Below are 72,089 nucleotides of genomic sequence, written 5' to 3' on the forward strand. Positions count from 1 at the left end.
TAGAATCGTAGAGTCACAGAATGGTTTGGGTTGGAAGGGACCTTAAAGATCAACCAGTTCCAATCCCCAATAGCTATTGGGGAAGAACCTTCCCCTTCCCTCAAACCCCCACCAGCCTGTGCAAGGCAAACAGGAAAGAAAACAAGCTGAAGAGACTGCAGCCTGTAGCGCAGGTGGTGCAGAAGTGACCAGGGCTGTGTCACCTAAAGTGACTTAACACATCCTCCAGCACATGGGGTTTTACCGGGGAAGTTTTGTGTCTGAAGTCTTTCCCTGGTCAGCCTGACGGAAGTTGTAAAGCAGCACAGCTAAAGGGCACTTGCAGACACACAGACACACACACAGTTCCGTCTGCACTGGTACATGTGAGTGTTACACTCTATAAGCAGAACAGTCCTGTTTCCCCAGCTCTCCTGCTACGGTGCGGAAACACCTCGTGTTTTTCAGTTCCACAGACAAGTGAGATGAAAAGGGTTTGGGATGGGGGAGATAGTTGGAGGTGAAGCAGGGCTTAGAATTGTGGTTTTGCTCAGGAGAACTGAAATTTTGGTATCTGAGAGACCTTAACCCATTTCAGTGGGAAGAGTACAAAGCAGTGGCTGGAGCTGTGAGGGATCGGAAGGCCTTTTGGAAAGCAAAGATGATGGTGGTTAGATGCAATCACAAATGTGAAATCAGGGTATCATAGAATCATAGAATGGTTTGGGTTGGAAGGGACCTTAAATACCACCCAGTCCCCCCCCCTGCCCTGGGCAGGGACACCTCCCACCAGACCAGGTTGCTCCAAGCCCCATCCAACCTGGCCTTGAACCCCTCCAGGGATGGGGCAGCCACAGCTTCTCTGGGCAACCTCGGTCAGGGTCTCACCACCCTCAGAGTGAAAAATTTCGTCCTGAGATCTCATCTAAATCTCCCCACTTTCAGTTTAAAACTGTTCCCCCTCGTCCTGTGGCTCCACTCCCCACCAGGTATCCATGTATCTGAGTATAACCATGGCTGGAATATATCCACACACAGAGCTTCAGAGGCAGCTCCTTTGGGCTGATGGGGGACTACCAAAACACAGAGCTGCCACCTGCACCGTGGTCTGATGAACTTCTTATTAAAAAAGCACCTGCAATTACTTTGACTGAGGTGCCAGCACTGCAGCGGGGTGTGTTATTTCCAGGTAGTCTGGTTACTATAAGGTAGAGGATGCACATAGCTCGCACTCAAAACATAAAAAACTGGCATCTCGGGAGGCTAAGCTCATTTTTACTATTTATTTTCTAGGGAAAAGTCCAATGATTCAGGGTATGCACATACTCAGAATATGACAGATTTTATTTTTTTTATTTCAGTTTATCTATCTCAGCCAGTTACACTTCTTGGGTCTGTCATAATGCACTTGAAACATCTCTATGGGGACTACTTCAAAATTTCCTTTCAAAACCTTTTTCTAGGGAAAATAGCTTTTTTTTTTTTTTTTTTTTTGGCTAAGTACCTTCTTTACAAGCAGCATCCTATTTGCATGGAAACCTAGAACGTCTTGTTAATAAAAAAGTCCCAGCTCTTCCTAAAGCTAAGACTTGGTTTGATGAAAAAGTGGAAATTATCTTTGAGAATAAATCTGACTGGTTGTGCTCTAGTGACATGGTCAGGAATTTTCTTCTTCCACTCGGACAAGAAACAGTCTTTTTCACCCTATTTTTCCCTCTCTCTTTGCCAGTTACAGAAGTAGAAGGACAAGGCGTTCGGTAAAGTAAAAGTAAAGAGGCAGGGGAAGGGCGTGGAGGAAATGAGAACTTTCAGTCCTGAAAGTAGTTTCAGTTTAAGCAGTGGACAGAATTTCAGGTTAGCTGTTGGTTTTAACCCTTTCCACACAACTCCAAAGGAGGGAGATGCCTTCGGCAAAGGGAGCCACAGAAGTGGCAGTGAAAGGTGTTATCCGTACTGAAAGCATCCCTGCGTTGTTCTGTTCCCTCCTAATCTGCCAATCTGTCTTGGTCTCTTTCTCTCTTTCCTCTTTGCAGCATATAATTTACAGTAAAAACACAGGATGCTGAACGATTTCCTCTGAGGAAAGTACCTGACAAAGAGGTGAACGAGTGAAATCATCGGGCTCTTTGACTTCATCGCTACCCGTGGATCCTTGATGGTTTCAGGCAGAGACGTTATCTCGCAACGAGAGGCCTTTGAAGTGGTTTTGCCAGTGCGTGGCAGGTGAGTGGTACCCGGGGCTTGGCTTTTTCCCTGTGGCAATCCCAGCACTGTGAGTCCTGAATTTGTGAATAACAGCAGCTATTAGTTACATAGCATGTCACACACCAAAAAAAAAAAAAAACCCTCTTAACCGTTAACGCATCGTGACTAGTGGTCGTTCTGCACACAGTGCATGGGCTCTGGAGGCTCCTCTCCATGTCCAGAGACTGGAAGGCTGCCAGGCTGGCTTTTGGGAGCTGCAGTGAGGGCAACTGTGCAGGGGGAGGCAGTTTGCAAGCTCCTATCTGTGTGGCACTGCCATCGGTGCCCTTTCAAATCTGTCCCCTCTAGTCATCCCCACAGGCTGCTGAGAAGCCAAGTGGGGGAAGCAAAACATCAGCACTAAGGAGTGTGACTCAGGTCTCCTACATGGCAAGACCACTTGGAAAAGTGCAGCCCAAACTTTTGCAATTTCAGAGGTCCCGAAGAGGGACTTTTACCCTAAAAAAAATCCCTTATGCTCAATGTCACCTAAAAGGGCACAAGTGAGTAATTCTTCAGATATCACCTCTCTGAGACCACGAGTTCCCCACACTCTAAAAGTGACTAAAACTGAAGTGGGGTTTTCAGTGTTTGTATGTCTAAATGTAGGAGTAGAAAGCATGAAAGACAGACAGAGATTGTATATTTGGGTAGAACATCAGCTTCTTTGTTTAACTATAATGTAATAACTTCCTCTGTCTTTCTTTTCCAACTCCTACTATCTCCAGAAACAATTTTAAATTAAAGAGGTGTTGAAATGCTTGCATGTGGTTATATTTTCCTGCTCCGTCCTCCACTTGGGATGTCATTTCCACTGCAAAATGAAATAGGACTGATTCATTCTGCAGAAGGAGCTTGATTGATACGAGTCTGGACGGAGACTCATTCTCAGCCCTGTGGAAATTCCTCACCAAAGTTGCTAGTCAAGTGAAAACCTCTTCACTGTACAATCATCAGGGTTGTGTTGCTGCTCCTAAACTTCTTGGGCTGGAGCCAGGAAGAGCTTGTCAGCAGCTGAGGACGACCCAGAAAACCAGAGCTGTTCTTACACTGTCTTTTTACTCTTTTTTTCTGAGAATTCTCTTTCCTTCTCACCTGAACCAGCTGCTTCTTCGCCACAGAGAGGTCATGTTATTCTCTAGATTAAAGGCCGGATTAAGATGTGTTTTTTCACACTGAGGCTGTCAGCCTTCCAAGAACAAAGATCACATGTGCGGCTCTTGCTGCTATTTGCTTGCAGTCTCTTGGTGACAAACCACACCTTGTTTATCCAGACAAACATATGTTGTGCCCACACAAAGCTGCTGTGGCGCTACAGGCTGAGATTTCTTTACCTGCCGGGGAAATACCCAAGAAAAAGGCATCTGAACAAAGATTAGAGTCTGGAGGGTTTCTGGGCAGACTTTTTTCAAAGAATCCTGAGCAGGGGCTATCCCACCTGGAGCTCTAAAGCTGCTGAAGGAGTCGTGTCATCTTCTTTTTTTTTTTTAATTTTATATAGGTTTTTTTTCCCCACTTCCCATAAAATACATTTTATCATTTTGCCTGATCATTTTGTCAAGAACCTATTTTTATAATATTACCTGAAGGTGTCTCGTATCTGCTTATTCCTTCCGGTTTGCCTGTGGCTCCTGATGGACTGCAGAGAACCAGCAGCAACCAGCCAAGCCCATCTCAGCAATCCCAACTCTGTTCTGGGGGTCTGTGTCCTCTCATCCACATTCCTGGAAGGCAGAAGTATGAGAATGATGCCACCACCTTGCCATTTTCTGGGTGGAGGATCAAGCTGTGGCTTATTGATGACACCTGAACATCAGCTTTCCTTTCTACTGATCAAGGTCTGACAGGGAAAGTTCATTAGTTTAAGCACAAAAAAATGCTTAAAAGAAGGAGGAGCAAAGGAGAAGAGGGAAAAGAGAAGGAAAAAGAAAAATAAGAGGAAAAATAAAAAAAGAAATCAAGCAATAAAGAAAAAAGAAATAAAGAAAAAAGAAATACAGGAAAAGAGCCTGCTCCTCAAAGTTAAAGTAGCAGCTGCGAGAAGGTTTTTCAAGGCTGCAGTTTTGGATTCAGGCAGTGAAGGCTGAGACCAAATCGGTAGAGGGGACAGCCACACTCCAACCCCCAATTATGCCCAACCCCTCTTAAAGCAAAGCAAGTTAAACTGGTAATTTTGAATGAAGTGACATCCTTGTACAGGAAAGATGGGAAACAGAAGTTGTCTTCTGTTACAGATCACTGCAATCGTTTGGGTTCCTTATTCACTAGTGCAGGCTCAGGCAGGATGCCCTGGCTTTGTGGCTATGTTTAGCCCAGCAATAGGTGAGATCAATTCCCTTGATTAATGGATAAAATGGAATGTCAGGATCAGGAAAAGGTAAAGGAGCTGTACCCAGGGATGGCGAAGCAGAGAAGGGTGCTCTCCTGGGGTCAAACTGAACTGGCATCAAGGTTTTCATCTGGTCCAGGTGAATGGAGGAATTCAAAGTATCGGTCACTCCCCACATCCCACGGGAGAGCTCCGGCCACTCAGTCAGTGTGGCTGCACACTCATGCCTGTGTTCAGAGAAAACCCATCATTTAGTAGTCCAAGTCCCACAGAAAGCCAGAGGATTTAATAAGCTAAAAGCTGCCATCAATTTAAGCCTCAGTCCCTCAAAATTACCTACCCAGCTGTCTTTTGCCCAGCTGGCTCGAGGCACTCGCCTCACCCAAACTTAAGAAATCCAAGTCTTGGATCTCGCTAGAACTGCAGTGTGAGTAAGGGTCCCTGCAGAGACTGCGCGTTGGCTGAAGGAGGGAGGACAGGTACAGCGGCACTGGAAAAGATCCTTGGTCATAGAATCATAGAATCATCCAGGTTGGAAAAGACCCTTGGGATCATCGAGTCCAACCATCTACCCTACTCTACAAAGTTCTTCCCTATATCATATCCCCCAACATCACATCTAAACAGCTCTTAAACACATCCAGGGATGGTGACTCAACCCCCTCCCTGGGCAGACTGTTCCAATGCCTGACCACTCTTTCTGTGAAAAATTCTTTCCTAATGTTCAGTCTAAACCTACCCTGCTGGAGCTTGAAGCCATTCCCTCTTGTTCTGTCATTAATTACCTGTGCAAAGAGACCATCACCAACCTCTCTACAGTGTCCTTTCAAGTAGTTGTAGAGAGTGATGAGGTCTCCCCTCAGCCTCCTCTTCCTCATACTAAACAGTCCCAGCTCCTTCAACCGCTCTTTATATGATTTGTTTTCCAGGCCCTTCACCAGCTTCATTGCCCTCCTCTGCACTTGCTCCAGCACCTCGATATCTCTCTTGGATTGAGGTGCCCAAAACTGGACACAATACTCGAGGTGTGGCCTCACCAGTGCTGAGTACAGGGGGACAATCACCTCCCTACTTCTGCTGGTCACGCTATTTCTAATACAAGCCAGGATGCTGTTGGCTTTCTTGGCCACCTGGGCACACTGCTGGCTCGTATTCAGCCGCTTGTCAATTAGAACCCCCAGGTCTCTTTCTTCCAGGCAGCTTTCCAACCACACTTCCCCAAGCCTGTAGCAATGCACGGGGTTGTTGTGGCCCAAGTGCAGAACCTGGCACTTGCCCTTGGTCATCTACATGTCTCAAAAATACCCCTTATGGATACAGTCCTAACCCCATAAATCCCACTCACTTCCCCAAATCTCTCCCTCAGAGCCTTTGAGACCTTGGGTCTTTCTACCTAAATATTTTTGAAGCCTTTCCTCTCCTGCCCCCTTGAAGATCCTAAACCGCTTCATCGCGTTAAGTATTAACATCAGCACTAAGGTGACTTGTGGTTAAGTTGACAAACCAACCAGACAGCAACTGGTTCACCCTTGGCAGGTTTATTGATTTGCAAAACTGAGGGTGTTTTTAAGCTATTCTCACCAGTTACAACCAGGAGAGGGGAGAGAGAAAAGCCAGAAAGTTAATATCCCTTGCAATCGCCCGTGGCGGAGACGTTTGGTACCAAGTCGAGCTTGTGTCAGCTCTGAAGGGTGTTCTGGCATCTGTTACTTCAAGGATTTTCCAGTTCCTCTCTTGCAGCAGTAATCATGAAAAATACCAAGTAAGGCATCTGTCAGTGAGCAATTACAGGAAATATCATCTCTCTTCTGTGCAGTGCGTTCGCATCATTTCTGGAGTGAGGTACAAACCTGTGCCCATCTCCAGCAGCCCTGTCTGCATCTACCAAGCTAAATGACATCACAGCCAGGCACAGTCAGCTTTGGGATGTTACTAGAAAAGAGGAAATAGTTTCATGAACGGCAAGTCTTCCTCTGAATGTCTGCAAACAGACTGCAAGAGCTTTCAAGTCCCCAGTTACACAGATTTAGTGTCATTTCCTAATAACTTGAAAAGCATCTTGAGAGTGGAGTGTATTTCTTCATTACTGGATTTACGCTCTTTTATACTGTCAATCATTTGCTCTGACAAACACCAAAGAAGGGCTATTAATTAGAGGATTAATTTAATATAGTGCTGCAGCTCAGACCCTTGCCAGTGCTCTGGAAGGTAAGAGGACAGTTGTGTTTCCTGTGCAAAATAAACAATATTCACTGGTATAAATTCAATTTTGAGGGGGGAAAAGAAGAAATAAATTCAAAGTATGTGAAAGTCTCCATGAAGAATGTAAATAGGAGTTCCTCTTTGACATGTCCTTTTGCTGTGACCTACCTCCTGCAAGCCAAAAATCAGCTTTTTCTCACAGGTGTCCTTGCAAAGTTCCTGCTGTGTGGCCACAGGGCATTGCTTTATTACATGCCGTTGGTTTTTCCTAAGACAGACCAGTGCTGCAGAGCAGCTGGAAGCTGAGAGTGCTGGACGTCACACGTGGAAAAGACAGCAGTGAGGAATGGCAGTTGTCTGGATGGATGCAGCATTTCCAAGTGCTGCCAAAGAGAGGGGGCACAGACCAGACAGACGGACTCCGTGTGCCATCTGCCGGCAGCCGGGCTTAAAATGAGTGAGGAGAGAGCAGGGCTGCTGGAGATGCTGGAGTTCAATGTTTTGCTAATTCTGTTAGGAATTTCTCCCACTTCCCCAGTCAGGCATTGGCTGTCCCCAGCCGGGAATTCTGCACCATCCCTGTGCATTCTCTTAGTCTGTCCTAAATTCTTCTCAGTGATGAGCAGCCGCTCACTGCGTGGGACAGTTCTGGGAGATGCATTAAAAATAGCATCAAAAATTGGACATTTCTGAAATGTAGTTGCTGAGACCAACTATTAATAAAGCACAGCACGCAGGCTTTGATGCTCCTGTCTGCAGCACCTTCTGTGTCTCCTGTGGCCCCAGGGCTCTCTCGCAGCAAAGCTGGTCCCAGTGCCCACCCCAGCGTGGGGGGTCCCCACCAGGATCTCCCCCTCTGGGGTAATGCCAAGGTTTCAGTCAGGACCATGAACAAGATGTCCCTGGGACGTAACCATTCCCAAGGGTTAATGCTCAGCTAAAGCTCAGAAATGCAATAATATAAGCATTACAATTAAAAATAAAAATATTAAAGAAAAAATAATTGGGAAGATGGAACCTAACAGTGAAGTGATTCCCTCTCTCCTCCTTTCCTCCCTCCTGCTTTTGAAATTTTTTAGTGATACTTCCTATGCGCACACATATTTTACACCTTGTGTCAAATCAGCACTATCTGACCTTACGTAACTGCTAGCACTTCACAGTAAGTCTTATTCATGGAGCTGATCACACCTGCTCTGACTGAAAGCATCTTCTTTCTCAGCCACCTTCCAGTGACCGTCAAGGAGGAGGCAGAAACCTTTGCTCTGTTTGAAAAGTGCAACCTTGAAGTAGGGCAGAGAGACTGGATGAAAACAAAAGATCTTTTATTGTCTCCAACTGAAGAGTATGATACAGAGGAACTACACATAGGTTTCATTCATATAAAAAAAAAAAAAAAAAGAGCCCTTTATTTACACAAATGTCCAAAGTCGCCAATAGTACCTAACAACAACTCTGTATTTTCTTTGAAATCTTTTGTTAGTTATTCCCACCTAGACGGAGCAAGCGCTGGTCAGTAACACTTAGAAAAACATGTAAGAAGCTTTTGGGCAGGAAAAAAAGAGAAATATGTTCTAAAAGAAACCAAATCCTTACGGGCGTTTCACTGTAACAAACCCAGCAGAATACTTACAACCAACCACTGACAAAAGGAACAGTTTTCGGTACGGGCTCAGCAACCTAATCATTCTCAGCCTTTTACTTCCCCATCTCAGTAAATATACCCTGGACATGCACAAACTCAACATGTATGAAAAAAGGTAGAAATTTATTTAAAAGTAATTGTGCTTTTATTTATAAAAAAAAAAATTTACAATCAGACACTGTCCTGCTGTGTTTCCAAAAGCATGGTTTTCTCTTAAAAATGACAAAAACTTAGCTTATTATTATCATCATTATTATTATTACTTTGTCATTATATTAATAATATTAATTTTATGCTTAAGTTTAAAAACATACTGCTTTCCCCTTCCCATCCCCTCCTTCTCTGTGGTACTTGATATATATAAAAAAAGGCTTTCCAACAACCAAAGAATTTCAATTGTAACTAATAATAATAATAATGATAATTAATCGTACACATTTGTGTGTGTAAAATATGGCTGGTTCTAAAACAAACTACCAATGTACAAAACTGTTCTCCCTCCCCTACCCTGGGTCACCCAAGAGATAGTCAGACAATGGAAGAACTTTATCCCAGAGGCTTTCTGAGAAAATAAAAATTAATAAAACAACATACAACCCTTGAGATCGTTGTCTTTGGTGTGGAGGACGTTACTGATGGGCAGCCGGAGCTGCTCTGCTGCAAACGCTGGGACGCTTAAGGCTTGTTGTTTTGACTGTTGCAGAAGCCTCTGTTGGGCCAAGGGTCTCCGATGCTTTGGTACGATTACCAGCTCCTCACACCCCACCACCAGAGGGTCCACCCACACCCCCACTTCTACATCCCTCCCCCCCATCACCCTGCCCGTAGCCCCTTCACCCCCTTTGGGGCTTTATGCTCGCTTTCGTCTTCCTTCCAGATTTCGGAAGCTGGAGGGTCTCAGCTTCATCTCTGCAAACTGGATGGAATATTCATGGCCCTTCCAGTGGAACCAGTTAACACCCTGCAAAGACAAAGATGAAGTGTGGGAGGTCACACATTCGCTTCCTCTCCTGTTGTCAGCCTTTACTGCTCTCCTTTCAGACCACTGGCTGTTTTCTAACTTGGGAACAGAGGCACAACAAAGTGGATGGGTTTTGGGCAGCAGATGGCTCTGGCCACCAGTGTGCACAACCCATACAAACCAACCCACATGCTGTCCCCCAGGGCTGTCACTCTTTGCGTGGCTTTCATGGCAGGAAGAATATTTTGTTTCACATGTTGAAAACTGCAATTGTTCCCTGCACAGTTGGGATGTTCCCTTGGAAAATCATAAAAAAACCCATCAATATTTCACCAGCAGACATTAAATTCTTGGTTTGTGAGCGACTGCCCATATCTTTCCTTATGATCCTTTGGTCTGGAGACTGTGCTTGGTTGGTGTCTGATGTCTGGTTACCTGAGCCACCACACAGATCCATAATTGCACTTAGAATCATAGAATGGTTAGAGTTGGAAGGGACCTAAAAGATCATCTAGTTTCACTCCCCTGCCCTGGGCAGGGACACCTCCTACCAGACCAGGTCGCTCAAAGCCCCATCCAACCTCGTCTTGAACCCCTCCAGGGATGGGGCAGCCACAGCTTCTCTGGGCAACCTGGGCCAGGGTCTCACCAATCTCAGAGTAAACAATTTCTTCCTGATAAATAATCTAAATTTCCCCTCTTTCAGTTTAAAACCATTACCACTCGTCCTATAAAGACTCCCTCCCCAGCTTTCCTGGGGCCCCTTTAGGTATTGGAAGGCTACTACAAGGTCTCCCCAGAGCCTTCTCTTCTCCAGGCTGAGCATCCCCAACTCTCTCAGCCTGTCTTCATAGGAGAGGTGCTCCAGACCTCTGATCACTCCCCCTTCTTCTAATGAATTACAGAAGCCTTCAAACACCAAACTCACCTGACTGTGGCTGTTGTCACCATATCTGCCCATCAGATTGACTCGGTGACAATTCTTGTACCAGAATGCACCCTTGTATGACAAAGCACAGTTGGTGATGGCAGAGTCATTGTCTTTGTCAAAAGTGGAGAAGGACCTTCCATTATGGTACGTCATGGAATCACCTGAATGGGAGAGACAAAAGAAAGAGCAAGGTCACTGGTTTGCCTGGTTTAGATTACATGGAAGTGACCATTCTGCAGAAAATGTTTGCACTGTGCCATACACCATCTTTAAAGCCTGGCTCTGTATCTAAGTGTTTTAAAAATGGCTTGCTTTAATACAGAAGGAAGAATTTTTGGTATTGGAGGCAAGTCAAAATATTTTTCCAGGTAGTCTCTAATCCCCAACTTATTAATAGTTTTTTTTTTTACACAGCTCAGTTTCTGCAGTTCTTGCTGCAAGTGGGTTTTGGCCCTGTAGAGAAGGCAGAGTGGACAAACCAAGTTCAAAGAGACCTCCACAAGGAGTGAATCAAGACCAAAGGAGTCTCCAACACTTAGCTGGCCCATGCTACCCATCTCCTTTAGTTGGAAACACAGAGAGTTGTCTGCCTTCCATGGACTTCCCATTCCCAGGGTCTGGATGCACATTTACAGATGGGTGCAACAGGAGCAGCCTTCAGCATATGCCTGAAGCAGAGCTCACATTCATGCCTTAGGATCTGTGTTGCTCCATCCATTAATCTTAGACCTGATTGCTGAGGAAAATAAAGTAGTAGGATTGAATCCTACCAGCTGTAGCAACTACTGCTGCTCTGCATCACTGTGTTTGCCTTCAATAGATTTTAATTCTACTATAGCTGCCTACCCTTTATATCCCTATTGGTTGTGCATTGGGTTCATGTGACGGTCACAGGGCAGAGTCCATACACACACATCTCTGGTCTGTTTTATGCACTTTGCAGCACGAAAGGTATCTCCTTTTAAGACATCCCGTGGAGCTGGATTTATCTCTCAATCCTCTGAAGCCCTGGCTCAATAAAGGTTGCAGGGTTTGCCCCAGTATGATTACAAAAGGCAGACGATTTGTTCGGCAAAGTTACAAATCATGTTATAGCAGGACTCTGCTGCATATTCCACTGACAAGAGATGAGGCTGTGCCAAGATATTATTAGCTCTATAAATGACAGTCAAGCATTGGCCAAATGAGATATATGGCCGTTTAATATACTTGTCTATATTCTGTCATAACCATGCCATAAAATGTGGCACCAAAATGACTGGAGGATTTAAAACGGAAACATAAAATACATTGATGTGTTCATATTTTCAAACACCTGACATATAAGAGGTACCTGCTGGGATGATCATCTGCAACATTCACATACTGCTACCTTGATCCAACTGGGAAGAAATTGCAAATCAGAAGAAAAAAAATACATCCCATCTCACCTGCTGTGCCACTGTACCCATCCACTCTCAGCCGGTATCTGCTCTTGGCATCTCCAACGCTGAACCTGTCGTAGACGGCATAAGCTGTCTCACCTTCATCCCGCAGATCCACACGCAGCTCATACTGGCCCTGAGAAGTGATTTTGTGGAGGTTCTCCAGCCCTGCGGAAATAAATATACAATCCATTTGTCTCCCCATGTTTATTTGTCTGCCACCATGTTATCCCATAAAGGAGGTCATACTGGCCTCTGTAGATACACCAGAACATAAACACTGGTGGGGAAAGTGTGTTATTTCAGCTGTGGGGTAATGTTAGCACAAAACCAAATAGATAAAACCAGGGCGATTGAAAGACCTCTCTCCTTCAAATCATGGGAGGAGGTAGCCCTTTGGGAAAAGCATTCAAAGCTGTGCTGTGTGATCGTCATCTTTCATTTACAACAAAATAAAATGTAGCGCAATCTTTGAAAATTTGTTTTTTACTTCTATTTTCCCCACTTTGCTTTTGTTGCTGAGGGTGTCCTAGGAGTACAGGAAGAAGAAGGTTTGCAGTTGCTTCTCAGGTTGCCTCTTAACTTCTCAGAGAACACCTGTGAGCATTGGTTTGGTACATTTGGTGGCCCAAGAGGCATGACATCTCTGAACTGCAACTGGAGGGACTGGGTTGGATAGGGCAATTTCCATCTCCCTCGCAGCACGTTGTCCCTGGGCCTCCTTCACACAGAGTATGTTCCCATTTACAAGTACTCTTCCCAACTAAAGGGAAGCTTCAAAGTGGCTCCTAGTCCTTTGGGCTTTGTGTTTTCTTTTTTAAAAAAGAAAAATTCTTGCCACTTACCTATCCAGAATTCATCTGTAGGATCTCCAAAACCAGCCACATAAGTCTTCCAGTTCTTGTAGAAATCTTCCTTTCCATTTTGACGCCTCAGGAACACCTGCAGACACCACACGCCAGAAGAGTTATCAACAGGCCGCCTTTGCCAGATGGGACACTACCAATGTAGCTTTTACAAATGCAGGGGTTGGCATCGCTGCTCCCCTGCCTTCACCACCCAAAGCAGCAATCTCACCACAATTACACAATTGTACCAACTCTGTTGAATGTTCCTTGCTTTTTTTAAAGTCCCTAGTTTATCTACTGGGTTCCCAGGCTCCCTTGAGGATGTGGCTGTTTAGTTCCTGCTCTCTGCTTTTTTAACAGTCCCTTGCAGTTCTGTATTTCTCAGATAAGACCTCCTACATCCTCTAGTCTCCTATGCATTTCTCCAGCTTCTCCCTCCTTTCTGTGCCCTGGGTTCCTCTGACGCATTCAGATTTGATGACATCAGTACAGAGAGCTAGCATTTTTATTGCCATTCATTTGTTGTCTGGGTGGGACGTGTCCCTTCTATAATGGCCTGGGTAGCCCAGCCAGCCACCACGTCTTCTGGCTGCTGGATAAATGCCTTCTCTGGCCTGTGCCTTCACTGTCTCTCTGATTCAAAGAGAGTCAGTCTGCCCTCCTCTCACCTAATTAGCTATTTAGAAGGTAGGTATGTGATATAAGATGGTCATTTCAGCACCTCCTATAGCCAGTGGAGAGACCAGTGCGTTTACCAGGTGCTGAAACCACTGAAACCCCTTTGGAGCCATCTCTCTCTCCTCCAACTGCAGAAAGAGCTGGTAACCTTGTTCTAGGCACCTAGATGTCCCCAAACATATAGACAAGCCAGCCCTACTCTGATAAGAGAGCATTATGAGGGATATCATAGATGAGCAGGGATGGGATCTGCTACCACAGTTCATAGCAGAGGCAGGTGGGGGCCCTCTCCCTCTCACTCACAATCCAGCCGCCCCCATCTTCGCCCATGTCACAGAAGACTTGCAGAGGTTGAGCCTTGTCCCCATTCAGGTAAACTGTGTAGAGCCCAGAAGCGGTTTCTCCATTCAAGAGAGCCTGGGAGCAGTCTTTCGGGTAAGGATAGAGAAGACCAGCTGCACACACACAAAAAAAAAAAAAAAAAAAAAAAAAAAAAAAAAAAAAAAGAGAAAGCAGTCCTTAAGAAATCAGCAGTTACAAGGAAACTTCTTGAATACAGATGACACACAAAAATCTGTTGTGGGTCAATGGCACAGCCAGATACAGAGCCTAGGAACAGGCTTGTAGTTGCTATCCTACATAAAAAAGATTCACAGTAAGCAGCAAATGATGTAAATTTTTGTTTTGAATATGCTTTTGCACATCTGTCTACACTTTTGGAGGTGCTGTGAATGCCAGATAACTGCTCCCTGCTACGATGGGAGTGCATCCTCCAGCTAAATATTTAAATAGCGTGAAATTTTTTACAGCAACTTTTGGGTAAAATGAGATCTACCAATCTCTGATTATGTGACAGAAAAGGGAGGGGGAAATAGAAAGACAGGACTACAAGCAAAAATAAATAAATTGGGAATATTTTGCTAGCAAGTATAATATTAAATATGTTATCAAAATAGGCTTTTAAAAAAGAAAGCAAACAATAGCAGTTGAAACTACAGGGAAGTAACATTAAGCATTTCTTTCTGACAACAAGCTAATAGCATCCTTGCAGTCAGAACAATTTCTAACCCAAAACCAAAAAATCTTTGCTTTTTTTTTTTTTTTTTTTTGAAAAAAAATTCACTTAGGCCATTAACTTTTTTGGCCAATGATCTAACAAAGTGATGCTCTAGGTGTGTCCATAGGAGTGTTTTTAACTGTGGCTGCTCACAGAGTGGCTGTTGCTCCCTTTCCAGTGTGTTGCCTGTCCCTGCCTCAGCTACTGAGAATTTACATCAGCTTTGGGATTTGGAGAAAAGCGGCTGCCTGCAGGGAACTACTGCAGTGTTTCCCTCTCACTGAATAGCACACAAATGTATGTTTAGAGTTCAGGCCAGGCTTAAGCATCCGCCTGAACTGTGCTCATATGGGCGAAGGCACCTCATTTAGTCCCTGCTTATGGTCAATTTGCCAAATGTCACTTAAATGCACCCAGATTTAATTATTCTCCTATTTCTGGCTGTGGACTGTTGCCTTTTGGTGGAGTTCATCCTGCTCTACACAAGGAGCGACTGTGAGCAGACTTGGGGCTGCGTGACTTTTATTAGCTCTTCTGTGAGTCCTTGGGCTGAAGTTTGCCCAAGCAGGAGAAGGGAGAATGGAAACGGCTGAAGGTCCTGCTGGGTCTGAAAGACTGGAAACCGTGAAAAGTGAGACAAATGACAGAGAAGGCTTCACAATTTCTTTTTTTTAATGTCAGCTGTGAAGTGACCTTCAGAGAACCCAATCTATTTTTGCATTCAGCTCACTGAAGAGCTGTCCTGTTAGAGCTGGAACAGAGATGCTGTGTGGCTTTGAGAAAACTGATTCCAGAAAGAGGAGAAAAAACCTGCCCAGAAATTCATCTCCTCAGACCACTGAACTGATTTGCGTGCGTGTGTGGTTTGCTTCATTTCAACTTAAAATGCTGATTTTTTTTAACTGCTTGCTGTGCATCAATACAGAGGTAAATCAGGGTGTCAGTTTGGATTTTAAAGGGTAATGCTCCTTTTGATATTTTACATAGGAAAGGCAGGATGTTTCATCAGAGAGAGGACTGTAGAGGTGATGTGGATGGATATAAAGAAAAGAATTTCATCCTGCCAGTCCCAGAAAAGCAGATGACACTACAGCTCACGGGAAACAGGGACTTCTGCACCAACACTACAAGCAAATGAAGTGCATACTGACAATTGGATTAAAAATTTTCTATGAGGCCTGTGTCTGCTTATTGCAGAGCTCAGCTATTTCCTGAGAGCAGTAACTTATATGTTATTTCAGCTGTGCACATGCTCTGAAGTCCTTACTTGTGGTGAAAATAGTCTGGATCGTTTTGCTCTTGAGGGATCCGTTCAGTGCCTGGAGTTGCACCGTGTACTGGGTGGATGGGCTCAGCTCTGTCAGGCTGTAGGAAGTTGTCTCAGGTTTTAGGATGACTTCCTATGGGGAGGAAAAGAAAATACAGAGGAATCTCAGTGAGAAAATAATGACCAGAACTGTTGCATATTAGCTTGTCACATTATTTTTTGTCATAATTGTTTATGGTATTTTTAATCATCTAAATTATTTAATACAAAACTTCTATCCCCCTAAGATTTTTATCAAGCTAACTTTCTTTAGAAGTTCAAGAAAAGTTGCCTGGAAATGAATGTTTACCAATGTAATGCATAAGCTGTGTGGTTTAAAAGCAAGTCAGCATAAATGTTTACATGCCTTGAACATTGTATGAATGTCTCTGTGAAACTCATAAAATTGAGAAGAATCACCCTCTAGGACGAGGAAATATCATACTCCCGTCTTCAAAAGGCTGTTTTTCTGTAACTTTAAAGATGGATTTTCAGTACACTTAGGGAATTTGCCCTCTTGAAAATCAGAACCCTTTCTGATGTACCAAAAATTATCTGCCATTTTTGCTGTGATTCACCTCATTCATATTTAATCTAGTTATGTAGTAACATAATAAACTTATTGGAGAGCAAGAGGCACTTTCAGAGGTGATTAGACACCTCACTTGCACAGGGATGGATTCTTCTGAGTTTAGAAAGGGGAATCCCATTCTTTGGGGCGTGTGAGTTTATTCCCTGATACAGGTTTGGAATGAGGGAAAATGGTTTCTTGTGCTTTTATCCGTATTGTGGAGAGATGACTGTCAAAATTCAGGCTGCAATTGAGCCTCTGTTTCAAGGCTATAATATAGGAAAGTACTTAAACAGGATTTAAATGTATTTGTGTTCAAGCTGGCACTGAAACAGGTTCTTAGTATTTTACCATGTTTAACTTAAGGCACATGATTATGGTCCACTGCTGGACACTTTAGAGCATCTCTACTGCCCAGTTTTGAGGTGCAGCACTTCTGGTTTGGTTAAGAGTTCTGTACCTTGACTCTGCCATCAATGGACTCGTAGATCAGGAGATAATCTGTGACAGGAGCACGTGGAGGCCTCCAGGTTATCACAGCTGTTTCTGACTGAACCTCCGTTGCACTTAAATCTCTTGGAGCATCCAGTCCTGAGAGAGACAACAGATCAATTATAATCACATCTATATGGAGTTGAGTACACAGGCCATCTTATGGGCAGCGTATTAAAACAGGCCAGGAAAGAAAACTTCTTCCCTCCAGAAATTTGAAATTAAAAAATATTTCAACCTAAATTTTATAATTAAAAATAGTTTTCCTATTGGAAGTATTAAAATAAATGTATTTACTTTATCCAAGTTAAAATACTGTCTTGTCTCAGGCATTTCAGTTTATAAACAGTTGCATTAACACGTCTTTGGAAACAAAATTGTGCCTTTCATTATTTCGCACAAGATGACAAGTGGGTATTTATATATTCCCAGGAAGAAAAACTTTGGTCCCAATGATGCCTTTTTTGAATAGGAAAACTTTTCATACTTGGTCTGGCTACAGCCTTTGCTTCTCCAGTGTAATTCTAACACTGAATTCGTGTGGCTCAGCTCCTGGTTCTCTAGTTAATGCCCTGGCACGTCAAGTAACAGACAGGAAAATGAGAAATACCCATGATTTCATTGACGTTTATGGAAAGCCATAAGTATGAATCCAATTGGATACCTTCAGCATTGGTACCCCAACAACAGCCCCCAAAGAAGAGCTCCTGCTCCTGCATTGTGTGAGAATCTGTTGAATTGGTGATAGAAAACCACCTTCTAGTCTTTCACCAGAGAAAATTTGGTACAAATACTATCGAAATTCAGGTTTCTAGCGAAAAAAGCACAATGCGCTGGCTGACTTTATGGTATTAGAGAAATGTAGGCTGGGTGGGACTAGAAGAGATGACAGCTCTCCCTGCAGTGAGGTGGGACACAGCACCTGTAGTAAACTGAGTGGACAGGGTCTCGCTCTTCTGCATGTCCTTCAGTGCGTGGATACTCAGAGTATACTCAGTTGCAGGTCGAAGGCCCTTCAGGTCATATTCCACAGTGTTTCCTGACACCATCTGAGTAACTTCTGGTTCTGAGAAGAAAACACAGAAAAGAACAGGTCCCAGCATTATTCAGACACGTCAGGATGTCCTCAACTCCTTGCTCCACTCGCCGTTTTGCTTTTTTTAGTAGCTGGGAGCAAGTGCAAAATAATGACAACCCAGAACCCATCTGTCTGCTTACACCTAAGCTGAATCTAAACTAACACCAGAGTCCTTTATCTAAAAGTATTAGCACTCTCTAGTGTTCATATGAATTATAACACCATCTTTTCTTTTCAAGAATATCAGTTATCTCTGTTCATGTCGGAATTGGGAATGCTTAACTAAAATGGTCATTTTTAAAATGCTTCCAGTGAGGCACCTCCTTCAAATAAGAGCCCCCTGCCTTCCTCCTGGAGTCACGTTGCTGCACCCATTTCTGAGCATCTCGAGAGCTGTAACACTGTCGGGTCCCTGCCCCATTACTAACTCTTCTTACCATCCTCGGAAGCGTAGGAGACAACGTAATTATCCACAGCAGCAATCGCTGGCTGCCAGGTTGCCAGAGCCTCTGAGTCTGTGATGTTCATCACTACTAGGCCTGATGGGCTGTCCAGAGCTGAAAGAAAGAGAATAACAGATTGAAGGAATTTGACAAACAGTCTTGGCTCTGTGCAACGCCCTGTTGTAAATATATGTTATACAATGCGCAAACACTGCTGCTTGATGCAGCTTTTATGATCCCCTTTGGAATAGTGGAGCTCTGCAGAAAAGACGTCAGTGCCTATAAAGAGACATCAAAAGCCTCCACTGGAAAGGGAGGTCAACGCGTGAAAAGATTAAACACTGGGAACAGACATAACTAACGATGTTTTTAGATCAGTCTTGATATCATCAATCTTAACGGCTCTGTCAGAGCTGACATATTTCTCTCAACACCCTCAAATCCGGACTGCTTTTTGGAGCAAACTCAGGAGACAGAGCTGGGAAAAATAACTAGCGTGACGGCAACTGATAGCCACTGTGACCTTCCACCAGCTTGCCCTGCACGTTTGAAAATAAACTAATCAAACAGCCAGCCGACCATCCAAAATCCCAACACGTCCTCCCTTGCTTCCTCACGGGAATCTATTTTGCACTTAGTTTTGTGCCCTCCCTGAATTGGGATAGATATCTGCCTCTGGTACATCTGGAATGGGCTATAAATTTCATGTTATTATCCAATACTCATCACCTTGTTCCTTGCCTCAGTTCTCTGAATACTTGTTAGCCCCTCCAAAAATGAATGACTGAATGAGACAGCAGGGTGGGGTCAGCAGGACCATGGTGGACCCCTGAAGGGTTATTTAAAGTTTTATTGAAGAAAAACTGGAGAGAGAATGTTTTTCTGCTTAGGACACAGTCTGGAACCTTTGAGTCCACAACAGAAACTGGTCTGAACTGTTCAGCTGAGCTGGCCCTTTGCTCCCTCATCTGTAAAATGGCATTAATTAAACAACTTCTGTTTGTTTCTGATATATTAGGACTGTAAGTACATGAATTGTCTCTGTCTCACTGCAAGTTGGTTCAGCACTCATCAAATGGGGGCCTGATCAAACTTACAAGTTCTATACTCATCTGAAATATAAAGACATGAAGAAAGAGTGGGCAAAAAGCTTCCTATGGTTTGTGCGGATAGTAAAAATGGGATCCCAGTGGGTCTTCAGCTCCCTTTCCTGAGTTTTTCCTACAGCACAGACAATGCATTTGAAAACCTGCTATTTCCTCTTTATACATTACCTGTTTTCAGAGTGCCAGAGACGGGTTCACTTTCTTCAAAGCCCTTCACAGAGATGATACTAACATTGTAGTCTACGCCTGGGACTAACTTCACCAACTTGGTCCTTGTCTTGCTTCCATCGACGGTAACAACATTTGGAGTACCTACGATGAAGCCAAATGCCAGGAGATTAGTGACACAATACTCCAGTAAATGCTTGAAGGATGTATTTCAAGTTAAAGACACTATGACCACATGGATGTACTTGTACAGGAAAAGGTGAATTTTCCCCAGTTAATTACAATCACCAATGTCAAAGGGCAGCCTCAGGAAAAGATATTGCTGCCAGGACACTTACATCTAAGCCATTAGTTTGCATTCATTCCTAGTGGTATGCCAGTAATAAGAAAAAATTAACCTTTCTGTTCAGAAAAATATAATTTTACAAATGAGATGTAAGGTGAAAACACAGCACTCTCTACGTGGAAGTTCATACATGTGTCAGGACCCAGTTTAGATCTGCTTTGTTTCTAGTAACAGCTGGAAGTTTCTATTTCACCCATCTCATTTTGAATAAAGATTCAGTATATATTATTTTAAGAGGTGCTGCATGTGTGGGTGAGGACTTAAGACACATTTGTTTCAAATTCTGAGTTTATTCCAGGAAAGCACTTAGACAAAGTGCCTAACTTTATGATTGCAGATTGCTCTTTTTCTTCTGCTGGATCACTATATATTTAAAGTTGTATGTGTGCTTACATACTGTACTGTCTAAAGGCCTGTATCTTTACTTGTCTTAGTCAATAGCATGTTTTTTATCGTCCTGATGTCTGTAGTGTTTGTTCTTTAGCTGTTTCCTTTCAGAGATGTCCCTAAGTTATGCAAAAAATCTGTTTAAGTATAGGAAGTTTAAGCTGAATACTAAAACAGAGATATAATGGATGGAATGAAACAACATTGGGGAGTACTTAAAAAAAAAAAAAAATCACTGCCTTGGAAAACTATTATAACCATGGATTACGATTACTATTTCCAAGGGTCATCTTTTAAATTATGCTTAGCTCATAAAGTGCCTAGAAAATAATGAGGCAGTTTGGAAATAAATCCGTCCTTAGAAGGCTCAGTGGGAACAGAGGTTTTTGTGAATGAGATTTTTGAATCATTCCAGCATCTAGCTCTGAGCTCGCTCACAAGTCTTGTCCATGGGATGTGGGACACTGTGTTCAGACAGAGATTGGCTACTGGGACCATGCGGACCATGGATGCACACCCACAGCAGCTTGAAGAAAAGAGAGGTGATGTGTGTAAGAACACCTGGGAGATGCACTGAGAGATGGATATTGGCACAACAAACCCTTTCTGCTATCCCTTTTACCATCCTCCTCCTCCCTGTCCTCCTCACAGTTACCTCCTGTGACAGGGACGTAGGAGATGCGGTAGCTCTCCACGCGGGTGCGAGGGGGTGTCCAGCTGACGGTAGCGGAGTTTTCCGTGATGTCAGAGAAAGAAATTCCCTTGGGAGATCCAACAACTGTCCGTGGAGAGTAGAGAACAAACACAGCACATAGAAAGAAAAGGAAAATAATTTATCAGTCTTTAGTGCTGGAACACTGATTTGTCTTATTCCTTTATCCCAAGAGCTGATGCTATCGATATTCTGTCCAAAACAACACTAATGCAGGGACCACTAAGCAATTAACGGTTTTATCACATAGCGACAGCAACAATCTATTTGGTCTAAATTTTCCTTTTCCAGTGACATTAGAGTAATGCATAGCTTAAAAACACCCCAGACATATATCTACATATCATGTACACAGAAGTTACAGAGATTTCAGTGTTATAGAGCAGTATGGAGGAATACTTACAGGAATGCAATTCTATTACCCAGGAGCCTTTGTATTTATAATCTTTTCTACCCCAGTTTCACTTGGATGATTTTTAGACTTTCAAATGAGTCTCAGAGCCCAATTTATGACACACAGTAACGGCAGCCCTTAGCGTTGGGGACATCTCTCTTCCTGAGCATAAAGTTTCTACTATAGGATGCCTGAAAAAGACCTGGATTCGGTTGAGTCAAGGTTCCATCCTCTCAAGCACTGACTGCCTCTAACTTCTGTTGGCTTCAAACTAGAAGCGAGAATATTTTCTTCTTGGAATTTCTATCCGAGACCATGATTTTTCTTAGGTACATTCAAGCACATCCATCCAGAGGACATCCAAGTACAACCACCACTTGTGGTTCTTCTGCAGCTCTTTGTCATACAATCCAGCCTTTCCCTGTATAAACCTAAGCGCTGCATTTGCCCAAACAAGTTGAATCAGTAAACTGAGCAAACAAAGCCCAAGTTTTGCCAAAATGACCCAGTCTTAAGATGCAAACCAACATGAATCTGAAACACTCCAGTTTAAGGCTTAATTAAGCTATTGCAAAACAAGCATGGAGAGGGCTTCTGGGAGGATATGGTAAAGAGGCCTGCCACTTCAAAGTTTACATTGAGCATATCGCTTCCAATTTGCTTTTTTGATCGTAACCAAAACAACCCTAACACGTGTTAAAAAAATAAACAGCCCACACAGAGTAGGCCATTAGCACAAAGAGGAGAGATACCAAACATGAGCCACATTAAGAGCGGTGGAGACAGGCTGAGGGCAGGGGAAGGGGGGCAAGAGGAGAAAAAAAGTGACTGTGCTTGAAATAGCTTGGAAAGAACGCATCTGCGGGAAAGAAGTCAGAGGCCTGTTTGTTCCATGTGTCCCCAAAGTTCTAGCAGCAATGCACTAAATCAACTGAAAAGCAAGGAAAGAAAAACAACTGAGCTCTCAAGGGAAGTGTAAATTATTTCTCTGGAGCTCACAAGACATGTTGGGTTTGTGGGGCTTGCTCACATGGAAAAGCCAAAGAACGAAAGAAAAGAATTAAAGATAATGAAGAAAAGGTGGGGTTAGTAAAGCTACATCACACACAAAGTTGCTACTGATTTAGGTGAAGTCTGAAGGAAACAGAAGAGCATAAAGAAAACCTGGGAAAGAGAGACAAGTGAAAGTCACATTGATTTTCTTTCACATTGTAGGTGCTCTCAGTGACTGGTGAAAAGTGCTAGTGATGACTCCAGAGACCAAAGAGAAGGACCAGCACTTGCTTTTCATACACACAGGGAATTTCAGCCTTTCCCAGAAAACAAAGTACCCAATCCGTCCCACCTGGACTCCGCTGTGCACATTCCCATGGGTTTCATGCTTATTTTCTGTACCAGGTGAACTGCTGCATAACAAACAGTGGTAAGAAGTAGTAAGAATAACTCTTACATAATGACTACATGAGAGTCCACAGCCCCAACTGCGGCTACTTTCCTGGGAGCAAACCGGCAAAGAAAGTGTAACAGTCCATCAGAGCAAGCATTATTATTTCAGGAGCAAGTCCTGAAATAAGTCCCGGAGAGGTAAGAAATGGGGAAATGAAAAAGGAGCAAATGAAACCATCTTCTTGAGCTACCTGGAAGCTAAAGTTAAGCAGGCATAAAAAATGGCCAGCGTGCTTCTGCCTTGTCACTCATAAAAAAACCTCAGTTCATCTGTTTGGCAGATAGATGTAAATAGCATTATCCTCCAGCATCATTCCCCATTAGCTGTATGAGAGACAGAACTTTCCTGTGAGGTTGCCAAAGCACCCATGATACCTGAGTAGCTGCTATTCTTTGGGGATTTTTTTATGCTAAAAACTTGTTATTTCATTACTAACAGACTATGGAGTATGTTCACTGGCTTTCTTCTCCTAGGCAACAGGAAGCATCGGGTTGTATTTATCATGTATAAAGAGCATGTGAAGTGTTTTGCTATCCTCTCAGGCAAAAAATGCTGTCACAGTATGGCAAAACACCATTAGAAGAAGAAAGCAGCAGCATGAGACCCACACTTCCTACCAAGGATATCAAGTGGCACACAGCCATGCTGTGGTCCCCCAGGGAGGGCTGAATTGCACCTTAACAGACATAATACAGATGAGTTTCCAAAAGCCACCAACTGTCCCTCTGAGAGCAGCAGAGGACAAACTCCCTTGTGCCAACTTGGTTGGACACTGCAGACCTGTATGATGCTGCCTTGCACTACAGTGATTTTATAATTGATATCTACTATCACAGCAGAATTGATGACGGTAAAATGGCAGACACAGAGGGCAGAGTAAATGGGTACCATCATCATCCCAAAGAGGACAACCTTTTAACAACATTATCATCAGCAGTTCTGGGGGGAAACTATTGCTGTTCACTTGTACATACGAGTAAATAATGAAGGAAGAATTACTTGCGATGGCATGGGAAGATATGACTTTATCGTCAACTCCTATGCCCAGCGGTTTCACACCTCATTCCTAGTGTCATGGGAGCAAGGGAGATCATCGCAGCCCCCAGGCAAGTTACCAGCTGCAGGACCAACACAAGCTACATGGGAAAATGGCAAAGGCCAGTCTTGCCTTACTCATCCTTTCCTTATTCAAAGCCCATGGCTGTCACTAGATCAACTGCCTTGCTGACTTCTTAAAAGAGAAAGAAGGAAAGGAAACCGCAGAGGAGGAGAAGGCGCCGAAAGGTAAATACTGCAAGATCGTTCCTCCCCCTCCGTCCTCATGGCGGGTGGGTGGTTTGCTGTACAAAGATAAGAGGTCAGACCCTCAGAGCTTGGCAGTGCTCAAACAAGACTCCCTTAACTGCACCGGTTGCACCAGTTGAGGACCTGATCCCCGAAGACTGCCTTTGGGCATTCAAGGGTACATGCCCAGACAAGGAAGAAGGGGGAAGCTGTGAGTGATAAATACAGAAAAGGATTTTTCAATCTAGATTATTTTGCTGCCTTCATTTCCATGGTAGTGTTTGGTTTAGGTTTGCTGGTCTGTTTGCTAGCTTTGTTCCAACTGTTACTTTACTGTCTCCTCTACTAAAGCTAAAGTCTTTCTAGCTAATTTATTCCTGCTCACTTGTAACTTGTATACAGGCCAGAATAAAGTAAGGCTGAATATAAGCCTGTCTGAGCTACCCCCTTCAGGGACAGAAATGTTTCTTTGCGACCAGACTGCAAATGCTATAAATATACATATGTTTGCCTAATAATCAACTCCTAAAAAAGAAATTGGTTAGATGCCTTGGTGGCCCAGCTACCCAATGTGGTGTAACCTGCAGTCCAAATTATTTAGCTGGATTTTTGTGGCTCCAGCTCTATTATCAATTATCCATGGGCTATTTACATCTGACAAACATCTTTTGGGCTATTGGCTTCAGTATGGTGACATGTGCTAAATCTCCCTGAAAGAACTGAATAAGAATGTAGTCATGAGGAAAATGATAACTCTTAGTGGTTTACCATAAATATCCTGGAAGTCAGTGAAAATGGGGACATGCTGCTAACAAGGGCCGTTGACTTTAAACATCTCTCTCCATTATGAGTCAACCCACATGAGCCTGGAGAAAGATGGCTTGTGATGAATGCATGTTCTGCTTCATGTAAATGTCTGGGTGAGCGTATCTATGCCCCTGCTGTTTATTCAAGGGATGTGATGGCAATTAGAGGAGCTGGTCAGAATTGTGCCTTTCCATGCTAACAACCGGCGCTACAGACATTAAGGTGAATCATGAGGCCACGCTATTTCAGGAAAAGCTGTTCTATACTGAGTTATTGTTGTCCCCTTTCTGTGCACTGTCTGGATTACACTGCTACAGCTGAGCAAATCCCTCTCTTATATATTTCTGTTGGCTTCCTCACACGCTGAACTTACCTGTCCCCTTCGTGTTCCCCTACTCCCAGAATTAGACTGATTTGAAATTGTTATGTTTTCATATCAACAAGCTCAACACTTTTAAAAGAGAGAATTTTAGTCATAGGACATTGCTTCATTTGCTTTAGAATTAAATGTGTTTCAAAATGAAACCATGATTTTGGTGGAAAAAAATGGAAATCTTCATTCAAAAGTACCAAAATGAAATGCTTCAAATTATAAACCCTTTTTTTTTTTGTTTAAATTAATCTCAGGAATTCAACCTAAGCCTTGAGAACTTTTAAATTTATTAATATCTGCTTATTTTCATACAAAAATAATACAAGAAAAACTATTCATCTTACAAATAGGAAAAACTTCCTCCTTCTCTCTGGCAGTGAGAAAATGAAGGTCTGTCCTGGTGGAAATTTTTCAGAAACATATATAGATTTAGGCTAACTTCACACAGCAGATATTTACAGTTTTGTTTCCAATGTTTCTTCATTAGTCTGAAACAATGAAAGGCAAGAACTCCAGCTTTGTGGAAATCACAGAATGGTTAGAGTTGGAAATGCTATGATGCAATTGAGGATTAAGGCCTCGGCGTTTTTAAAACAAAATGGCATGAATTGGCAGTCATGGCTGCACCTTTTCTTCTGTATGATCTTAGCTGGGTATGTCACCAAGCTAATTTACACCAGAACTTTTGATACACAAGAATGAAAATACAAAGTAACTTCTGCTAAGGGAGTTCAAAACTTTGATTTTGCAAGAAACTCAAGTTTATTTTGAATTATCAAGCATATATTGCTCCTGATAAGATCAGTCTAAATTAATGGTGCTTAGTCCTTTGCTGATCAAGCAATAAATATATAAATAAATAAATTAATTAAATAAATAAATAATAAAGCTTCTCAATAGCTTTGGTAAGTTAATTTTGTCATATCCCTTTTCAAGGGAGGTAATCATTGTGGACTCCTGATATGTAATTAGTCCCAGGAAATCACTGAAAAAGGCTGTTTTTATTGAGAGACAATATTTCTTGGCTCTCAAAGCCAGCGCTTTAATCACTAGACTCTGCTGCCTAATTCCAGCTCATCACAGTAATTAAATAAAACCATATTAAATAGACGGTGGTCAAGCTAAGGAATATGAAATGATTGATTAAAAATAACTACACCCCACTGAACCAGTAACATGGGTAAAGGACATGCAGGAGACAGTCTGAACACCTCGGTAACAGCCCGAGCTGGCTATGAAACGGAGAGATGCTGAAAGAAACAGGCATAAGCACGTTACACCATTCCTGCTGCGAAGACAATACCTGTGGTTGCTACTGCATTTACGGGCTGGGAACGCCGTCCACTGCTAACTCCATAGAGCTCAATTTCATATTCAGTACCCTCTTTCAGCCCTGTTATATCCTGGGTGCGCTCATGGCCCGGTACTATTAGTTCCAGTGGATCAGATTTCCTTTTGGTATCCCTGATTTTTAGAACAAAACTGTCGAAAACCCCATCATCTGCAGTCCAGGACAGGCGGAATCCATCTGGAGTAGCATCTGAAACCAGAAGGTTGTCGACCTCTGGTTCTGCTTCTAAAAAAGGAGAAGATAGCAGCAGGGAAAAGAAATGATTTCTTTAGTCAGTTCATTAGAGACCTGCCTGAGGTCTGGACATAGCACACTGCAAGAATCCAACCACAGTTCAAAGAAAGGGAAACAATCTGCCAGCTATTGAAAAAAAAAAAAAAAAAAATATTAACATTAGATACATACGGAAGAAGATACATGTGAGTGTGTGCAGGCCCATTCAAACTTTCACTCTTTGATAGCAAATCCACGGCACGGACGTACACCATTTGCCTCTGACATGCAAAGTTACACATGCTAATCGTAAGTTCCGTGTGCATTTCTTCCCTGCTACCTATGCGAAACCTTTATATACCGTAGAAACAAGCTCTTGTTACAGAAGGCAGGCATGCCTGTAATACCGTCAGGTCTCTCTCTGTTAGGAGGACAACATAGAAACCACTTGAAAGAGTCTTTTTCTTCATGCAAACCCCATATTTCATGCACTTCTGTCATCTGTGATGCCTCTGATCAGACGGATCCTTTAATATTAAACAAATGCTGAAGCAGCAAAGGGGCATCATGAAAATTTACATCCCTTAAAGAGCAAACTTAAATCCAAATGCAAGACCTATTGCCTTTAGCAAAAGAACCCCTTCGAGACGACCACAGGAGCTGTTAAGTTATGAATTACCTGCAAAATATCTTTAGCTCAGTATGGTCGGGCATCTTTATCTAGAGAAATGCTACTATTACTAATATAATGCTATGGTTACTATCTCCCAGCATCTCCAATGCACTTCCTTCTTCCACAGAAAGACATTCCTATTTATTTTCTAACAACCCTCCAATCGGGTAACCCCCAGCTTTGCTGCTGCACAGTCAGCAACACGGACACGAGACTTGATGATTACAGGGCTAGAGAATAAGTCTGCAATGATTTTTCAAGAATGCTCAAATGCTGCTGGGAAGTGGCAGCTACAATGAGGTTGACAACGTGAGCTAAGGCTTTCTGGAGAGAGATGCCAACTTCATGGGTGGCAATGATAGCATTCGATGGTCTGTGGGTAGAACCCACAAGGAGAGTGAAAGAGAGGAGGCCATGGGCAAGAAATCCAGTACGACTCTTCCTGCAGGTCCTGTTGGTTGGCAAGTTGGTGAATGCTGATGTGCCCAGCAGCTGTTAACAAGACGAGCTCCCGCATGCAGCCTTTTTTCTTTAAAGATTTTGGTTAGAAGTACCTGCATGACAATACCAGACACTTTTAGCCCTCAACCCATGTCATGCGCCTCGACAGGACCCCTCGCAAAGACAGAAGTAAGACACGAAGTTAAAAGGAACAGAACTTCACTGGTGAATCTGTCATAAATCGGGAGGAGTTATGTGTAGCCACGATGCAGAAAAGGATGCAAAAGCCAAGGTTTGCTTTGCAAATGGATTGCATAAAACATCTTCCATGTGAGAAGAAAAGCGAGAAAGAAAGGGTGGAAGAGAACAATTTGTTCACATTAAAATACCTGTAACTGCCACAGTGCTTAGGGGCTTTGTTTGGTGCCCCTTGGCAAAACCATAAAGCATAACCTCATAGCCAATGCCAGTAATTAGGCCTTTAAGCTTCAGTTGCCGCTGGGCTCCCGTAAGGAGGAACTCCTGTGGGTCCAGCAGCTTGCCAGAATCCACCACGACTACTAGAAAGTTGTCAAAGGCATTCTCCGATGCCATCCACGACACTGTGAACCCATAAGGGTTAATATCAGACACAGTTAGGTTTTCCAGTGGGGGCATGGCCTCTAAAAGACGGGAAGGTGCAAAAACATACAAAAAAAGAAGCGAAAAACATTGCAAATTAGAAAGTGTCACAGATTCCACCAAATATAAATCACATTTTTTCCCCAAAGTATGGATTTAATAGAAGTGCATAGCCAGGACCACGAGACTAGGATTTTCAATGGAGCCTCCAGAGGTTAGGTGTCCAGTTCTTAATTTTCATCAAGGATATCTCAGCACCTCATATCACAAGCTCCATTGAAACTCCTTCCAAGCTCACCGTGTAAGCACATTTCTTCTGTTTCACATGCACTGGAAGACTGTTACAACCAAAACTGCTTTAGAAATAGTATGCATAAAGCTTTTATTTCCTTTCACTTGTGCCCACCATCAGTGCTTTAGGGGAAAGCCTTAACTTCGGCATTCACAATTCCTATGTTTTGCTTTTTTACCTCTTTACTTCACGAGAACATCTCCAGCTTTTCTTTTCAATGGTGGAGGGGTCAGAGATGCCACAAGAACTGCCAGAAGCAGGACACTGATCATTCAGGGTCACAGCCAGTGCAAGGAAGAAATTTCTCCCTCTGAGGGTGGTGAGACCCTGGCCCAGGTTGCCCAGAGAAGCTGTGGCTGCCCCATCCCTGGAGGGGTTCAAGACCAGGCCGGATGGGGCTTTGATCAATCTGGTCTGGTGGGAGGTGTCCCTGCCCAGGGCAGGGGGATTGGAAGTCAATGATCTTTCAGGTCCCTTCCAACCCAAACCATTCTCTGATTCCATGATGCAAATACTAAATACTCGCAAGACGGGGTTTTTTTGTAGGGGAGAGGAGAGACGCCAGTTTGCACTGGCTCAGGGCAGGGGCTAATGACTGCAGAACAGAGCAATAATCTGTCCAAAGAGCTTCACAGGCAGCTGCTCGTGTGCTATGTTGACAACTTAAAGAAATTCCAATAAGGAATCTTTTTTTTCCACATGAGCATGACATTCGTCAAAGTTTAGAGGCTGTGGATCAACTCCTCAAAACTTTCCCACTAAGTCTCTGAAAACCAAAGGGCCACATTTTCACAAGATAATTTCGCAGTGTATTTTTCTCACTCAAAATCTGACAAGTCAAATAGGAAGATCAACTGGCTCTGCTAAGCCCTGGCCTTCATCCTGGATCCCAGGCATTGCTAGTATTTATTTAAATTATTTGACAACCCTTGCTTTGTTTAATCAGGAGCTAACTCATCCGATCTTCCAATCACTCAACTTCCACTCACTTAAGAAAATACCAGTTAGTTAAACACAAAACTTTCTCTGGGAAAGGGCTTTGGGTTTGGTTTTGACATTTCACAACTGCTGAAATTGATGTTCTGTTAGAATTTGGCATAAAAATTCCCTCCTAGAATTTTATAATTTGGAAGTCCTTATGTTTTGAAGTTTACAAGTTTGGGTGCCAGAGATTCAGCTTGAATTTACTCAATTTGGAGACATTTTTGCAGTTGGCTTGCTGCATTCAAGCAATCCCAAAGAGTCACATTTTGGTTTGGTTTCTGGGAGGGTGGGTAAACAAACTAAGAGCCCAATATGCGGAAATTATTTTCCTGGGATAGGCATTGAGTGACACCAACACACTAAACCCAGCAGGTTCACGTGAACTGCTGGCACAGAGAGTGCCACGCGTTTACCCAGTTGTGGGAAGCTTCCTCTCAAAATATCAGTGTCCGTGGTTTATTTTCAAAAATAAAACATTTGTGCTCTGGTGGAGCAAAAGAGCAGGGATTTTGACGGCAGAGTTGATCACTTGTGACTGTGTGACTGAACGTCATGAGGGGGCAGATCAGAGCTGCTGCAAAACGCAACCATTTGCCTTAAGGAAAATGATCACGGACATTGCCTTTCACAGGAATGCGCAGCCCAGTTGCCGTAAGGGACGCTGCTACTGCAACTGGTGTTCCCACTGCACGATAATGAAGGGAGGAGAAAAAGAAAAAGGTCTCAATTTCTCTATTAATCCTATTTAGGGTGCCCCTATGGCTATGTGACAAGCCCTAGTGGCACATAACAGCCACATAACATACAAAAGGTGAATTCTGTGGCATCTGCCTGACCATCTAGGAGGCATGTGATGTACAACCAATCCCAGACAAAACCTAGACAAAATATTCAGACATAAGGGATGTGTTGAGGGGACATCACAGCACAGGAGGTGTTCTAAAATCCAGTCCTCTCTAGATCCCTCAGATGCAACTACTGAGTATTAGGCAAATTTCCCCCTCAAATTTCAGGAGTTAAAAAAGATTATTACACATGGGAGAAAGACTCCAGAGGGCTTTTAACTCACTTTAAACTAGTACACCTCCTAGAAAAAAATTTTTAAGGTCAACATGGCTTGTCTGACCCATCCTTGAACTAAGTTTGCAAACAAAACCATTGCTGCTGGACAAGATATTCAGTGCCGTAGAGAGGGGTTTTTTTATTCATATTGGAATACATATTTTTATAAGCCAATAAATAGACTCCAAACCTTTAAGCAGGTACCTGTCATGACAAAAGCAGTGAGGGGCTCTGTGTGAACACCCGCACTGGTGGTCCCCTTAATGTTAATGTCATAGCCCGTGTAATCGAGCAGGCCTGAGATGTGAGCGCTGCGAGCACCTCCCGACACCGTAAGCTCCTGGGGCTCATGTGCCGCATAGGAATCTCTAACGTGTATAACGAACTTGGCAAAAGGCCCATCTCTTGTGGTCCATGAGAGGTTGAAGCTGTCGGGGGTAACGTTTGTGAGTGTGAGCGTGCCCAGGTGTGGCTCGGCCTCTGAAGGAGAAAGGAACACAGGTGAAGAGACAGCATTACTCTGGGGGGCTGGGGGAATTAGCAGTGGAGGGTTATAGATGCTTAAAGATAAGGCTGAACCTTTTAGCCTTGTTTTGCAGCAGTTTGAAGGAAAAAAAACTAAAGGAGCACTGCAAGAGCTATTTTATAAGGTTTTGGAAAGAAGCCACTGAAATTAGTGCTGACTCTTCATTTATTTTTTCATTTAATTTTCTTAAAAACTCTCAATTTTCCTAATGAAAGATGCGCCTGATTTACAGAAGCACCAACAGCGTACAGTCCTGTGGTAAAACCACAGAAATTGCAGGAAACTCCACACTGGGTATTTGATGGGAACATAAACCCATGGCAATTCCAGAGTAGATAAAGTAGGATTCAGGCAGGAATTAGGTGAGTCCAAAACAGACATCCTTGAAATCCCAGTTCAGCTTCTCTTTAGTGTTTCTGCTGCCTGGAGTTGTAGATACTTATATTTTTGGACCCTGAAGTTTACAGGGGCTTTCAGTCCTAACAGTGATTGTCTCAGCACTAATCTCAGGCCAAAACCTCCCCAGACTCCGCAGATAAGGTGTTCCTCATCCTCTGATTAGGCACAATCAGAGAATGTCTAATAGACTGAACAAAAAACCCCACAACGCTGCTGTTTCTCTCCTGACTGACTGGTGATCAAGGCACTTCTTTAAGAAGCAAAGACTTTCCTTTGAGGAAACAGAGGAAATTCAAAATCACATCTCTCCCTGGCCAGGGGAGAAACCTGGCCTTCAGGCTATAGGAGGGGGAGAGCTCCTCAGCCGTCCTGTTTTAAAGTTATTCCATTTAGCATAAAATCATTAAAGATTCATTAGAGCACAGAGAGCACAAACCTGACCCATCAGTCAGGTGGCCAGAGAATCCCATTTCTGCTCTCAAGTGTGATTTTCTTTTTTTTTCTCTTGCCAATTGAGTACAAACCAAGAACACCCTGGGAAATGCAGCCAGTGAGATACAAGAAAATAACTATGTCAGTGATTCATGCTGGGAGAAAAGTAAGAAAGACGCATCCCACCGACAAAGAGAACAGTGAAAGGATGAAATCCCTTCCTTAACTAAAACATGAACTGCTGCAAGATGTTCCAACTTTTACCCCCGTCCCTCATTGCAAGACTTTTAAAAATAATAGTCTACGTTCTTCTCTGGAAATGTCTAAGAACAGGTGAATCCAAGTGGCCCCAGTTAAGGACACATGCTGTTGTCATGCTGTCAACCAGTGACCGTCAATGCCTTCATGGCTGACAGTAAAGATGTCACCATGTAAGCATGGTACTTCCAGAGACAGAGGAGGAGATAAGAAAATATCCACAAAGCAAACAGGGTTGGGTACAGAACCCAGTGAAACCGAGCATGGAGCCACCAGCCCTGCATGCAGGTCGGGGAGGTCAAACAGATTGGATCCTTTCCAATCTCATCCTGAAACGGCCGCATTCCTTCACATGCCCCTTGCATCCAGTCAGGCGCGTTCACATCATGACACCCAGGCTCCAAAGAAAACTACATGCAAAATAAGTTGAAATTATCTCTTCAGGCAAGTCTTAATGATCTTCCACTATCCTGGAATCACCATCACCATAGGAAAAGCTCTGACATCCAGTGAAATCAGACAGGTCTTAGAGACTCAAAGATAGCAATGCAAGTGTCACAGTGGTGGGCTGACCATCAAGAAAGGGTGAACTTGCTTTTTGAGCCCTGATCTCTGCTGGGAAGGCATAAAAATGCTAGACAGAGAAGAACATCAGAACCAGCACAAGGCAGCCAGACCACTCCATGCAGTTTTGGTTGGTCATTGAGCATGCTGCATGAAACTCCCACAAGAGATACAAATGCCTTGGAAGACATTTGGTTAAGAAGAAGAACCAAAATGGCATGCAGGTGCCTCTCCAGGTTGATAAAGACACAAAGGCCTCCCACCCACAACAAAGCAAGTGAGGATGGGATGAACAAGAACTTTATTCCAGATCAAGTGCAAAGATACTCTGTGCAAAATATTAATCATCTGGAGCAAGTCGATTATATATACACAGAACTTGCAGGTGAGTGTATATATAAGGAAACCAATCATGGTTTACTACTGGCTCCCTTAATGCTGGGGGCACTTTTTCAGCCTTTTCCATTGTCTCTCTTTTTCTGGTACACTCAAGCCCACCTTATTTCAGCTTCCCCTAATAGTGACCTCCCTATAATTTACTAAAGGAACGATGATGAGTTGGAGCCATGTTTTAGAGCAGTTCGGTGGACAGCATAAGAAAAGAAAGAAAAAAGCAAACCTGGAAGGTGAAACAGTGAAATACCTGTGGTTGCCAGTGCTGTCAAGGTCTGACCACCTTGCCCATCAATTACACCATGGAGTTGGACAGTGTAATTAGTGGCAGCTTTGAGGTTGGTGACTACATAGCGCCGGGAGCCCCCTGGCACTGTGTGCACCAGGGAGTCCAAAGGGAAGTCAGAGTTTCTGACTTCCAGAATAAAATGGTCAAAGGCCTTGTCCTGCGCTTCCCACGTGAGTGACATGCTGTCTGAGGTAGCATTTGATACAGTGAGTTTGCTAAGGAGAGGTTCCTCTACTACAGGAAGAAAAACAAATGGAAATGTATTGCAATTATTAAAACCCAAAGCAACAAAATAAAATAATATAGAAGTTTGAGTTCATATGAGCCACAGGTCATAAAAATCACCTAGCCTTGTGTTTCTCAATGTTTTCCATACCACAACCCCTGCAGTCACCTGCCTATGTTACCCATGATTCAGTGAGGATATTCACAATCTGCTGATTCTAGAAACTGCACCTCCGTATTATCTGATCACTGAAATTTTATATTCTGTTTATTGTCATTGACCACATTAATCTGTTGCTATGACAAATTGCTATGATAACTTTTCCTAAGATCATGTCAGCAGGCAAAATTTGGTAGAGAGATTAAATGATCATAACATGAGCTATTATCTGTCTGCTATGAGAACGCACCTTCTGCTTCCATGGTCTAGTCCTCTCCTTCCACTTTCATACTGTCAAAATCTTTTCATACTGCCAAAGCACATCGAACATTTGACTTCCCTGTCCGTTCTGGAAAAACTGTCAACTATAAAACCTGAAGATGCCTAATGTGTCAACAACTAAATGCCTACCTATTTCATTCAAAACATCAAGTCAAGTAGACTCTTCCAGTCTCTCATCCCATGTAAACTGAATTCTGAAGCTGAATTTAAGCAATGCATCTGCCTTGTAGGAGTCTGCTGTCACAGACTGAAATGTGCCTGAAATCTATTTAGAGAATCAGGATAAAAACTGCATCTAGAAATCAGCTTATCTGACAGAAGTAGTGTCCCCTCTATGCTCCATGACAGATGCAAACACATACTACAAGACTAACATAATGAATCATCTCTAACTTCCTTCTTGGGAAATTTGTTTTGCTTCTCATCCCTGTCAGAGGTTGCCCCAACCTTAATGTTTGAACAAGAGCGAACTTATTGTGTGAACAAAATCACTTCACAGTGTGATTGACTGACTTTGCTGTATCTGAGGGTGGTTTAACATTCACAGTTCAAAATGGCTCCAGAAGGTCTTCCTTAGGAGTTGTCAAACAATGAGGTAGAGGATTTGGTAATGGGTAGGCTTATGGGGTAGCTGAGGGCAGGGAAAGGGGCACAACCTGTAAGGAAGAGTTAGAAAAAGGTGAGTTAGCATTGAGGTAGGTTTTATATACCTGTTGTAGCTGCAGTGCTTATTGCCTGTGTGCGGAAACCATGAGAGATTCCATAGAGGTAGACAACAAAATCAGTGCTGGGGGAAAGCCCTGAGATATGAGCAGTTCTTGAATTGCCCGAGATGTTGAACTCCATGGGCTCCAGCAACCTGTTAGAATCAATAATTTCAATAGTAAAGACGTCGAAGTCCCCACTGGTGGTTGTCCAAGAAAGGTTGAAGCTTTCAGGAGTAATGTCGGAAACGGTTAGCTCACCAACTTCTGGGTGCGCTCCTGAGGAGGGAAACAACATTGGTCAGAAGGGGACGGTCCTGTACTTCCTCCAGCTCTGAAATGCTGTGCTGCTCTGCTCATGCTGGCAGCACTCGAAGCTGCTGCTGGAGAAAAGGGTTTGAGTAAAAGCTTGCTACAAGCAGACAGGTGCTAAGGGGAAGAAATCAAATGAAAGCATCTCAAAATGTTTAAAAAAAAAAAAAAAAAAAGAAAAACAAGCTTTAAGGCTCTGGCTATTTCTTTTTACCTCCAGGAGCAGCCATGTGTTTTCGAGTTCTGAGCATGAAACCAGATGCAAAAGAACTTTTCTGAATGCCCCTAGGGCATTTGGAAAAGTCAGTTTTAGAAGAAGCTAAAACTAGAGCTATTTCTTTGTCCAAAGGAAAAGGTTGTGGTTTTTTTTGCTCTTTTACTTTCCCTTTCAGCTTAAGCCTATGAAAGCTGGCATGTAATTTTGGAGCTGGAGCCAAAATGCAAAGCGGTGATAGCTGCCTTGGGGTTTCTTCCTCTCTGTAGACATCCCTGGCATGCTACAGGAAGGCTCAGAAAATTCTGACAATTGGAAATCCCCAGAAAGGAAAATTTTGAAAAGCCGAGTGCTGAGCATGACCCGGGAAGGGAAAACCTCAGCAGGGCATCTTTTGCTGTTTTCATTGAGTTAGCAAAAAGAGAACACATTGCATGCTTAGGCAGGACACCCATGCTGTCTGTTTCCTTGTTTGTCCCTGTACAGCCCCCTTTGTCCAGCTGCATTTGTCTGGTTTCAATGGGCAATCTGCTACCAGCTCACACTCAGGACTCCCAAAGCACAGGACTTCTAGCCCACAGCAGGACACAGCCCAAAGCAAGGGCCTTGCGCCAGACACATTTCTACCTAAGCCAGGCAGCTTAAAGTATTATTGAAACAAGCAAGTCTATTGCATTTAATGTTTTAATTCTATTTAGTTCTTATGTGTACCCCTTATGTGCTGGGTAACACGAGCTTGGGGAAATCAAATATGAGCAAGCTCGGGCCATCTCACAATCCCAGGAGGCTGCAAAGGTCTGTAAGGAAGCCCAGAGGCAGCAGACACTGTCTACAAAAAATTACCTGAAGGAAGAACCACTGATGTCCCTTTATTGCCAATTAATTCATATCCTGTTTGTTACCAATAATCATAACACCTGGAAGAGTCAGTGAGCCATACAAGATAGACATAAGTGCGTATTTACTTCTCGGTCAAAGCTCATGATAAGCTCTCGTCTGAGAGCTTAAAACTGAAGTCTTTCACAAGATCAGCCAGAAAATTATTTTTGTGGCTCTTGATTCGTTTCATGCAACCTTCTAATAATGTGGGGCTCACCTTCCTTCTTTCAGGTCAGTTTTATGCCAGGGTAGTTCTGCCAAATTTGGTCTTCTGGCATTATACCTTTTCCAGACCAATATGACTGTTTAACAGCCATGTGTGGCTTAACAAACAATACTGCTCCTCGTAGGAATTCACTTGTGGTTTTATCTATATGAGAACATACAGAATGTGTCTGTCCTTGCCCTCAAGACAGATGCACACACTATAGCCCTGAGTTTGTATTTACACAAAAACTGGGGCATAATTTCAGAGGTAGCTTCTGAAGGGTAAAAACTAAACATATTCCCAGGATTTGATTATCTGCACTATAAAGAACAGATTTTTATAATGTTACAAGGCAACCTGGGCTTTCCCGAGCATGTGCAACAGCCAGTTGGGTTTTGCTGTTAGTGTCAACCAGCAGAAAAGTGAGTAAAGGGAACAAAACAAGCCATTCTGAGGTGGGGGAAAAAAGCATTCCTAAAAGCAAAGGGCTCGATGGGGGCACCAAGACTCTTATGGGAAAGTCTGATCGTGAGACATTTCCATGCCAGAGATCTTCAGCCAAGCTTTAATGAGTTCAGTGCACCCCATGCAAAGCCGACCAATCGAGCAAGCTTTTCCGAGTAATAGCTCCGGCTCCCTTCCCTGTCTGCAAGGAAAGGGAGCCATGAGGCTGGATGAGCGACTTGAAGAGATACCTGTCGTGGTTTCAAGAGAAAGAGGTTTGGTCCTGTAGCCTTGAATCACACCGCGAAGTGTGATGTTATAAGGTGTGTTGGCCTTGAGGCCTGTAATATTCATAAAGCGCAGTCCACCTGGGACTGTGATATTCCAGGTTTCTTCGGGATTGTCCAGCTCCTGCACCTGAATGATAAAGTTCTCATAGGCCCCATCGGCTGCTGTCCAGGTGAGCTGGAAACCATCCCAGCCAGTCTCTGATACTGATAGTTTTCCAAGCTCAGGTTCCTCCTCTGAATAAGGACAGAGAGTCAATCAGTTACTCAGATTACAGAGTAGTGGTGATGAGGTATTACTTAATGATGTTCCCTCTTAATGAATTTAATTTGTAATCAGTGACACAGAGATGCACCCACACACACGCATTTACATTCTCAGCTGCCTCAGGTAACTTGTAAAGTCTCTTCAGAGACATGGCAAAACAGAACATTAAGAAAAGAATTGTAGTAAGACATAATAACCACATTAATTCTAAAAGAATGCTTACAGAAAGCAACTTACAGACCATCTTACAGCTGCAAGTGTTTTGCCAACATTAATTACAACTCCCTATGAGACAAGTAAGTATTACTATAACCCCTTTACTGCACTGCTAATAACTCAGTGTTTGCCACTATGAAGTGACTGTGAATACTGCAATAATGCCTGTTGTAAGGGTAGGAAGACACTGAGTTTGGAATACTTGGATTCAGGTGTTTATGCTTTCAATTGTGTCCACAAGAAGGATGCTATTTATTCTTCCAAACTATTTTTAATCCAAAATAATAAAGAAGGGAAAATTCCTCTTTGTCTGCATGTCTTCAGTTTAATGGATTTGTCTTCCTTATATTACGTTATTCTGTCCACAAAACCTTCCTGGAGGCAGAGAAACTTGGATTTTCAGAATTACTGATATTAATCTCAAATTGAAATCTGCATTCACAGAAATCAACATTCTCAAAAGTCATCACCAGGGTGGGCCAAGGAATTGGGGAACCATCAGAGCTAACTCTCTGATGCTGTTAAATCTGAAAGTTTAGGTCATTTTCCCAGCAAGAATAGAAAGTGCTCTGTTACAGAGGAAATACAACTGATTCTTTAAAATTAGCAGTCATTTGGGAAAATGACAGAACAATACCTGCTTTTCTCTACGTGAAAAATCTTACTCTGTGATCTATCATTAGCCCATGGACTGCAATGACTTTCTAGCACTTTTCTTACTTACTTGCACTGTCTATACTTAAGCATTATAATAATAAGAGAGTCTAGCTGAATAATCCCAATCTGCACAACTAAGAACTTGTAAGACACAATGCAGGAGGGAAATGGATCTGATTTGTCAGTTTTAAACTTCAACTTTAAGCTTTATGTATATTTTAAGGCAGAAGGTAAAGGGGACCTGGAATAAATGAAAAGTAAGCTCAGCACATTACTCAAATTTTCCCCCTGCAAAAACCAGAGTGCTTATAGTACGAGTGTTTTATAGTCTTATATAGGTAGCTGGGGCTGTATTTTCAGAGGCTGCGCACTTATAGATCACAACCCATTACCTTCAGTGAGATTCAGTTATATATAGTAAATTGCTACTACTCAGGAAAGCAAAAGTTTTGATGAGCTTTTCCCATCCTGTTAGAAAGGAAGAGATTGTTTATGAAGTAACACAAGGATGTTAAAAAAAAAATTAATCCAGAGCTGTTTTTCTTCATCAGGAACAGAAATAAGATACATTGATGCAAAAATATGAATCCTGTAAAAATAGCACTGTTTAGCTGAAAAAGAGGAAGTAGGACAGAAAAGGAACTGGTTGTATCAGAAATAATGATCTTTTCATGGCAACACAAACAAATAAAACAAATACATTTCCTTAAAATGAAAATGAAACTAAAACAGAAGTTGCAGTAAGGTAAAATCTTTCAAGTAAAAGCTTGATTATAATAAGTAATGCAGTCATCATCACAGCTTAAAAGCAATTCAGATTTCTCTGAAGAGTGCTCAGTTTCATTTGCCTCCAAGATGCAGCATCCCTTCACCTCCCGTTTGTTTCTCATGCATGTCTGCCATGGAAGCGCACACAACCCCATCATGCTCTCTAGGGACCAGGAGATTCTCATACAAAATCATGCAGCAACTTGGACTGTTGGAGACCTCCAAGAGCCTCATCCACAAAGCATCCAACATATACGACAAAACAATGACAACGTCGTGGCAAATGATATCAAGGGATGATGTTTCTTATTAAAAAAAAAAAAAAAAAAAAAAAGAGAGAGAACAAACCATTGAGAGCTGAGCCTGCTCCTGCCTTGTAGTAGGTGTGAAATAACCTCTGTGTTTCTATGTAAATATTGTATCTCATGCTGTGAATTTGGGTTTGGGTGATGGACAGGTACGGTCATTAGTCTCCAGCTAGGTACTAAAGATATGAACTTACACACTGGTTCTTTGATCATCATCAAACTGAGCCTTGTGGCCAAAGGCCTGCTTCCTCATGAAATTCATGTAATAGGGATAAGAGGTGGAAGTTTTCAGAAAGGTATACTCCCAATGTGTTCCAATCTTTTTTTTTCTCTGACATCACCGCTTCCATGCCAATGCTGCAAACCACAACCTCCTTGCCATCTTTCTTGTGTTTGAGCCACAATCCAGATAAATACTTCTAGCATCTTGCTATTTTCATGTTCCTTGTAAATAGCAGATGCATCAATGTCTCTCTTTGCATGCAGTTTGAAAAGAGAGAATTGATGCTACATCACTTCAGAAGCTGCATGGGGCATCATCCATGCTGCACCACTCAGGGCTCTCATTCCATAGCAACAAGAGTTTCATCCCGTGCAAAAGGAAGAAAGAAAAAAAAAACAGCTAAGAAGAAAGGTATCACTCACAAAGCCTAGCATTTCTGCAGTGGAACAGCAGTACGAAAATGAAGTTCTGTATTTCAAAGGAGAAAAGGAACATAGTGCGAATGAATCCATAGAAAATACCTGTAGCAGCTAGGGCTTCCAGGGACCGAGAGAGCTGACCTTGAGTGCTTCCGTGGAGGGTAATCTGGTACTGTGTGCCAGCTGTGAGACTGGTAATTTCTGTTTCTCGATGGTTTCCCGGCAAAAAGATTTCCTGTGTTCTGTTTAAACTGGACAGGTCTTTCAGAGTGATAAAGAACTGATCAAATACCTCATCCTGCGCTGCCCAAGACAAGGTGAAACTACTGAAAGTCCTGTGTGTTATATTAAGGTCATGAAGAGCACCAGTGGCTTCTGAGATGGGAAGGTCAGTGGGCACCAAAAGCAGAGCTTGAGAATCAGTGCCGGGGTTTGTTAAATAACTTAGCTCTGTAGGTGCAGGACTGGTAGGATTAAATGACGTTTCATTGTTTGATTCTCCCGGTGCCGTGACTAGATGCACTAAACAGAGGTAAATTACAAGTTAAAATTTCCTGACAATAAACCCCCAAACATACAGCTAACATCTGCTACGAAACAGTTTGTGTGCTTTGCATTAAAGAGCTCTAAGAACAGAGAAAACAGATGGGTACTTCTTTTTTGGAGACTGAATCCAGGCCACAAGCAAAGGTAGCATCACCAAGCACAACGTGGTTCTCACGCAACCACACTAACAAGCAGATCCAGAGCAACAACCATTAAACACAGAGATGAGCTGAAACACTTCCAGCAGAGAAATGGGCTGATCCTCAGTTGATGTAAATCAGTACAGTTTGACTACCTCCAAAGAACTTTGCTAATTTACATCCATGAGGATGTCAACCCTAAGCCTCTCAAGCATGCCTTTTATCTTTATTACAGCATGTTAGTTATTGCTTCGGATACAAACCAGAAGTGGAATGCATGCCAAACATCATAAACATATCCGAATCCAGGCTAAGAAATTAGCCGCAGCAGAAGCATGCTAAATCTCCTCCTATCCAACCAAAAACAGGTTTGGAGGAGTTATCCATCTGGATACATGCCGAATTTTCAAAATAGGCAGGGGGGGACACACAACCTTACCTAAAAACCAAGACAGAAAGAACTTGAGCAACCTTTCTTTAAAGAGATCCAAAGGAACAGAAGGGAAAAAGACTTGGCCAACTTCAACATGCTGAATGATCTGTGAACATATCTTGTGGTACAGTGAGATTCTGAAAATCTGAGAGCTGTGGAGACCACAGAGAATGTGTTTCTGATCACAGCTGCAAGGCAACAGGCAGGTGATTTTTCTGACATGCAGAATTATCTCCTCATTAGTGGAAAACCACATCATTTCACACCTCGGTGACTGCCTTGCTTTCATGCTCCACTTGCATTCAATTAAGAGAGAGCAAGTCATCTACCACCATCAATCAGATCAGCACAAATACCTACTCAGGATTCAGAATCTGTCTCCAAAGTCACACATGTATCAGAAAAAAAACTTCTCAGAGGAGAAAGATCAATTAAAAATATTTTCAAATAAATGCAGAAATGTTATCTTGAAAATATACTCTTAGGACAAATACAGATGTAAAAACATTGTTTTGTGCTCACCTCCAGGAAGGAGAGAAGCCCATGAGGCAAACAGTTATTTATAATAACATGTCTCATTGATATTCTTGACTTAGGTAAGGGCCCTCCTTAAATTACCCCAGCACATGGTCTGAACCAGGCCCTACAGACCTGAATACGACCACGTTGTCATCACACCAGCATCTCTGCCATGGTGACCACTGGAAAGAATCCCTTCTTTCTCAGTAAACAGAACTATCTGACTGCACCAGGATTCCTGAGCTCACATAACAAAGCAGGAAGACATGCAGTAGGGAACCGTTAGGATTCTGTAACTCTCAGCCCCTTGTGCACAATTAGATACCAACGTCCAGCCCTTTCCTATTCTGGGAGCAGGCAAAAAGCTGTGGCGTCAAGCAAGTGCGCTGGTACTTTTTCAACCTTAAGGTTGTCTGCTTAGCATGCGTAGTGGTAGCTGGGCTGTACTGTGGAGTATTTCTGCAGAAGACATGCACAGAGTGAACAGAGCAGTGGGGAGGAAAGGGCAGCAAAACATTATACATGCACAGCTCTGGGCTGTGGACGGTCCCACTGGGAAACTGCCACGCAGTTGGAAACCTAGGGTGAAACATCCAAAAATACAAGGGAAAAAGAAAAAACAAGGCTGCATAACTCTCCTGTTATACTGAGGATCCCTAAGAAAACCCTGTGTAATATTAGTCAAAACCAATGCCTCATTTTCCCTCAATTACTTGACTATCCCTACTGACTTTTCTTCCCGATTCCTGTCAGATTCAGTATAACCACACAAGGACCTGGTTTCTCTAATCTGAACAGGAAACACGGCAAGAGTTCAGCTGCATTATACAAAAACAGAGGGACCAATCACTTAACTGGTGTTTTAATTCAGAATTTTGCTGTCACAAGTGGGTTAATTTTATTGTGCCAACTTTGACAACTGCATGGGAGGTTGCCACGTACAGATTGTCTCATGGAGCATATATAATAATATGTAGTTATATTACCTCTGATGTTTTTTCAGGCCTATTTCTGAATAATGCCTTGGGTTTAATGACTTGACTCCATAAATGAATTTGTGGATAAGAAAGAGGGGTGTACCCTCTACACACACCTATAAACAAACATATAGCCCACATCATGTCCATGTGTAATGGAGGAATATGTGATGTTGTGTACAAACATACAACAGATAGAAAAAAGACAATTATATGAATACACGGAAAATACTCTGATACCACAGACAGTTGCAGATAGATAATGGAAAATCTGGAAAACAATCAAACTGCAGGATAACAAGACCAATGGAGTTCAAACATTTGACTTAGCAACTAGGAGAATAGATGGGGAGAAGAGAAAGAGAGCTCCAGGAGCCCTAGGTGGGTGGATGACAGCCAGACAAAGGATTCATGGTGGCAAGATGAATGAATAGTAGATGCCAAAGAGCTGAAAGCTATGTAGAAGGAACACTGGATGGACAACAAACATACGCTCTTCCTCAGGCTGCAATACTTCTCAATATCATTCTCTTAGTAAGATCTTCAGGCTGAATATGGCCTAAATATGTCTATACTGCTGTTGATGGCCTTTTGAGGAATTCCATTGTGATGCTTCACTGGCGATTTTACCAAAGAAGGTTAGTGTCCTGCCAGGACATCTCCCTGGTTACTTGGGATGAAGCAAACAGGATTCTGTATCATTTCTTGCTTCTGTCTCTTGGATTTTATATTATTTTCCAACAGGGGCTAGCTGCCAATTTCACTGCGGAGTCTCTCATCAGCTCAAGTACCCTGTAAGACATGATGGCCTACCAAGGAATTTGCACTCTTCTCAGACCCCTTTGGCTAAATGGCTTTCCCCTCTCTCAACCAGCTGATTAAACTGGGCTTACAGTCCTGGTGCACCTCTGAATTTCATTAAGAAAGCATATCACAAGCCCAAAATACTACAGCAGCTACCACTAAAAATCCTCATACTGAAGTCAGCTTCGGGTTCTCTTAGCAGAGGAATCAGCTGAAGACATGGACAATCTTTACTGGCAAATTTATTTTCCCAGTGGTCAGTACTGTAGTTTCCCATTGAACTGGCTCACCTAATCATTCCTCCTAATTTTTCTTTGGGTTTGTATACAAAAGGGTGGCACAATCTAAGACTAGTAGAAGCCAGGAGAGGAAGAGAGAGCGATGCACAACACAGACAAGGGTCTTTGGCAAACAGCATGAATCTTCTTAAAAACATTCAACAGAATGGAAAAGTTACTTCTCCAAGCCATGCTCCTATGGGCAACTCGCTTCTAGAGGGAAGACAGTATCACATCCATGATTTGTTCAGCAGTTGCTGCACAATCTGGGTCCTTCAGCAGAGGAATTTGAGGTTGGCACTTGGTTTCTCTAATGTCCACTCATTTAGCTCCACAGGCCTCTCACGCCTGATGTATTACCATCCGTCCCCCTCCAGGACCCACATTGTGCTATCAGGCAGGGTTCCAGAACCAGAACAAGAAGGAACAAAGCTGCAGTCTGACTGCTCAGCTTCCTCAGAGCGGGGTTACGTGCTCACCCTACAGATTAGTTGTTAATCTGATGTAACGTTCTCAAGACATGCTGCCAGAAAGGTCCCTCCATCTAATAAAATGGCTCATTTCCTTTGATTTCTGAACTGGTTTTAAACAAAAATGTAAGTGATATGCTGGGTAGGACCTCTAACAAATAAGCTTTACCCTATTTTGTGATACCTTCATTAATAACAAAAGGAGGTACCTGTTGTAGCCACAGCTTCCAGAGGAGAAGAGCGCTGTTCTCCGGCCAATCCATACACCTTGATTTTATAGGAAGTGTTAGCTTGGAGGCCGTCAATCACAGCACCTAAGGATTCTCTGGGCAGGAAGGTTTCTGCAGGGGACCCGGCTGCCAATGACACTTCCTTGTACTCCACCACAAAACTACTGTAGACTCCTGTATTTGCATACCACGAGACACTAAAGCTGTGGTCTGTGACCCTCGAGACCACAAGGTCCCTCAGTGCATCCTCCTGCATCTCTGGGGCCTCTGGAGCAAGAAAGCTCCCAGAGCCAGAAAGCTGCTCTGGCTCCTGCGTTAGGGTTAGACTATACAGAGCTACAAGGAAACAAACAAGCAAATAGCAGTGTGAAATATTCAGCCTTTCCTTTGCAGCAAAACAAAACAACATTTAGCAAATTGATCACTTTATAATCTTTACCATCCCTTCAATGCAGATGCATGGACATTAGTTTGAAAAAAAAGCTTTGTCACTTGAGCTGCACTTCATCCAAATGAAGAGACAGAAGCATCAGAAGGCTGCCATCCTATACTGTGGAAGATTTTGTGGCACGTCCTTTGCTAGAGGTTCACAAGCTCTGAGCATTTCAGCTGTCTGTGTGTGGAGACTTGATACATATAAAAAGATAACAAGAAGAATGTGAGAGGGGAGAGAAGGCACCAACAGAAGATCTTAGTCTCTGGGGCTGAAAGAAGCTTTTCCCTCAGTGACAGAAAATACACTATGCAAAAAAGTAAAAGTAACGTGTGGGAAACTCATGAATACTTGCCAGTAGAGAAGCCCAACCATCAAGAGGCTGGGAAGAATATAAGATGAAAAACTGGCAATCTGGAGAAGGAAAGGAAACTCTGAAAAGGAAAACTCTCGGCCCTTCCATAGTCCCTGGCTCCCTTGTTCAGTGGGGATGGTACATGCCCCTCTAAAGAGCAGGACTGTCTCCTTCACCCACCGAGGAGAGCCAGCCCAGTCCTAGCTCTGCTACTGGCATTTTCCACTTCTGTGGAAATCATCCCTTTCTCTCCCTGGTTGCTCCAAGGACTCTCCCCAGCAGTGCAATGAGGTCCCCCACAGCTCTGCAAGAGAGGGTAAAACAACACATTTGTTTGGCTTAGCCTGAGGACTTCAGGACCTCCCAAGTACTGGGAACACGGGTAAAGAGGACTGACTTGAGGGTGGACGAAAAAGTAAACTGAAGAAGAGACCTCTTGTCTTATACCCCACAGGCTCCCGGAGCACTTCTGCCTCCCCATGCTCAAGTGTTTGGATTTGTCCATTCCTACGCAGGAGAAAGGTCACGGTGACAGGTTATGTCAACTATTGCTGTTGCTTCTGAGAAGCCCACTGCAGAGAAATCTTTGTTTACTGGCTGCTCTGAGTAAAGACTTAAAACAAACACACTGGCCAAATGAATGTATTTGTTAAAAAAAACAAAACAAAACAGGAAAAAGAAGCCACCTTGTGAGACTTTGGAAACTGGTGCTGGAAAGACCTGACTGTGAAATTCCACAGCATGTTATTTCTGCCTTTTCACTGTCTATGCATACTTCTTTCGGGACCACTCAGTCTTCAGACAGGTGGGAAAACCGATAACTTTGGAAAAATCAAAGCCTGCTCACTCCTGCCATGTAAACCTTCACTTCCTTCTGTACGTGTGTGCCTCAAGGCTTCCTACCTTTTCCCTACATTGGACACAGGCCTGACTTAAGCATCAAACAAGTAATTCAGTACTGATGGTTTTCTGTAGTTTACACAATGCCCTATAACTCTCTGCTGTTCTGGATTACTTGACTCTATAAAGCATTTAGAGGTTCTGCTGGCATGAAAACTACCAGGGAACATGAAACCAGTTTTTATCAGTTAAGCTGCGTAGTTATTAATTTGTAAAATCCACAGCTTCTGACATGTGTTTGCCTTAGAGATGGTCTTTGGGGAAAAAAGGATAAACAGCTTGATATCTGCTAAAGACAATAATTGTAAACCAGCTGATTCTGATTTCAATGTGTCTGCTTATTTATAGCAGTTAAGGCTTCACCTCACAGGTTTTAGCCTGAAGGCACATAAAGATTCAGGACTTATTTGTGTTCTATACTGAGATATAATCCTGTATGCAACAAACTTTGGGTCAAAATGTTTCAGAAAGAATAAAACGTTGTTCAACAAGTAGTCCACTGACATAGGTTAACTGGAGTGGTTTGCGCAAATGGAGATGGCAGAAATGGACCCCTTTTTTGCAGACAAATGTAACAGTCATGGATATGCAATGGAAACGGTGACTGTGACCAGATTTGTGGCAGTGGCCTTTCTTGCTTTTGGATGAGAAAATGAAAAAGGACAAGATCAGAGCCCTGTTGACCCTGCTGTATGGGTGGAGGCACGCTGTGAAAAGAATTCATTAGGCAGGAACAAGCAATGTCAAATACATTCTGATTGCTCTTCCTCTTCATTTTTGGCTGTAGAAAACAAAACATGTTATAATACGTAGTGCACAAAAAAGCAGCCTCATTTAAAACAAGTATGAGGTCTTTTTTTTCCGCAGGACAAATAGCTGCGTTCTTTGTGAGTCTTCTCAAAGGATAAGCAAGAAATCATTGAGAACATGGAGTTAAACACAGTAGGTAGGGAAATACACAGCTATCCCTCATGATAGACGGAGCTAAGGCTGCTCTGCAGGCAGCTGATGTTTTTAAGCAGTTCCCCAGACATGGCTTACAAAATCAGGTGAAGTTGCACTTGGGCTAGTCATTGCCCAAAGACCTTGTGCATAGCACTCATCAAAAGCTGTTACTCACCAGTTGAACCCTTGACGGTTGTGGGTTTGCTTTTGTGTCTGCCTTTCTCTGCCACCAGACTAATGGTGTATTCCGTCCCTGCATCCAACCCACGCAGGATAAAAGAGGTGCTGTCCACGGGGATTTCCACTTCGTTCCTCCTTCCAGTGGGGCTAACATAAACGAGGCGATAACGATCAAACTTTGCCACTGGTCTTCTCCAGCGAATGGATAAGGTGGTTTCAGTGGGGTCACTGACTTCCAAGTCCTTGGGGTTATCAAGATCTACAGGTTAAAAACGCAAAGTTGAGGTGTCTCTGAACTGCCCTGGGAGTTTTTCAGGCATCTGTAGACAAAGTAACATCTATACTGGGTGTCTAGAACAGCTCAGAGTCTTAGCCACTTTTTGGAGCTTTTGAAGCTCCATTGGTTGATGATGAAGTTCTCTTTTACAGATAAACCACACTAGAACAAATTTCTCCCACTTACAATCACTTCAGCAGGCACTGCATGGAGGAGAGGCAGAACTTAAACCTTCAGAGAATTTACCTGGGAAAGGGGCATATTGTGAGAAAAATCCCGGATTTGAAGGGCAGTCAGGACTATCGCAGCCACTGAGGCTGCACTCTTTTTCAGATCAACCTTTTTGGCCGTAACCACCGTTCCTGCCAGAAACCCTCACAATTAGAGAATGGCCAGAGCAATCAGCGTAAGCATAATTACATTAAGGAGCTCACCTGGAGATGAAACTCCCAGAACATTAAGAGATCCTCATACAGGAAAAGGATGCCAAATTCAGAGGTCAAGATCTCTGGAAAATGTTTTTTCTTTCCCTTAAGGGAAAATATCCCATTGGTACAAAAATGAAATCAAGAACTTTCTAAAATATTTCATACAGCATTATTTGGAAATGAAAGAAACATCATAGTGGCTCCACCTGACTTGCTGCTTCCTCTGGAGCACAAAGGGGCATCAAGCTACTCACCAGTGCCAGCATTAATGGTAGCAGGCGCGCTTTCCCTGTCCTGTCTCACTGCTGTCACTCCAATGCCATATTCAGTTCCAGGCCTCAAACCTAAGAGATGAGGAATAGAAATATGAGTTCCTGTCCACGGAATATACCTATGGGCATTTGTTTAAATAAGGGAAGACTGAATGTATGCAAGATAAGATATATGCTTTGCTGCGTATGCAGAGAATCAAGGTTTCAGTTGACCCTTCAAGTGACCTAATGTTAATAAATCTTTTTCCATGTGCTTGCCAGAGGATAAAGATTATGGCTGACTGAGATTGCATTTTGGACATTAGGTAAATGCATAATCAGAGATAGCTTCTGCTTTCAAGACCTTGCAGTATAGGTACTTCTGCCAAAGCAAAGCAGGTAGACATCTATGTGACATGGAGAAAGTATCATTTCTAGTCTTGCAGGCTGGTAAGGTGACTCGCAGGTACACAGAAAATCTGCAGACTGACATCAGTAAATATCATCCCTAGAATATGCAAAAGTCTTTTGAACTCAGGGATGTGAAGCCACCTTCACAAGGACATGTAGCTCCCTAGAACTCAGGGAACTGACTAGTGGGATTCAGAGATACACGTGAAAGTGAAATGGCTACATACCTTTTGTTGGCTAATCATCCATCTGCAGTTGTGTAAATATATATCACATGTATTTTAATTTAATTGCTTGTACCTCTTCTATATAGTGACCAGAAGGGCATTTTTTCACCACACTACTGTGCTCTAGGGTGATGGCAGTAGCATGACATTAACAATAAACTCTCTGTTCCCCTACCTGTGAGTGTAGCTCTGGTTGTTGCCTGGTTGCCCTTTGGCACTGTGATCTCAGCATGGTCTCCTCCAGAGATGGGAGCAAATTTAATTCGATAGTTATCAATATTTGCATGGCTGTTCTTCCACTCCAAAGTAATGCTGTTGTCTGTCTGTGACACCCGCTTCAGGTTTCTTGGAGCATCCAAGTCTGTAATCAGTCAACCAATAAGTAAATAAATGAATAGGAATAATTGTTTTATGACAGCACTCTCTTAAAACAGTACTTTTTAGAAGGTGAAGTGACCCATAAAGCTGAAGCTTCCTCTCACATGATAACTCCATACCACCAGATCAAGCAGATTTCTTTTAGAATGAAATAGAGAGTTCACTAGCTTTGGGAAAACATCAGTGGAAGAAACTCAACATTTATCTCCTGAGACAAAATACCATTTTCAATTTTAGTAATTATTTTTGATTACAAAAGAGGCTTGTGGAAAAACTTATTTGGATGAAAATATTATTTTACCTTTATAAATACCTCAGCTTTCAGAAGGAGGAAGGCTGCTAAGAAAAAAGAATTAATCATCTCTAGAATTTCTGTTCAGTAAATATATTACATTCATGGCTGAAAGGAACTCTAAGTCTCAAAACAAAAGATGAGTATCATGTAGAAATTGAATGGGCTTTCACTGTTCACACCTGTAGCAGACTCAAATACTGTTCTGAATGAACAACTACATTTTAGGATGAAAAGGGAGGTAATTCTCTATGTACCATTTACTCAGCTCCCTTAATGCATCAAACCTTGATAACATGATGAAGGACCCACACTTCCCAGTATCACCAAGAAGCAAAGTAAATTCATAAAAGCATGACAGAAAACACCTGCAGAACTGAAGAAGAAATAAAGCACTTCTCTCCTAATCTGTTATGCATTGAGACAAAGAGAAACAATATCTTAGATGGGACAGAAACCATGGAAGATATTTAGCTCAACAGACAAACAAGTATTCCAGAGGAATTTAGTTCCTGAAGTAGAGATCTGGGGTCTGATGAGCAAAAGCTTCAAAGAGACTTAATAACATATTTCCCATTTTCAGAATACATTTAGATACCTGGGGGGGGAGGGGGGGGGGCGCATCTCTAAATATTTTGATGAGCCAGTAAGGTATATAAGGTACAGAAAAACACACTCCACTTTCATGTACCTCTATAAGATTTTGTGATTCTGTGTCAATGCAGTAACTCTCAACTCAAGCAACACGATGCAAACATCACAGGAAGACTGATGGTGATTGCATTACCTTCCCAGAAGTTTGGACTGGTATTCAGGCCTCCTACCTGTGACAAAGACTTCTTTCACGGGGTCACTTTCCATGTCCCCTCGACGAGAAATGAGCGTCACTTCATACTCCGTGTGCGGTCTCAGGTTTCCAATAGAATATTGGTTTTCATCTTCAGAGAGGTCAATGGTTGTCCTGTCCCCTGGAACGTCCTTGGGGCCATAAGTGAGCTCTATGCCTTCAATTTCAGCCAAGGGTTTGGACCATGTGATAAGAGCTGTGGTGTCTGTGACATCTTTTGCCTCGATCTGGCTGGGGGCATCAAGCTCTGTTAAAAAGAGACAAAAAGGAGTTTTTTAAAGAAATCTTTCCAGAAAAAATCATTCACATTCTTGTGCTTTTAATTGCCGATTCAGAGCAAAATTAGTATGAGTGACTTCGACCAGCTGAAACTTATCTTTGTTTACTTTCTTCCTTTACTTTCTATAGTTGTATAAGTAAGTGCCAAATGGAATCAAGTAATCAGAAGGTAATTCATCAACATTCATTAACATCAGAAGCTACCAAAAGAAAGACAAGAGTTTCTCCATCTGCACAATAGAAACTCTCCTTTAAGCAATTTCTTCATGCAAGTATCACCAGGATGAAAGAAATTCTAGTTCCCGTTGATGTATATTTTGAAAAGGAATAAAAGTGCACGCTGCTTGTATCTTCTAGCTAAACATAAATTTCCTTTCCTCTTTAGACAGGTAATCTGGAAAGGAATTAATTTCTCCTCATGTATTCTTCATAAGCAGCTCCACTTCCTTTTTTTTTCCCTGCTATCAATTCACAGTACAGAGCTTGGCTTTCTCTTTGTTTCACAACTCCCAAGGCTACCCCACAGAGCAGTTGTTTTATTGGTGGCACTACACCAAATCCAGGTTGTGCTTACTTGTGGTTATCACTCTGGATAGTCCTGGTCCTCTGGTATTGTTTTTCACTATATGGAGGGATACGTTATACTGTTGCCCTGGTGCCAAACCTGGCTGCATGTAAGATGTCTCTGGCCTTTTCAAGCTGCTGGTTATATCTCCATTATCATCCTTTTTCTGTAACGCATAGAACAATCAGTTAGAATAAATATAAAAATCCAGGATCTTTCACTTATATCTGGCCTCTATACATGAAACACTGCTTCCTTACCATATTACGGAAGACCAGCTCCCAGCCATCAAATGAAAAGTTTACAGGATCCCACTCCACCTGGACGGATGTTTCTCTAACAGATTTGAATTTCAGACCTTCTGGAGCAGGAAGATCTGTGACAGGAGAAAAAACGGTATCGTTACATGAGCAAGTTCCCATAAACAGGGCACGGGGGGAGGGCCATCTCTCCACCACTATAAGTATCTGCATCTGAGATGTTTAAACCTCTTCACAGCCAGTTATTCTGCCTTTGGAGAGACATTCCTCTGATGTCACCTTAGAATAAAACAAGTTTTGCCCTCTTTTTTTGCCCTCTTGAAAGAAGCCTAGTGTGGACATTTGAAGTTATGTGGGATGACTCCTGCCCCACGTCTCTAAAACTGAGCACAGTGACAGAAGTCAAAGGGCATCTTTTGAGGCTGGGATGTTTAGACATGACTGTGGTGCACACAATACAAAAAGAAAGATGAACAATAAATAGACAGACAGATAAAAACTAAGTTTCGGTACAACACACTAAAGATGCAAAACAAATATAACCTCCAGTTAAGTCAAAACTGTTTGAATCCAAGTGATTTCATCTTGCTCTTTAACACACTGCTACATTTTTATATTTTTTCAGGAAGCAACAACAGATTTTAAAATTATACCTTATTATCAAGAAGCCAAGGGTCTTAATTTACAAACACCACATAATATTCATTGGGAGGCACTGCCGAGAACAGAAGTAGTGAACTGTACTTTAACATAGTCATTGGTATTGGAAAAGAACAGAAAATGAAAGTTCAGAAGACTTTGTCCAGAACAGAAGATGAATTGAAAATAGAAAATACAAAAGAAATAATACCCTAAAAAAGGGATGTAAATAAATACATACTATAGAGTGGACAAAAGAATGAATACAAGGACTATTAAACTCACATGTGGCTACCCTGGCACTGACTGGAATACTCTTCTTGTTTTTAAGGATTGCGAAGACACGGATAAAGTATTCTACACCCGGCTCCAGTTCATGAATGGTGGCAGCCGTCTGGTTTCCTGGCACGGTGAACTGCATATCTAAGCCACCGCTGCCAGTAGGGACATAGGTAATGAGGTACTCGTTGACAAGATTCTCATGCTTCCATTCCAGATTTACGGTTTTATCTGTTACGTCTGTCACAGTCAGTTCGGTTGGAGGAGACACTAGGAAGGGGAAAAAACAAAACAGACTTATGAGAACTTTACAAAGCTCAGAAAATAATGACTTACCCAGTTTCACATTTTCCCAGGAACAGCTTATAAGACTCATCTAACAAACAGGGAATGGGGAAGCCATGTCACACAAATTAGCCTCTTGAAGAAAGGAATGTTCAGCTGACGAAGACTACAGATGTTTCCAAAAGTCATGGGCCAATTTCTGTACATACACTTGCACACAACCTATGGCTGACGGGGTTCCAGCTCCTCCTCTCATGGCTACTGCACAAGATGACTATAGCTGAGTCCCCAGCGATTCAGATGTTTAGTTCAACTGCCAGCAACACATGATTTTATAGCTGGAAGTCCTGGGGTTTGGATACACAGAATTGCACAGATTTTCCAAAGTAAAATAAAAGATTATTTCTGTAAATACTTTCAATAGATTACTCCACATTTGCACACACAAGAGCATAAAGTGTGGCTTGGGAGTCTTCCAGAAGGAGGACATGAAAAATGGGAATTTCTTTTCAAGGGTATTCATTGTCTTTTATAATGTTCCCAATGCCAAAGTACTCTTTGATTATTCTAAAAAGATCTTAGTTCCAAAATTACTCCCCTGGGATCTACTAAAGAAAACTACCCCCTTTATAGCACAGTGCCTGTCATTATCCAGCTGCCAAAATCTTCTATCAGTTTCCATAGAGTCAGTGGTACTGGGGAACTCAGCACGAGGCTTTCTAGATAAGTTTCCACTCCAGCTGATTCCATGCTTTCACTCTAAGCTTTTGTCAGATCTAACATACGCACACCTATATATACAAATATAAAATAAAGTTTTACTTTAATTAGAAAAATCTATTTGGCCAATTGAGAGATAGCCGAGGCCCCTGTAATAATCCTGAAAGTTTGTACTGCATTATTTGCAACATCTGGCAATTCCATCGTGACAGTTGTCTCGTACAGATCACTCAGGACATTATTTTCTGTGTGTGCCTTTTCTCCACTGCACCCTCTGCCTCCACCAGGGCTCCAGCTCAGAGAGCTACCTCCAAAGCAAAGTCACTGAGCCCTTGGGGTCTGTCAGTGTATATTGTCAGTGCTGTGTGTTTCGTTTTCGGCTCCTACAATAGTGATGGCATTGTAAATGCAAACCCCTTTCTTATCCATCCAGGATGAGACTGGGAACCAGAACCTGGCTGTAAGAAACATTTGATACCCAGGCTCTTTATTCACTGACATTCATTATCTACATTATCTTATTCCCGCAAAGCCTTATTCTTTAGTTAAAAATCAGTCCATATTATTTTGACTAACGGTGCTGAGTAGCTAGTAAGACAACTCTGGATAGATCTCTCTCTTCTCCATAGCTAGAATAGTTTCTTTCAGATGCATTTTTTTTTAGCATCAAGAGGTACTATAAGAAACTGAAAGGTCATGGTGACAAACCCCAGCCAGTGCTGGCTACAGCTCAAGTGACATTGTGGTGAGAGCAAACGTGGAGATAACAGATGGACTGCATCACCGTTATCAGCCTGTTGGTTTGCTGACCACCAAAAGTCACCAACAACCGCTACACTATATATAGCCCTGAAAAGTAAGGGAGGCCAAGAGCTCGCACTGGTGTTGCTTCTTCTATGTTTCAGCTGTTTGGACTATGATAAAGAAGAGTGGCAACAGGGCCCAGGTCTATGGAAAAGGTTCACAGACCTCCAAGGCTGCTGGACGGACACAGGAAATACCCAGGGGAAGCAGTTCAAAAGGGACATTGCAACCTACCATCAGAGCAGTCATCCCCCATGTAACCATCCTCACAGACACACTGTCCATCGACGCAGCGTCCTGCATTGTTGCAGTCGTTGGGGCAGGACCTTTCACGGCAGTCCTCCCCCATGAAGCCCTCGTGGCACACGCAGCGCCCGTTGATGCAGAGCCCATGCTGGTGGCAGTCATTGGGGCAGGACAGCTCACCACAGTCCTCCCCTGTGAAGGCATTGTCACACTCACAACGCCCCTCCACACAGCGCCCACGGTTGTGGCAGTCATTGGGGCACCGCAGCTCCCCACAGTCTTCCCCGGTGTACCCCTCATAACACACACACTGCCCATTGACACAGAGTCCATGGTTGTTGCAATCGTTGGGGCACCGCAGCTCACCACAGTCGTCCCCAATGAATCCTTCATGGCACACGCACTGCCCATTGACACAGCGCCCACGGTTGTGACAGTCATTGGGGCACCGCAGCTCCCCACAGTCTTCCCCGATGAATCCTTCATGGCAGACACACTGCCCATTGACACAGCGCCCACGGTTGTGGCAGTCATTGGGGCAACGCAGCTCACCACAGTCCTCACCCAGGTACCCCTCGTGGCAGATGCAGCGCCCGCCCACGCAGCGCCCACGGTTGTGGCAGTCCTTCGGGCACCTCTTCTCGCTGCAGTCATCCCCCATGAAGCCCTCGTAGCAGACGCAGAGCCCGTTCTCGCAGCGCCCGTTGCCGTTGCAGTTGTTAGGGCAGGTCAGCTCCCCACAGTCCTCCCCGGTGAAGCCCTCCTCGCAGAAGCAGGTCCCGTTGACGCAGCGGCCGCGGTCGAAGCAGTCATTGGGGCAGATGAGCTCGCTGCAGTCCTCGCCGGTGTAGCCCTCGTCACAGACGCACTCATTGTCCACGCAGCGCCCGCGGTTGTGGCAGTTGTTGGGGCAGAGGGGCTCACTGCAGTCCTGGCCGGTGAAGCCCTCGTGGCAGATACAGCGCCCGTTCACACACATCCCGTGCACGCTGCACCCCTGGGAGCAGAGCTCTTGGCTGCAGTCTGTCCCCGTGTACCCCTCAAAGCACACGCAGACCCCATTCACGCACTTGCCTTGGTCGTTGCAGTCGGAGGGGCAGGTGGCCTGGCTGCAGTCCTCGCCAGTGAAACCTTCGTTGCAGATGCACTTGCCCTGGACGCAGAGGCCCTGGTTGAAGCAGTTGCGTGGACAGGCTGGTTCGGAGCAGTTGGGGCCTTTCCAGCCAGGCTCACAGATGCAGCCGCAGATCTCGATGCTGTAGTTGCCATGTCCACTGCAATAGGGCGTTGTGTCCAGGCGACCTGTACCAATGATCCAGAAAACCCATTACTGCCCTTGGCTCTGGGATGCATTAGGCCGTGTGTGCCACACTGGCCTAAAAAGGGTCTGATTTTCCTAGCTCCCTACAGGACACAATTTCCAGAATCAGCAAAGCTTTTAAATGAAAATACTTCCTTTCTTTCTCCAGTGAGACTTAGTTTACCAGGTCTTCTTATTAATATTTTCATTAAAGTAGTTTAGTTTTCTTTTAAACTCCTAAGTCTCTTTCTCTCTCTCCCTACTCTCCCTAAAGGGAGATGCTGTCCCTTCTCTGAAGACAGAGAGGTCAGAGAGCATCTGTTGTTCGTTTCAGTGGCCAGTCCAGCCCAAACCACAACAGGAATGCTTTAATTAGCACTAATGCCAGGGAAAAGCCCCTGCCAACTGCTTGGTAAATGAGCATGCTGGATTCCTCTGCCCTTCTCAAAACCCCTCTTCCACTGACTGAGCAGCTTTCCTGACTGCTTCATTAGGGCATGCACCATAAAGCATTATTCACCAATTCACTCCAGAAGATAAAGCGCCAGGCACCAGGCTGTATCATCAACTGTGGGACCGTCTCTGTGCTCAGAGGGACAGATTACTACTGAGAAGACACATATTTTCTCTCTTGTATGACAAATCTCTTCCCTCAGTTCAAAAAACAGCCGGAAGGATACCTCTTTCCCCCTTCTCTAACTGTGCTTGCCTATTGCCTTATGTCCTGCTGTATTTTTATTGGTCTCTATTAAGGAGAACTTGGAAAGGAAAATGGTTGCATTGGCAGCTTACTCAAGGGGACAAAATGTGGAGCCAAGGCCTTGGACTGCATGAGTTTTAATCTTAACTCCGACATAGATTGTCACCATGCCCAAGTGCCGTACATGCTCAGTGCCACAGCTACAAGGCAGACTTCTCACCCACGGATTCATAGAACCGCAGAACTGTGAATGAATGTATCTTGCAAGCTGGCCAAACACATTCACAGTTTTGATTACATTTCAAATTTAACAAGTTGACTTTTGCTCATTCTTGAAACAGATTAGAGTATCTACTCTAAACAAGACCTACAGCCAGCACAAGAATTTCCCCAAGTGCAGCTCCCCAGGCTGCCTTACCTTCTACTGCCTGGGAATTAGGACAGCATCCAGCCCCGCTAGCACACTGCTCCCGTAGGGAGGATACCAGCCCCTCCAGCTCCTCCAGTCTGCTCAGCAGATCTTTAATGTCTGGGGCAGCTGCACAGCCACAAGCCCGGCGGGGAATGTTAATACGGTGTGTGAAGACAATCTGGTTCTCCTCATTCACCGTGTGCTCCTCGTAATTCTTGACGGGCTCAATTTCCGCCTTCAGGTCTGCATCACCGCTCGCTGTATCCAGGTCCACAGAGCAAAGGGAGCCAACAGGCAACTTGATGTTGTAGACATGGTTAAAAACCACAGGCTGATTATCCTCTGGCAAGGTCACATTTAGCCCAGTCTCCCGCTTCTGGCGGATAATTCGCTTGATGAGTCCACCATTGACATGCTGGTACAGCAAAGCTAAGATCGCACAGGTCAACACCTGGGTGGGGAGTCCCATTGCAGCGTTCAGTTCCTTTTCAAAGCAGATGGAGTCCTATATATGTTTGGCCTTTGTAGTCTGGAGCAGAAATTGGAGAGCCAGTTCAAACCAAGTTGGATATCTTTTCCTTTCCTGGCACACGTGTTCCCTAAAAGAAGAAGAAGCTGTGTAAGGGATGGATGGCAGCTACAGGACCCAACAAAAGGCCTATGACACTGAATATGTGCTGGCATCCTCAAAGACCATGGCTGGGGTGCTACTCAGTGTACAATCTCACTCACCCAAGCTGCTGACCTTGCTCTTACATATAGTAACAGAGCATTACCTTGTTGCCCAGGATCTCAGTATGCTTGTGAGAAAAACATCTCAAGACATGAATCTTGAAGGAAGCTACTTATTCGTTCCAATGTAGAGCAAGCTTAGTGGAGTACGGAAGGTTCAAATGCCTCAAGCAGAAGACCAGAGCAAAGAAGCCTGCTGAGTCTCATCTCAACAGAGCACACTACTTTCAGATAGAGGTAGGTAAAATATATACATTTATTCTGTTATGATTGAACTAATGTTAAAAGTCTGTATTTCCTTCACCCATTAGTCCACTGCTTGAAGACTACTGAAGGCTGGATCACGTAGAAAACTCAAGGCATTGTCAAAAGATACATCAACACTACTAAGCTCATTGCAACCCTTTTCCATATGCTTTAAATTACTCCAATTGCTTGGGAATATGAGCTCCAGGGCTCGTAGCCCAATAGTAAGCTTCCCTATACTGATGATTTGCCTACAGCACGAAGATAAATAGAGCTCTCCGGAGAACACTGCAGGCTGAAGGTTCTGGTGTTAGTGCTTGTATCGTAGCTAGCAATACTTTAGCATAGAAATAGTGAGACACAACAGAAAATGAGATACCAACAAGGGAGAAACACGTAAGAAACAGCAATAGAAATACATGTGCACACACACACACAAAAGGGAGAGGAAGAGAAGGAAAAGAAATCCTTTGATCATCTAAGCCTTTCAAGAAAGAGAAAAAGCTTTACATCAATACAGGTGCAAAACCATCTTTTCAGCAACCAATACACCTTTTCTCTAGGCAGCATTTCCCAGTGTCTGATCTTTCATCAGCTACTATACAAGAGCTCACTTATGGTTACAAGAACCTGGCTAGGCTGTACGAGCTCTTCCTGAAACTCATTCTTTTCAAATAGCTTCAATATTTCCTCTTCCTCCTCACTTGGTATCTTTTCCTTTCAAACGATATGAGTTAGGGGAGCTGAAAGACATCTGTTGACTTCCATGCAGAATCAGCCCTTCAGCATGCAGTGAGAACCAAAAGCAGCTAATGGACCGACTAAACAAGCTCACCTAATAAATGCCATCTTAGTGTTTGTTCTTCTTTCTACTCCCAGAAAACCTTGGTTAAATGGTTAGGTCAGTGACTGCTTTCACTAGTTGTAAGCTAGTGAAATGCCAGTAAAGTATTCTCTAAACACCACTGTTCTGATGATAATTTGTTTGTCAGATGAGAGACCAGCTTCTTCTCCCCTTTTGCTTCCCCCAAAATGTAGAGGTCATTTTTTTCCCATGCTGTCCCAGCTGCTTTTGTGAAAGAATGACAATAATACATCAGACAGCTTACTGAAGTTAATTTTTTTATAGACAATGTTGAGCTCACAAAGAGTGAGCTTCACTCCTTTTTATTGGGGAATAAATCAGAAGTAAACAAGGAGCAGTGGAGGCTCTTTTCTTGTCATAGAAAAGCATTTGGCTTTAAGCAATTTCTAACACTTACCCCATTTATTCAAATCTGTCTGCAACCCCTGTCTGGACCAGCAGAGATCACAAGGTAGCTAATAAAGAATAACAGAGACAGACATGGTCCAGGTCTCCTTTGTGACTCAGGCCAATCCCTCAGTTGGGTTGCCAGTTCATGAAGGATGTTCAGGACAGTATTTGAAGTGGGATTTTACTCTCAAGCACCCCCCCTTGGGGTTTGCAAATTGTTCTCCATGCAATGAGATTCCATGTGTGCTTTTTGCCCTGAGACAAGGCCATGTACCTAAATTGGTGCCTAATCTTCAAGCAGTTATTTAAGGGATGGCCTGCTTGACAGATGCATCACCAATGGAAAACAGAACGAACTGGAAGCAGCTCTGCATCTAATTCTCACTGAATTTTAGTGAAAGTCAAGCATCGATTTCCTTACAGCTTTTGTAAATCTCAACCTACAAGAATATGGGGCTTGCCCAAACCAAGAAAATTGATTGTAGACTGACATGAGTTTACATATAATTTTATGATGGTACAAACTGTAATTTTTTTAAAAAAATGCCTGGGAAATGAATAATGGGCCTCTGACAAGAGCCACTGTCACTGTTAACTTCACTACTGATGAAAGCCACATGAACACCATTACTTTTACTGGATACTCATTGCATTAGAGTCAGCCAAACCTCACAGCCTACAGATGATACTGGAAAATTCAATGTATCTTGGCTGACATCCTTTTGAAGTTTACGAAGAAGCACTGTGGTGGTCTAGAAGCATTGCTCAGTGTCTGATCTGTGACCTCTGTGTTTTGACACCTAGAGTGATACCTGAGCTAATTCAGATCAGGTGTTTCTCATCTGATCCACCAAGGACCCAGCATGATTAGCTGAGCTCCACTCCTAGATTTGAGATCTACAGAACAAGACACCTTCATACAATTATTTATACATTAGCCATATTTTTGGCTGGAAGAACAAAGAGGACATCCTCCTCTCCAACTCCCATTCCTCAAACATATCTAAACAACAGCTCAGACCAGAACGGACCACCCAGGAACAGGCCTTTCTGGAGAGAAATGGAAGCCATGGCAACTGTCAGGCTATGTTCTTCCTTCTTTTTTCCCCATCTTCTTCCCTTCAGAAAGGTTCATGTAGATTGTATTTTAAACCTGCCTCTTGGAGACTTCCTCTCTATATTTTCTTTGCAGACATCAGCTCTTGGATTATTTACAGGCACCTAAATGTCTTGCAGCAAGAGTTTGCAAAAGAAGATGACCATTCTCATCATGAGTTGGGCCTTTCTGTAATGCATATAAAAAGAGCTGGGTGGTGTTTGTAGCATCTCCCTCAATGTAGCGATATGTCTGAAACTATCATTCTAGGTGCTGAGGACAGAGATGTCAGTGTCTCTCTAATAAATGTGCTGTCTGTATCAACAAAATATGTGACCAAAGCGTTTGGCACTGGCTCAGCCACCGTGGCAGTAGCGGTGATGAAAGTTTGGAATCTCTGCAAGGAGAGTTGGGTTCAAGTTCTAGTCAGAAGAGTATGAAGATAAGCATATTTTTCATCCCAGCCACAGGCTAAACTTGCTGTCTCCTCTCTACTCCTTGGTCTTGGCTGGCTCAGAGCATGTTACTATTCCCTTTAGAGTTTCTTTGGCCTATTAAAAAAAAAAATAGAGACTATGAACTGAGAAGCTAATCATGGCATCTATGCAGTACCAGCTGATGCAGAAAGAAATTCAGGAAAAAAAATGTCATTGTCTTGTGTAAATACTAACTGTAAAAGTTAGATGTTATCCAAAGAGGAAAAAAAAGACCATTTCTAGAAAAACACTCCTTAAAAACCTGATCACTAGCTAGTAATACTCTTAACAGTATGTAGTGGAAGTAAGATGGACTGTCAAGAGCATAAAGAATAATTTTCCTTTCCACTGCAGCATGTTCATCTGAGGATCTGAAAACCCATCATAGTCTGACTGTTAAAAGCTGAAAAAAATGTTAGGGTTTTTTTTTTTTGTTGTTTAGACACCCTCCCCGCTCCCGGGCCCCCCCTCCTGACATCAATACTTTTTCAGCCCCTTTCCATTTAATTAGAAATTTGTTTCTTAATAGGAAATTTTCAACCAATCTTGGAAAAACCACAGGAATCCTGACTCCTGGGGAATACCGAGCAAAGGTAATGTATGAATATTTTCCTTCCCCAAAGACATATTTGCTGGAAACCAGCAGGTGTGAGAAACTAAATTAATGTTTGCATAGTTTAAAGTTCTAGCATACCACTCTATTCTCTCTTGCAAATTCAGGAGTGGCAGAGTTGTGAGATGATTTGTGGGTATGTGGAGCGATAAATATGCAAATGAGAACCCTGTGCAATTTTAATCAAAACAGATTGCAGCGATGGAGAAATGGAAGTGTTAAAAAGTATCTCAGCTGTCCTTCTTAAAGGAGGCAGAAGGCTGATTAGACTTAGACACCCTCTACATGTCATGACTTGGAAATCAGACTTAAAGGCAGGGGGAAAAAAAAAAAAGAAGAGAGAAAAAAGGAAATAATTCCTCTCTAAACATAATTCCAGCATTACAGCAGGAGGGGACCAAATATTGTCAGCATATACTGGATCCAAGCACATCTTGTTAAAATCTGCATGAAAGTAGCATTGGGCTGGATTCTGACAGAGAGGAAGACTCGGTTGGAGAAGAGCCACAGCCCCCTACAGAAAACACAAAATGGTTCACTTTGAGGTTTGTTAATTGCTAACCTCAAAATAGTTTTCTGTGATCTGCTAACTGAAGAAACTTCATGTTTCAAGAATTTCCAGCAAAGCGTGATCTGGCCATCTGTTCTCTCAAGACCAGGGTACCCAAGCAGTGCTCATGTGCAGGCACTGGCATCATGATATCATGATGCTCTTCTCTTTATCTATTGCCATACAGAAAAAAAGAGCCACGTTAGGAATTCGATCTGACCTAGAATACTCCCTCTTTGCAGGCGTGGGGATTTGTACAATTGCTACAAGGAATACAAGCAGTATTATTACAGAGGATTAATACATTGAAACTGTCTGCCAGAGCGCATTTTTACAAGGCAAGGCTTCAAAAGATGCAACCTTTTAAAGAAAAAGGGCTAATGTAGCTTTGCCAAGAGCATGTGACTCTTGAGGCTCCAGGCATCTCCTCAAACACAAATGGATTAAGTCTGAAGTAAATTGAAATGTTCTCAAAGAAAGAGACTGGGGAGGGACAGGCGGGAGGCTGAAAGTTTTGACACAGCAGGCCAAAACATGAACAGTTGTGACTTCACCGTCTTTCACTGCTGTTTCCATACATTCATAACTACAGAAAATCATTTCCTTTCCATTCCCAATTCCAACAGGGCAAAGAAATCAGCAGGGATATTCAGTATAGGTCAAACTACATTAAATCAGAGTGGAGAGCAGAAATTTATAACAGTCTTAAACCATCAGTAGTGGATCTTTCCAGCAGAAATGATCAAAACCAAATTGTTGCTTTTTTTTTTTTTCTTCTTTTTTATTTACATTGTGTTCATTCTAAGGAGAAGAATCTTAAGGCAGCCAAATGTAGGGCAATTCAGAAAATCCATTGTGCTCCCCAAGGCTCACACAGCATGTGTGCAAAGAGATATCGCAATTTTTCAACACCTATTAGACACCACAGATATGAATACGTCCTTAGGATGTGAAGCTCCAAAGGGAAATACTCAGAATTCAGAAATTTTCTTCAAAGTCTGAAATCAACTGCACAAATAGAGGAAAAAATATCATAATTATCAAAGAAAAAGAAGTTGTGAAGCATCCACAACTTGGACCTCCGGATGGACCCTGAAGCCACCTGTGTTTCACCTAGTGCTGGCCCCACACAGTTAAGAGCAGCTCCCCTTCATGGGACCAAGAACACTTACAAATAAGGGCACGTCGAACACAGAGATGGGAACTGATTTGCACAGTTAGTTCACGATTGATTTCCGAGCTCTCGTAGATTAGAGTCTCATGGTCAGAATGCTCCCATCATAACACTCTGAAGGCCTTGCCCATATCTGAAACTACTAATAAAAACAAAACAATTTTTAAATTACCATAAATGAACCCTACAGTAGATCCTGGTGATCACTAGAATTGTGATCAGATTTATATGTCAGACTGTTTCAAAGAACAGCAGTTCAAACAAATACACAGATATTTTTTGCCCCATCCACCCCCTGAGGTCCTGCATTAAACATCACTCAGCTAAGTGTGAACTCTTCACTCCAGTTAATTTTTCTTCTTTGGCTTCAGCTTTTAGATGATATTTCTACTTTGAGGAAGCCATGTAGTTTCTGATTCACAGATCCTACCGTACGTCATCTTTAAATAAAACCATTTGGATCCATTTTAGCCTCCGCCCATTCTACCTTGGCTGAAAAGCAGCATCTAGACAGGGCTTTGCAAAGGCTGTTCTGGAAGGAATTTTAATTAATTGCTTTGTGTACAATTTAGAATTGAGCAAAGGCTCATATTTCAAAGCCATCAGCATGACAGTGCCACAAAAGGGGAAGGAAAAATAACCCACTGAAGCCAACATCCATAAAAATGTGAAAGAGCTACGGTAAATTCTGAATGATAAGCATAAAAGGAGCTCCGTGAGAGACTTAACCTTCTGTCGTACAGTGACTATTTTGAGTTAAATTAGCATGATTATTCCATTATAAACTACTTTGTTTCAGAAGTTTTGTACTCTTAGCCATGGAAAATCTCTCTAGGCCTATCCTTGTTCAAGATCTCAGGGAGAGAACAGACCTTTCCAAACTAAACAGCGAGTTTGGCTGTTTTTCAAAGCAGAGCAAAAGTTCAGAGATCAGAGGTGGTCTTCTTCCAGTATCGGTAACACCTTTGATCAATAAGGTACTAAATATAATGAGAAAATCTCATCAATTAAATGAAAAAATTAAGTCAGCTGGCAGAAATATAGCTGGGAGAAAAAGACTGCTGACAACATGCAATAATTAAACAGAAGTGAAAAACAGATTATGTGATGAGGTGCCTGCAATAACAGGTTATTGAACTCAGCAACCAAGAGGAGCCTTCTAGTTTCATAGTCCTAAAGAGTTTTTTGATTTATGTTTCTTAGGAATTACCTGGCTGATGATGAGAAAAGCAAAGAAATTCTGCCTGAACATACTACTGCTGCTGTTGCTATTCCATCAAGAGCAAGAACGTGGAGGAGAGCCGAGTGTGTGGAAACGGCACTGTGCTGGGACTGGTGAGATCTGAGATCACTCCTGATTTCTGGCATGAGTTTAGCCAAGTCAATTACCATTCTGGTTTCTAATAAGTCTATGGGAGATTTGCACCCTAAACATAGTGCAAATAACTAAATTGCCTAATTCTTTTTACGTTTCTAACTGTTCCTCAAGAGATTCTTCTGTTTACCCTCTATGAAAAGACTTTTCCTACTGTCAATTTTTCTGCCGAAGTTCTACGATCTTCATGACAGAGATTGTCTCTTAATGCTTTATATATATTTTAGAGGAAGCCCCAGGCATATTAAACAATAGCAGCCAAGTGGCTACAGTTCTAAATAAGGTTTAATCACAATCACCTTCTAAATAGGCCGCAGATAGACAGGAGACAAGATTGGTGGTGAAAAAGGCAAACAAAATACCTTTGGAAATTATACAACCTGGCTGGAGCAGAGCTGCTCTGAAACAACTGCCATGTTGTTTAGGGCTGCTGGGTATAAGATACTCTTGTTAATGCCGTGTCTACGCAATTATTTATAGAATAAACTCAGTGCTTTCTTTGGAGCCATTCCAGAGGCCAACCACCAGTGGAGGAAATTAAATGACAAACCTGTGCTTAACATTATTTAAAGAAGATTAGTCCTATGGAATGCTTTGCGTGCAATGCTGTGGAAAGGGAGTTTCTATCCCAAGTGTGTTTGGGGGGGGGGGTGGGGGTGGGGGTGCAGCGATGGCCCCTGCCACAGCTTGCACAGACAGAAGCTCAGGGCAGCAAACAATGTGGCAGGACCTGCACCTTCTGCTCTGCTCACAGCTCCTGCAAGGAGCCGCTGCCCCTCAACGCTGCCTCCTGTAGATACCTTCAAAGTTGTACCTTCGGGCTGTCACACTAAAGAGCAGCCTCCTGTCCCTTAAAGGAATGTAAAGGCACAGCATATATCGTAACATGAAGCTCTCACAATGGCTTGAACCCTCACTTCATCAAAATGATGACAGACATCAACCGGAAAACCTCAAGAAAAAGGGTTTGCAACATCTGTTGTTCCACCAACAGGTACCACAAGTGTTACGCAGAATCCACATTTACAGAATCAGACCATAAGGAAACGGCATCGGCTGAATCCTAGACTATCCCAGCTTCTTCTTGGCTTGTGTCAGAGCTTTATGGCTATTTAAACACAATTATTTATGAGAAACATCCAGCGTGGCATTACGTAATAGTTATATATAGCCAACCAGACTCAGGAAGAGACTCACACTAAACACAGGAAATCAAAAGCTTTTAACCCATTCTTGGTACCACCAGCATTAATAAAATTATCTGAGTTCAAAATGAATCAAGATAATTGGCGAGTGACTTAGATGTGTAATGCAGAATTAATCAAACCATGCTTATAACTCAGCGCTTAAACTCTCATGTAATATGCTGTTAAATGTGCATAATTAGAAACAAAAAAATGAAACATCTCAGTCCGAGTTGCAGGTGTGCTGTCTTCCAGCACGCTCATGGGCTCCTGACAATGGATAAAGTGGCTTATACCAAATATGCCTCCAGCTTGTGACTTGGCAGGATCCTGCCTTTTTAGTAAGTTTTACTCCAACAACTGCAGAAGCCTTTCCTGCCTTTTGTTGGAGACTCTAAGGTCTCTGATGCCATAACTTGCCCAGCAAAATCATGCCAGTGTGGGAGGCTGCCCTGCTCTCCATGTCCTCCTCTTCATTCACAGGGCAACACAAGCCATGTCTTTACACCCGGACAAAGATTTCAAAGCACCTGGCTAGAAAACCACATACTTTCTGAGAGATGCCTACAAAAAGGATATCCTAAGGATATTGAAGCTATTGAGTATTAGATGCTAGAGACCCTGAGAGCATCAAAGTCACTTCTGATACATTAGGGAGGGATGTGTGCCACCTTCTGGCAAAGGGTTGGTTTGGGGAGCGCTGTGTGTGACCCCACAAGCATTCCCAGAGCCAGCTCCTGGCTGCCAGGGCTCTGAGCACCCAACAAAACCAGGCCAGACAATGGGGGCTGGCAGCCAAAAGCAGACTTGCTCCACGACTGCAAACCTGTGCCAGCGCTCGCTGGTTCCAGGAGGGCAATGGCCCAAAGGCAGGGACCAGCCAGCAGCTTTTGAGTGCACGGCAAGCTATTTGTGACCAGGAAATTCTGCCTCTCGGGCTGAATTTCCATACGTGTTTAATCCCACTGACTGAGGAAGACATTGGCAAAGAATACGCCCTGCCGAATGGAGGCAAATAAAGCACTTTGCTGCAAACGGAGCCTAACATTTATTTTGGGTGTGCGATGGAGTCTGAATTCATGTGATAGAGTAATCCTGTCGATGAGGTCATGTGTTCCTCTGAAGGGGTTTCTTTGTACCCCGGGTTAGTTAGCAACGCTTTTTCTGTTATCAAGCATCTGATTAAACTCACAAAAGAAGGGTCTCTAAAAAACAGTCTCAGGCAGAATTGAGAAGTGAATAAATAAATTGGGTTTTTTTTTTCCTTTTCATTTTATCCAACAGGAAAAGGAGAGAAAAATAAGATGGGAAAAAGGCACAAGAAAGGGATTAATTGTTCTCAGATGACAGAACAAAGGTCTTAATCTATTTTCAAATTTTCTATAGAGCCCAGACCTGCAGCAGATACTAGTTATACACATCCCTGGGGCAAATTTCACCTTGAAGGATCACAGTGCACTATCTAAACAGCGCGAGCCTACTAGAAGCCATCCTATGGCTGTCTCTGCTGGAGTGACACAGCACCCACCTTCTGCAGCAATGAAATCCTTCACCAACACACTGGGCTTCCGTTCCATTATGGGGAAGGTAAACTAAAATGTGTCCCTAATTTTTATTTGACTTGAAAAATGACTTAGTCCTTTGGATGAGAATATTTTTCATCCTGCAGTTCAGACAACTTTTATAACACTTCATAGTATCCCTTACCATGTGGTGGGAACCAAGCTCAGCTCTGAGAGCAAGGAAAGAGGGAATTATAACTAAATCATTACTAATTTCCCTTGCAGAAAACATACACAAGATCAGGTTAGATTGTGAAGTCTAAGAAGAGCAAAGTTTGAGTTGTTTTGCACTGACTTATCTGTAAGTACTCACAGATGCTTATAAATGGTAAGATATCTGCTGTTCAATACCTGTACTTACTGGAATTACAGTATATCAAATTATTTATTTGGTGGGATCAGTGATACCTATACTAGAAAAAAAAATTTAACTCTGGTTTATCCTTCAGGGTTATTTCATTCGGTATTTCCCTGTCCTCTCCACTGGATGTCTGAAAAACCAGACATGTAAATGTTGGCTCTATGAAGAGTACTATAAAAGAACTGTGACAGGTACAACTGGTTTAAAGTTTGTTCACAACAGATTTTGCCATTGAAAGGTGCCATTTTTCATATGATTCTGAAAACTCAGCAAGAAGAAAAGTAAAATATAGTCAGCAGCATTTCAGGAGTTCCCTTTCTCAAGAAAAAATTCCATCCTACCCTGAAAAACCTTTCTGAGGAAATCTTCTTTAAAATCAGTAATTTTTCTGCAATTACTTGCTTTGAACAAAATGGCCTTTTTGAAAAAATAACCACTTCAATAATTTCTTCAACCTCCTTTTTCCTAATAAAACACAGAGCAGCCTAGACTTCAATTACTAAGTAAAAAGCATTATGAAGGTGACACTAGAGTGCTCATGCTCTCCTTCATCCCAGGACAGGAGGAGGAAGGGAATTAAACTTATCCTTATTTACACCTCAAAGTGCAGAGATGTGCCTGTAGGGAAGTAAGACACGTCAGTGCATTTTAAAACACCATTAGGCACTAAACTGAATTTTCATGTAGCAAAATACTTCAAAAATAGTGGTCCACAAGCCAAAGAGCTTTTTATTGATGGCTGACTCATTGACCGATTGCCTTCCTGTTTCTTACCATCTTTGAGGACACCGATTCTTCTGTTTGCAAAGCAAGTTCTGCTTATTCCACAAAAAAGTATGGTAACTACATATAAGTAACACTCCCCCCGCACTCTCCAGCATGTTTGGCTGGAAACCATCTTGGCTCGAGATGTGAAGTGAACAGCTTGACAGACTGGGAGAATAGAAGAAAGAAGAGCTGGGGAGGGGGAGCAGAGGAGAGAGATAACAGATTTCTCCGTTTTCTGGACTTAATGGTACTGTCCTGGTGTATCAGCCAATGCCACTTTCTCTTTTCCTTCAAAGCCTGTCAGACCAGCTGGTGAATTTGACCTCTGGCACTCCAGTGATTCACAGCAGCTAAAAATATGTCTCTGAATTACTTTTTAAAAATACAGTTTTTGTTTGAGGCAAAATAAGGATAAGATCACGTAAAAAGGATACCACTGAATGAGTTCAAGGGAATAATGCAAACTCCAGTAGGTTGACTGAAGTAATGTCTCACATGGTTCATGTTGCTGCTTCTTTCTGCCTTAGAGGTGCAAAGCCCAGCAAATTAAAATGCTGCATCTATAAAAAAAAACCCGCATAGGGTGGTGGTTTTTTTTTTTTTTTTTTACAAATTAGGTTTATTCCCATTATTATGTGAAGAGATTAAACTCTGAATGCTGAGCTGAAAAAAGCCAAACAAATGTTCATTTGGAATAACGTATTTTTTTAAAACATATTTCAGCTTACATTTACAACAGTGGCGTGTATGTTGGTGTGATGGGGGTCCTGCTACTCAGGCAGCATAAGAAAAGGAACGAATATCTTCCAGATTTGTCCTGCAGGGACATGTGGAAGACAACGGCAGGCAAGGAAGCACACAGCTCACTTCTGCTCTACTCCACAGACGTGGTTTGCATGGATGGATCTTTCTGGGAAGTAGAGACTCTCCTTTATCAAAGCTGGGAATATGAACTACCAGATAGACTTACTGGGGAGTCTACTGCTGACTGATGGGAAAATCAAAATGGAAATAAACTTTGAGATTAACTGATACATAGGTTCAAAACCTATGTAGCCAAAGAATATGTTCATCTGGGAGTTATGGCTCAATGGAATGGTGAGGCACAGGCTGCTGCCTTATAGTATCATTGCAAAGTGAGAAACGAACAGGTTTCCCACTGAATGGATTCCAAAGGCCTGGAAAAACTATCTCTCAACAGTAGTCGAGACAAAAGCTCCCCAACCAAGGGTCTGCCATCTCAGAGTCTTCTGAACCATAACAAGAGAAATGAAGCTAAATAGAGCTGGCTCGTTAGGGCTGGATGCATGGAGTTCCTGCAGAAATGTGCTCTCGGGAGAGACTCCAGAAAGTGCTCACAACCTTGGGATTAATAGTGTAGTCTCGTGGTTAGAACTGAGGACTAAAACTCAGGCATCCTACACTGAAATTATTTTATAAATCATCTGGTGTGTCTCAGTTTATCCACCGGTAAAACCCCAGAGAGAATGTATGTCTCAGTGAATTAAGTGTTGCAAGGACCTCACAAGAAAGAGACTGTCAAATCCTCATTTCCATAATTAAACACCTCCCTGTAGAGTGCTATAAAATTGCCAGAAAATACATGAGTAAAAAGCAAAGAACTGCAATGTAAGGGAAAAAAAGAATCACAGATAGGGAAATGCCTTTTGCACTGAAGATAGCCTGACCAGTGATGGGTAGCAAATATGCAGATGTGACCACTTAAAATTCTAGGTTAACAATAGAAAATTGAAGACATTCTGAAGCCAAAACATAGGATGTGCCAAGCCAATTACCAGAATAAGATGAATCCATGGACATAAATGATAAGTTTAACAAAACCCACAGAGAAACACAGCAGAAAATTTGAGAAAAATCTGCAACTGCAACAAAATACATAGATCCAGCTAATTATATCTACGGCGTGCCCTTTCATCTATAACAGTCTCCAGGATTTCTATGAAACCAGGTGAATCATTCATACACACACGTATACACAACCTTCCTCCATGATGAGCTGTATCCAATGTTGTGTAGCAACGTCTTCTGCTGTTACACAACTGAAGTGATTCACGCTTTCAGACAGGAAGTAAAGAAGAATACTACATCCAGCTCAAACCACAGGATTTTTATACCAGCCACAAGAAACAAACTAGTTATTTTATGGGGCAGATTATTCAAATGTGTTACATATAAACTAAAAAAGAGAAACAGAATTAGAAGAGGTAACTATGGGAGAACTAGCACCAACCCCATCTGGTCTAGCTCCCGGTGACTGAGATGGGGCACAAGTTAACAGGGAATTCAGGCTGTCCTTGGAACTTGTTTTTCTGTTAAGAGCTCAATTTCTGGAAATGGGAACTCAGAAAAGAGAAACAAAACAAGCAGGTCAGTGGGGTGCTTTTGAGCTGCTTTCAGACTCATGGCAGGGTGCACAGCAATCAGCCAAGTAGAGCAATTTGCTACAAACTTGAGAGAAAAAAAAAAAAAAACGCCACAGAAAAGACAGGACTACATATCTGCTAAATACTTTTTTTTTCTCCCATATGCAAAGCAATCTCTTTCTTACTATATCTTTCAGAGCTGGAAGCAAAAAAGGCTCTAGCAGATACAGCCTAGACAAAAACTGGATTAGAAACAGCAGGACACATCAGTGATGTGAACAGCAAAGACAATGGATTCAGAGAAACTGTCGCTGTTCTAAAAACAGAAGCAGAACTGCAGAAATGGGTCATCTCAGAAGGACTCCATGGAAAGCAGAAGGGAGGTATTCACACCTTTCTTTTGCTTACTTTCCTATTGAGATCCCCATTTTCATTTACAGCACAGAAGTGATTTTTACCCACTAGTCTCTGAAGACACATGTAGAACTTTAGACTCCTAAATGTGGAACTGAACCAGGTCCATAGCAGAGCTGCCGCAGACACCGAAGCCTAGATCAATGCCTTTTCCAATATAAAAAACTCCTTTCACAGCAAAAGCAACTTTTGCGCATAATCTGACAGCAGAAATCACTCTTGCCTCCTAAGTATGTACTGTGCCTTTTAATAAAGCCTTTCCTAATAGCAAAAGCATTCGCTCGGTCTCTTGGCTTTTTCCTCCTCATAGCAAAGACGCAGAGCTGGAAAAGATCTATGGTTTTCTAAACTTGTCTTTGGAAAGTTTCTTTGCCAAGTTACACTTTGTCAGGAGCTCATTATTTTTCTGGGTAGACACTAGAGACTTCACTTTGAATTATTTAGAGGGCTTTGCTGATGCAGTTTCAAACTACGAGGTTTGTGTGCTTTTTAGCATGAATCACAGCAACTTACGTTCATTCCACATACAAAGCTCTGCTTCAGTTCCAGACCCTTCTCCACAGTGTTTCTTCCAAAATCACCTATAGGTTTTCCAGAGCCCATTTCACAGAGTTCTACATGGTTTTGAGATGAGACGGGAAGAGCAGAAATTCAGGACTTCTGAATTTTATTCCCACTCCTTTCACACTAAGCAGAGTTTCTGAGAACAAAGCAGCAGCCAATTATGGAGATAGGAGCTTGGACAGTCTCATTTGTCTCTAAAATTCACAACTGATGTATCAAACATTAGCTTTTCTACAGCTAA

The 72,089-nt window shown here is 42.8% G+C and overlaps 1 protein-coding gene across 4 annotated transcripts; it reads right to left on the reverse strand.

Annotated features, from left to right (window-relative positions):
• Positions 1-8,528: 8,528 nt before the first annotated feature.
• Positions 8,529-57,563, reverse strand: TNC (tenascin C). 4 transcript variants are annotated; one of them, XM_074161339.1, is made up of 26 exons: positions 57,101-57,563; positions 54,671-55,984; positions 52,634-52,897; positions 51,710-51,825; positions 51,459-51,615; positions 50,583-50,852; positions 49,264-49,449; positions 48,454-48,543; positions 47,490-47,753; positions 40,387-40,806; positions 37,390-37,662; positions 35,088-35,360; positions 33,672-33,944; positions 28,280-28,552; positions 26,516-26,788; positions 20,851-20,973; positions 19,463-19,606; positions 18,183-18,302; positions 17,590-17,733; positions 16,636-16,766; positions 15,566-15,698; positions 13,545-13,696; positions 12,561-12,657; positions 11,722-11,883; positions 10,289-10,452; positions 8,529-9,360 (listed from the first exon to the last, which is right to left on the reverse strand). In XM_074161339.1, exons 1-26 carry the CDS (start codon positions 57,561-57,563, stop codon positions 9,250-9,252), a joined length of 6,390 nt encoding a protein of 2,129 aa, XP_074017440.1. In that variant the 3' UTR covers positions 8,529-9,249. The 4 variants fall into 4 exon arrangements, with proteins under 4 accessions (XP_074017440.1, XP_074017441.1, XP_074017442.1 ...); XM_074161340.1 differs by lacking the exons at positions 28,280-28,552; positions 33,672-33,944; positions 40,387-40,806; XM_074161341.1 differs by lacking the exons at positions 26,516-26,788; positions 28,280-28,552; positions 33,672-33,944; positions 40,387-40,806.
• Between the last annotated feature and the right edge of the window lie 14,526 nt (positions 57,564-72,089).

Source organism: Numenius arquata, chromosome 19, assembly GCF_964106895.1.
Source record: "Numenius arquata chromosome 19, bNumArq3.hap1.1, whole genome shotgun sequence".
Lineage (NCBI taxonomy): Eukaryota > Metazoa > Chordata > Aves > Charadriiformes > Scolopacidae > Numenius > Numenius arquata.

What these genes read in the sequence shown, in the direction of transcription:
- TNC (XM_074161339.1), bottom strand. Translation starts at nt 57,563, where the DNA reads ATGGGACTCCCCACCCAGGTGTTGACCTGTGCGATCTTAGCTTTGCTG. An exon ending in GACAGCACTGGCAACCACAG is followed by an intron (nt 28,553 to 33,671) that starts GTATTTCACTGT and finishes CCCGTCTTTTAG; the next exon opens with AGGCCATGCCCCCACTGGAA. An exon ending in GTCCACTCAGTTTACTACAG is followed by an intron (nt 16,767 to 17,589) that starts GTGCTGTGTCCC and finishes TGTCTCTCTCAG; the next exon opens with GACTGGATGCTCCAAGAGAT.